Here is a 72,089-nt window from a genome sequence, read left to right as displayed (position 1 = left end):
CATTTCGGAAATTATGAAAGAAATTGGCAATGTGCATCGAATTTTGAAATGGAACCGCCGAAACGACGCAACAATGACCGACATGCGACTCGCCGACACGATGATTTTGACTGTAAGCTGTTCATTACTACACGCAAATTCAAAACATTTAAGAATTCTGGCAACGACATTCATCCACAAGCGTGGCTTCATCAATTCTCTCATTGTTTTCCTTCCAACTGGTCATTGGAGCACAGGTTAGAATTTATGTGTGGCTACTTGGAGAATGAACCAGCTGTAAGAATGCGATCGGTCATTCACGATTGCCACAGTGAAGGAGAATTTTATCATGCCTTCCTCTCAGCGTATTGGTCTCAAGCTACACAAGACCGAGTAAAACATAGCATCATAATGATGAAACATTTCGAACAATCTGAATTTTCCAGTCTTATCAAATATTTTGAAGACATGTTGCATAAGAATCAGTATCTTTCAAACCCATACAGCCCCTCAGAACTCATCCGCATTTGCTTAATCAAACTGCCTGAACATTTACGACATATTATTTTAGCAGGACGTTGCAAAGACGACATTGAAGCTTTTCAGGGACTGTTACAAGAACTGGAAATTGACACTGACAATCGCGGAACGCGAAAACAGGAGCACAACAATTACAGGTCACATCCGTCGCAATTCCGCGATGAAAGAAATAATAACTGGTCACGACAAGGCTATTCTCACAACATAAATCGTGACCAAAACAGACACCACCTGTATGACAACCGTTGGCAGAGTAGTAATAATTACAGAGAAAGATCGCATTTCCGTAGTAATGAATATGACATAGATAACCACAGAAACAGACAATATGGTAACCAAAACAATTATTATCATTTGAGACAGAATAACTTTGGACGCAACAGTTCAGAGCGCAGTTACGATTCAGGGAGACATTCTAGATCATGTGACCAACAAGAATGAAATTACGGAATCTACCGTTATGACGACAGACGATATAATGGTAACAACAGACCAGAATTTAATCAGAACTGGCGGGTTTCAAACAGGGCAGGGCCCTCTTGACAGGGTGAATTTGTAGAAGTTAGACCTCCAAATCCCAGTAACGACGCGCGGCAACAAAGAGACAGACTGACTTGCACCACAGGCAGCCACGTGCGCCGGCTGGCTCAGAGAAAAATAACATAAGACGCTAGCCTTGAGAAAAATTTTAGCATTCCTTACCGACGTATACCACATGATAATTGCGTTGAAGTTGAAACTCTGCGTACTAGGAAGAGTACAAGTTTACACCACATTTCACATGTAAAACCGTTTATTGAAAGATAATCTGCTTTTTAACTTAGTCTTTGCTATAAAATTTTTCACTTTACATTACTAGTATGCTTTGTCAGACTTAGAATCTGTTAACATGCAACAATGTTTGAAGTTAAATATCTAATCAAGAACCAAGAGAACTTATTTAAACAGAAATTACGAATACATTGTTATAGTGAACAGACGTCACAGTGTTATTGTGTGTGTACATTCTTGCTTGTTAGTTGCACGATTACGTAACGACTGTAAGGCTTACATACTTAGAACATATACTGGTACTGCTAATGAGATTTTAATGCAACATTTTGGTTTACTTGAGAAGATGTAGTTTTTGTGAGATTAAAGATGACTTAGTATTTGGTTTCTTTGACAGCTACACGATTATATCACAACGCTACTAATGTGTGACACAATTTCCATTGTTGCTTTTGCGGTGTTTCTGTTTTATATCTGCACAGTTTTTCTGAATTATTCTGGAAAGTAAAACATGTTTTAGTAGTAACCTTTGTGGTATAGCTACAATGAGACATCCTTTTTCGTAGCGCAACAATACGTTACATTATAGTATTTTCTTGATCGCGGTAAGGTACGTAATAACTACGATATCTATACGCAAAGCATTTCACTTTCGTTTATGATGACTTCAGCAGAACTTTGCTTACAGAGGACGATAACTACGACAGTTCCACAGAATTATCTTACAGCAAGACGCACATTTAGCGCTACAGGACACGCATTTGAGTGATTAATTTTGTACTTAAAACATTTATTTTTAAAGATTTTTGAATTACAAAGAAAGTTTTCCGTGATACATTTCATTCCATTGCTGTAATCTTTAACACCTGAGGGTATAATTACATTAATCCTCAGGGGGGTACACGCTTACTTTGTGTATCATGTGTTTGGCAAGCACAAGGAGCCCTGGCTGATATGGTATTTGCTTATACAACTTTACACATCGGTACCATGTTTCTCTAACACTGAATTACACAGCTATCTGATTATTTAACAGAGAAACAAAAAATTTTTACTATGTCAGTGACATATGTTTACGCAATTACACAGTTGGATAATTTCACACTTATGAAATTGTATTTTGCCTGTACTTTGTGAACTGTTCATATTTTTTCAGAACCATTGTGATACTATGAGAGCTTTGAATGATGTATTTGATAAGGGAGCATGATTTTAAAGTACGTTTGAGATAGATGACACTATTGAAATGAGCAGAGAATTTTCTTTAGGTTTTGAAATTATTGCAGAAAGCTACGACGTTTTCAATATTTGACTGAGGTGTTATGACGTTATTATTACGACGACGATGTGTATTATGCCACTGAGGTATGTTTATGATCAATAAGATGATGCTACCGTATATGAGGAATTTGATTATGCTACGTATTTCTTATGATGAAATATTGAAGTGTCGACGAATATGTATATGTGTAATAAAGTAAGGAGTAATGAACAGTGGTTAGGGTCTCTGATATGTAAAAAAGGATGTTGGAAACCATGAATCGTACTTTAAGAATTATGAAATGTGTGTACATGCGTGAATGTATTACAATGCTGTCGAAAATTTTTTGGACATTGTTATATTTATAGGATTTTGTTTCTACACTTTTCTACTGTAATTTCTCGACTTGTGAAATTTTATTTGTATATGAGACTGTCACTGTAGTGCAAACTGGTGTTGTAAATATTTCGGTAAGAAAGTTAAGTCACCACCTTCACGTAATACGTCGTGGGCACCCAGCTGCACAACAATCGCCTGGAAAAAAGCCATTTGTGTGTGCCTTTCAGAGGCACAGGTGAAAAAAAAAAGGGGGGGCATTATCCTCGCTATTCACATTCCTTTGTAGAAAGCATCGCAAATACGACTCGCTCAAACTTGAAAACATATGATAACACTGTGGAGCTCTTAATTTATGATATTTACTGAAATGTCTAATGAATTGACGAGAAATATTTTATGTATATAGACATGATTAGACTACTGTCTTTCTAGTTGAGAGATTTTTTTTACTACCCTATGAAATGCCATATGGCTAATGAATGGTGTTTCATGCCTTCCTTTGTACATATTTGCTCATTTTCTTTAATATCTAGTTTCTAGCTGCACTGCAGCATTGGTTATTATAAAATTTAATAGATATACTAATATCACTATTTTCTGTCTACAGACCCAGTAAAGAATACGTTTCTCATATACTTTCTTAGAAGAGAGAGCACAAATAGACATTTCCCTTCACAGGAATTGCATAAATAATTTTATTAATGACTTGGTAACTTTCTTGCAGAATAAGTTTTTGTGATGCATCACTCTAGTGTTAAGATGTGACATAGGTATTAGACATGGCCATTTTTAGTGTAATATTTTTTCTGCTTGAGCTTTGTCATGTTTAGATATAAGTTATTGAATTTGCTGCTGCTGTTTGCCAGGCATAGTGCTACTAAATTTCACTTTACATTACTCTGTTAAGCCAGTTTTACTACGAATTTATTTTTCTTGTTTGCTGTGCATTGCCTTATATTAGTTTTAATATTGCATTTCCTTTGCTAATTTATGCTGCTTGCTCCGCAATTTGCATTTTTTATCATTGCTGTTTGTGTTAATTGTTTTGCGCTGCTGCATTATGGTTCAAATGGCTCTGAGCACTATGGGACTCAACTGCTGAGGTCATTAGTCCCCTAGAACTTATAACTAGTTAAACCTAACTAACCTAAGGACATCACAAACATCCATGCCCAAGGCAGGATTCGAACCTGCGACCGTAGCGGTCTTGCGGTGCCAAACTGCAGCGCCTTTAACCGCACGGCCACTTCGGCCGGCTGCTGCTGCTGCATTAGCTCGTCCCTTAGTTTAGCATCTGAGCTCAATAGATTTAAATTAGCTTAAGATGGGGTAGGCTATATAAGAGAACGAGTTGTGATGAATGGAAAGAAATGCATTGAGAAGCTATAAGAAAATGGTTTGGCCAAAAAAAAAGTATTTTGAAAGAGGATATGAGCAAAAAAGTAGGGTTTAGGGACAACAGGTTTAGGTAGGATTTTCTTGGAAATAAATAATAGGTAAGATAATGGAAAATAAATAATGAGGTAAGAAATATGTGAACATATAGATACAGAAAGCATGCTTGGATAGGATTTTTTTGGTGGAAACAAATGTTGAAATAAGACGAAAGATCTATGGAATGAAGTTTTAGGTTGGACTGCAATACCAAATGTTACACTGAAAACAAACCCTGCCCTTTCCTCTTGTGATATTCTGCTATGTGTTTGTGTACTCTTGTATATTTGTGTTTTTCTTGTCTTTATGTTTTTAGCTGATATGAGTTATGTAGTGGAATTTTTCTAATAATATGTTATTTTCTTTGTAAAGATGTTTAGACATTATTTATTCTGTTTTGTGTTAATGCTCATGTGTGAAGTTGATGTTTCAAAAGTTATTCTGATCTTTTATGTATAGACTTATGTCATAATTCCTGTAACACTGATGTATATGTTATTTCGATTCTTTTGTAAAGCCTGTACTATAAATGTTATCTGTATTGTTATGTTCTTTAATGATGTATTTTGTACCTTTGTCACTCTATTCTTATGTTATAAAATTGTAATTGACACCAGTTCATCAAATTAAGTAACTTGTAAGTTCCATTTCACTGCACACGTTTCTGTTGGTCATAGTATATGGACAATATGTGAGAAGTAGAGACTGTTAGTGTTTGCACCTGTGTTAAAAATTCAGCAAGGGACTGGATAACACCATTGCTGGTTCTCAGGACAATTCAAAAACTTTGTGAGTGCACAAGTGGTGGTTATGGACTTGTTATATTGTCTGCAAGACTCTTCGATGGTGATTGTGCACCTGCACAGTCGCAGCAGATGGCTGCTGGCCATCTCTACAAGGACTACAGTGGGTCTACACTTTTGATGATCCATCAATAGCATTGTTTCTACAAGGGCTGCAGTGGGTCTGCACCTCTGGTGGCCCAGCAGGACTACAGTGGGTCTACTCTGAGATGACCTACCTACCAATATTCTTCAAAACTTCGACTTACTCTGCGATGGGTTTGCTCTGTTGTGGCCCATTACCTATCTGCATGTCAAGAGTCAGCACTGTCTTACCGTTGGAAGGACAACACTACTTCTTCAAGACTGCATGGAAATCCACTACTTCCGTGTGCATTTTCTTCTAATGCTCAGACTTTGAGAAAAACACTGCTATTTTACTGTGATGAACGATCAGTACTGTCTTTAAGGACTGTGAGAAAATTTTAGCTTTTGACCAACATTGTATCAATAAGTGTGTGCATTTGATTTCTTTGTTATTGTAATTATGAAAAATTTTATCAAATCATTATTGGCCACTGCCCAAAACAATTTGTAAAATTTTTTGTGGGGAGCATGGGGTCTATGTAAGTAAGCGGTTTAGGTTTTTTTATTGGTATGAAAATCACTGGCTGTGCTGTGTGCAGTCTGTGGCTAGTTCGCATTGTTGTCTGCCATTGTAGTGTTGGGCAGCGGCAGCTGGATGTGAACAGCACGTAGCGTTGCGCAGTTGGAGGTGAGCCGCCAGCAGTGGTGGATGTGGGGAGAGAAATGGCGGAGTTTTGAAATTTGTAAGACTGGATGTCATGAACTGCTATGTATATTATGATTTTTCAACGCTATTAAGGTAAATACATTGTTTGTTCTCTATTAAAATCTTTCATTTGCTAACTATGCCTGTTAGTAGTTAGTGCCTTCTGTAGTTTGAATCTTTTATTTAGCTGGCAGTAGTGGCGCTCGCTGTATTGCAGATGTTCGAGTAAAGAAGATTTTTGTGAGGTAAGTGATTTGTGAAACGTATAGGTTAATGTTAGTCAGGGCCATTCTTTTGTAGGGATTTTTGAAAGTCAGACTGCGTTGCGCTAAAAAAAATATTGTGTGTCAGTTTAAGCACAGTGATGTATAATTTTTCTAAGGGGACGTTTCAGTTTAACTCAATGCCCAGACATATCAAGGCCGCTATTACGGCCAGAGGTGGTTTTTCTGGGTTCTGATTTCTTAGGATCTATGCACCCAAATTGCGTGAAAATGTAGTCACATGTCAGTTCCAGTATAATATATTTGTCCAATGAATTCCTGTTTATCATCTGTATTTCTTTTTGGTGTAGCAATTTTAATGGCCAGTAGTGTATTTAGCAGCCCGACTATATTAATAGATTAGATGGCTACAAACTTCCGGTTTCCTGGCTGTCGACTATCCCATACGACGGGCTGTAGGCAGCCGCGGGGCAGAAACTGTAGTGTCCAAAAATGGTTCAAATGGCTCTGAGCACTATGGGACTCAACATCTGAGGTCATCAGTCTCCTAGAACTTAGAACTACTTAAACCTAACTAACCTAAGGACATCACACACATGCGTGCCCGAGGCAGGATTCGAACCTGCGACCGTAACGTTCGCGCGGTTCCAGACTGAAGCACCTAGAACCGCTCGGCCACACCGTCCGGTGAAACTGTAGTGTACCCCTTACTTGCAGATAAGAGCGCATTTTACTTTTATAGTTTTGCTTCTTCACATATGTAATGTGAACGTATCAGCGCTGCAGTACGTATGTAGTGAGGAGCGAGTTGTAGGTTCCTACGCTGGCTGAAAATGAAGTTCAAATGTGTGTGAGATCTTACGGGACTTAACTGCTAAGGTCATCAGTCCCTAAGCGTACACACTAATTAACCTAAACTATCCTAAGGACAAACACACACACCCATGCCCGAGGGAGCACTCGAACCTCCGCCGGCACCAGCCGCACAGTCCATGACTGGAGCGCCTGAGACCGCTCGGCTAATTCCACGCGGCTCCGACGCTGGCTAGCAGAGGCGGTTTGCCATATAGTTCTTGCAGAGCTAGTGGGATGACGTGCCGATACAGAAATCGCTCGTGACTTCAGCAAAGAGGTACGTAGTGAAAGTACATTAATTATGACGCGAATCAAATAATTGTCATTCATAAATACGAGAGTTGGAACTTTAATAGTGGCAACTGTTTATTTACAGCTCGTACAAAATATATACGTGTTTCCAAGTTTTACTGATCCCCAAAGTAGTCCCCAGCACGGTGTATAGCCTGTTGCCAGCGATGTGGAAGTCGTAGGATACTCTTAGCAGTACCAGTTGTGCTGACAGTTGGAGCGGCGTGGTCTACTGCCCGACGAATTCGTAGCAGTTCTGAAGTGTGAAGCCGTGAAGTGTTTCCTTCAGTTTAGAAATCAAGTTGAACTCACGAGGGCTTATGTCAGGGGAGTGCAGTAGGTGGTATAGCACTTTTTGAGCAGCCTCATCACTTCCGTCTCTATGCTGTTCATTTTTGAAAAACAACCTACGACCAGCTTAGAGACAGAAGTGATGACACATTCTGCAGGACCTGACCATCATTTTGGAGGACAATGCCCAAGAACGTACAGTGCAAGCTGTTACTGATTTGTTTGACTGGTAGGGTTGCGAAGTGTTACACCTCCTACTGTTGATATTAATAAATAAATGAATAACTTTCTCAAAACCGAAGACGTACAATCTCATACGAACTATCCTGCATGTACGCTGAAGTGACTAATGGTTTTGCATGGACAGCAGTCGTCGGCAGGATACCTTTCGATCTAGTCATGCGGTAGACCATGTTCTCGTACCGCTAATACTTGGCTTATAATATGTGTGAAGAAATAAACGCTTGATAATGGCATCCCGTGTAAAAATTATTTGCACAGAAATCTTCTTCCCACTTAATTATGTAAAACATAGACAGTAATATTGCACTTTCAGACTCCGACGGCGCTGCTACGGCTTGCAAGAGGACATTAATCTACGAGAGGATCTCCACATAACAGGCAGGAAGTACTCCTACGCGGCAACTAAGTCAGTTCAAGGACGGACTGGCGTAATTATCGCAAAACTCGGGTGGGAAAGAGGGGCCAGATATACTGTACGCCCCTTTTACCACCATCTACGGATTCACCAGCTAACCTGACACAAAAAATAGTTCAAGTGGTTCTAAGCACTATTGGACTTAACATCTGAGGTCATCAGTCCCCTAGACTTAGAACTACTTAAACCTAACTAACCTAAGGACATCACGCACATCCATGCCCAAGGTAGGATTCGAACCTGCGACCATAGCAGCAGCGAAACTGACACATTTCTAGAGGTTTAGCACAAGTGGGGGTTCTTGTAAGCCTCACCATGCATGGAGGTGACAGCATAAACAAAAGCTTGATATATGCGACGTATTGACACCTATTGTCTTCAATAAATAGGGGCACCTTTCATTCTGAAGCCAGTCTTGCGTTGAGGAAGGACATTGTAATTCAGTATAAATTTCGGTTTAGATTGTATTTCCAATTATTTTAGACATATGACAAGGTACAACATCCAGTGGAATGTGAATCATCGTGACACCTACCATAAAAGCCTAATAGTTATGTCAAATTACAGTTAATATTAATAAATTCATTTAGAAATACCTTTTTGTAGCCTCATAGTCTTGTTTAGCTGCCGTCACCCGAACCCAATTGGAAGATAATAGTTTGTATCCCTGGAGACGCTTCTGGGTGGTCACTTTGTGGAATCTACGGTGCCTGGGTCTGTGCGCGATATTGCAAGCCACTTCCAACACCTGCCATGTCAAGCACGGAAAAATGATTACTCATAAAGGACTGCCTAGTATCTTTAATTTATTTTAGTAGTTGCATGGAGGGATTGCATCACTGTCAGACGTAGACAGTCTTGAATGTGGCGACCCTGACAGGACCGCCGCATTCGCTTGTCGCTTTGCTCAGCAGCGCCTTGTGGGCCTGGAAGTGGGAAGTCTGCTGGTGACTGGAGCACGCATAGTTGGGCGGGCACTCAGAGATCAGCTGCCAGCGGCGATCGTTAGGCACCGCCACGGGCGGCAGCGGCAGCGCCGCGCTATGCCGGGATTGATGCGCAGACACCTCGACGCGGCGGCTGCCTGAAAGGATCCATTTCTGCGGGACGGCGGCGCGGCACGACAGGCCGTATTATTTTCGCCGGAACTGAGCGGCGCCGAGGGAGGCAGCAGGCGAGGGGCCACGGGCGGCCTGGAAACTACTGCCGCCCCGCGACTCAGACTTTGACAAATGACGAGCGGAGCGCAGCGCGCCGCCGCGCCGAGCCTGCAAGTTCCTCCAACTCCACCGTGACGAGGCGCGGGAGGGCCCACGTTGGAGCTCCGCTGCACCGCAGACAAGTGTGGGCCAGCTTTGTGCGTACAGATTCGCGAAAAACCCAGCGATAGCGTTGTGCACTATTTGACGGATCAACTTTACAGGTTGAGACAGCTGAGACTGGCTACCGCAAGTATATTCAGAATGAATAAACACAAGGCGACTCAGCTGCTCCTACCGATGTTATTATGTGCAACCCGCACAACGTCTGTATCAGCAACGGTGTCCAGACAGGTTACAGGCACGTAAACGGTATAACGTTGTATAAATTGAAGGTGGAGGAGGCAGAAACGATAGGAAAGGGAAGGAACAAATGATATCAGTTACACCGAGATTTTACGCTAAATCAGCGGTGATGGGTGGAAATGTGTGCCGGACTGGGGCTAAAAAACTCAGGATCTCCTGCTTACGAGGCTGTTGCGTTAACCACTGCACCATCCAGGCACAGGGTTCATCGCAACATCGTGGCGTGGGCGCCGCGACGAACAATTACGCCGCTGCCATTTAAATGCAAGATTCCCCTCTCTGAAGCCCTAGCGGCGGGTGTACCGAAGTTCGAACATTCATGGACGGAGCCCTGTCTGTGTGTTTTCCAGTTGAATAACATTTACAGACTTTCATAGTGGTCCGGGCTCGACATCTAAACGCACATTGTATTGAAGAGTGACAGATTTATTTATCACATGTATCTGTACATAGACTATTGGCCATTAAAATTGATACGTCACGAAGATGACGTGCTACAGACGCGAAATTTAACCGACAGGAAGAAGAGGCTGTGATATGCAAATGATTAGCTTTCCAGAGCATTCACACAAGGTTGGCGCCGGTTTCGACACCTACAACGTGCTGACATGAGGAAAGTTTCCAACCGATTTCTCTTACACAAACAGCAGCTGACCGGCGTTGCAGGTGAAACCTTGTTGTGATGCCTCGTGTAAGGAGTAGAAATGCGTACCATCACGTTTTCGACTTCGATTAAGGTCGGATTGTAGCCTATCGCAATTGCGGTTTATCGTATCGCGACACTGCTGCTCGCGATGGTCGAGATACAATGACTGTTAGCAGAATACGGAATCGGTGGGTTCGGGAGGGCAATACGGAACGCCGTGCTGGAACCCAACGGCCTCGTATCACTAGCAGTCGAGATGACAGGCATCTTATCCGCATGGCTGTAACGGATCATGTAGCCACGTCTCGATCTCTGAGTCAACAGATGGGGACGTTTGCAAGACAACAACCATCTGCATGATCAGTTCGACGACGTTTGCAGCAGCATGGGCTACCAGCTCGGAGACCATGGCTGCGGTTACCATTGACGCTGCATCACAGACAGGAGCCCCTGCGATGGTGTACTCAACGACGAACCTGGGTGCACGAATGGCAAAACCTAATTTTTTCGGATGAATTCAGGTTCTGTTGACAGCATCATGATGGTCGCATCCGTGTTTGGCGACATCGCGGTGAACGCACACTGGAAGCGTGTATTCGTCATCGCCATACTGGCGTATCACCCGGCGTGATTGTATGGGGTGCCATGTGTTACACTTCTCGGTCACCTCTTGTTCGCATTGACGGAACATTGAACAGTGGACGTTACATTTCAGATGTGTTATGAGCCGTGGCCCTACCCTTCACTCTATCCCTGCGTAACCCTACATTTCAGCAGGATAATGCACCACCGCATGTTGCAGGTCCTGTACGGGCCTTTCTGGATACAGAAACTGTTCGACTGCTGCACTGGCCAACACATTCTCGAGACCTCTCACCAATTGAAAACGTCTGGTCAATCGTGGCCGAGCAACTGGCTCGTCACAATAGGCCAGTCACTACTCTTGATGAAAACTGTGGTATCGTGTTGAAGCTGCATGGGCAGCTGTACCTGTACACGCCATCCAAGCTCTGTTTGACTCAATGCCCAGGCGTATCAAGGTTGGTTGGTTGGTTGTGGGAAGAGATCAAACAGCGAGGTCATCGGTCTCATCGGATTAGGGAAAGATGGGGAAGGAAGTCGGCCGTGCTCTTTCAAAGTAACCATCCCAGCATTTGCCTGGAGCGATATAGGGAAATCACGGAAAACCTAAATCAGGATGGCCGGACGCGGGATTGAACCGTCGTCCTCCCGAATGCGAGTCCAGTGTGCTACCACTGCGCCACCTCGCTCGGTAGGCGTATCAAGGCCGTTATTATGGTCAGAAATGGTTGTTCTGGGTACTGATTTCTCAGGATCTATACACCCGAATTGCGTGAAAATGTATTCACATATCAGTTCTAGTATAATATATTTGTCCAATGAATACCCGTTTATCATCTGCATTTTTTCTTAGTGTAGCAATTGTAATGGCCAGTAGTGTATTTCTATTTTCAAACCTACTGACAGGAACTAACACTGCGACGACAGTAACAAAGTTATGTAATATTTTTACTACTTGATATTAAATGTAGAATAAATTTATACGTGAATTTTCGGTTCATGAACAGCATCTGTTCCTCGCCCCTGTATCCACTAAAGAACCATAAACCACCAAAAGCCAGTCCTAACCCTAGTTAACGCACACTCCCACGAGCGCCACATATCTCTCGTGCCTGTCCATGTCCTCTATACCGAGCGAGGTGGCGCAGTGGTTAGCACACTGGACTCGCATTCGGGACGACGACGGTTCAATCCCGTCTCCGGCCATCCTGATTTAGGTTTTCCGTGATTTCCCTAAATCGCTTCAGGAAAATGCCGGGGTGGTTCCTTTGAAAGGGCACGGCCGATTTCCTTTTCCCATCCTTCCCTCACCCGAGCTTGCGCTCCGTCTCTAATGACCTCGTTGTCGACGGGACGTTAAACACTAATTTCCTCCTCCTCCTCCATGTCCTCTATGCTCACTAATTTTAGATTTCCGGTGGAGGTCAAACGTAAATGTGCATACTAGGTGAGATGTAATTTGGCTGGGGAGCGTGCCGAAGTTTTCGCCACTTATTTTGCGTAAAGTCCCTACGCGGCTGATATCATTAGTGGTTTCCCTTTCGTTTCCTTTCTCCCTCCTCCACCTTGAATTTACGTAATATGTATCACAGCTGCTTATCTAGCGCGGTGTCTGTTCATTCCTACATGCCCGAAAGAACAGACACCACACATTCATGTAACTGATTCGCCTCGAAATAGCCATGAATCCACCACTTTCAGTGTCAATGCGCAATTACGGTCGACCTCCTGCGGGAATGTCAAATTAGCGAGCATGGATGACATGGACAGGGAATGTCGATAGGTGACACTCGGTGGGAGTGTGTCCCGGCCTCGAGGCGTGCCGAGATAGTCCACGCATTTGCGATAAACACTGTGTCCGGGTGGTGCAGTGGCTGGCGCAACTGCCCAGTAAGCAGGAGACCCTGGGTTCGAGTCTCAGTCCAGCACACATTTACACTCGTCACCGCTGATTCCACATAAAGTCCCAATGCAGCTGACATCAACACTTCTTTGTCTTTCGCTTCTTCTGTCGCTTCGTTCCCCCACTTTCAATTACATAGTCTGTATAACAGCTGCCAATTCCGCTTGGTATCTGTTGCTTTGGATATGTCCGATAATTGACATACATTGCCTCCAAGATCTTTCCGACTGTTAGCAAACGGAATTATGCTAAAAAGAAAATACAAGTGAGGATTGGCTATGCGTTACATGGCAGTTCTGAACCAAATTATGCCTTGCTTCTGTCATAAATGTTTCAAGTCTCTCTTTGTGTAGTTAGCTATGTACCTGTCCAGGTTGTGGATGTTTCTGCAAGTTATTCCGTTTACAGTACTTAATCTGTCGTAAACACTTCAGAAATGCTATCTTATAAAACGTGTTTCACCATCAGAAATAACGAAATGAACAAGGGGCATGGAAATGGAAAACATGGAAGTAGCACCTTTCTGAGATATAATCAAGTTAAACGATTAATATATAGGGTGAGTCTGCGGCCCCTACCGATGTCGTTTGGTGCAACCCGCACTACATCTGTATCAGGAACGGTATACAGACAGACGAAAACCACATAATCAATGTAACTTCACTCTCAGAACTTTGGGCGACTATTAGCAAACGGAATTATACTGTAAAAAATACATGTGATGATTGCCTATGTGTTACATGGTATTTTTGGACCAACATATACTCTACTTCTGCCATAGTTATCCAAGTGTTTCCAATGTATCTTTGTGTCATTATCAATTTTGTCACAAAGGGATTGGACGTCTTTGTAAGCTTGTTTCGCTTATAGTATTTATTTTGTTCTAAGTGGTCCAGAAACGCTGCCTTACAAAGTGTCTTCCACCATTGGAATGAATGAAATTAGCAGGACGTATGAAAATCGGAAGCGTCCTACATTTTTATGTACATCAATTTCGAAATTTCACAGTGAAGTGGAGAATAAAGCAGCGTAGCCATAGGCTCCAGACGTCTATTCATATTCAGATTGCTTAGTGAAATGATGAAAACGCTGAGTGCACATGAATTTCTCAACTTTTCGTAAGAATGACTTCCAAATACTGCATTTTCGGAATTCCAGTTTCTTCTAGATTATGCTCAACTGACACATTATACTCTAAAAATAATTATTGTTATTATTATTATTGTTTCATGGGTTGGACAAAAGTAAGGTAACGCCGCCAGCAATGAATGCAGCGTTCTGTATAGTTGTGACTGCACTGTGTCGGGGATAAGTGTGCTGGTGTAAGCTGTTGCCAGCACAACGGTCGGCAAATATGTAGCAAGAAGATCGGTAATGGGTGCTGGACCAAGTGCGACTACCAGGAGAGAGGCCAAAGACAGACTCGCAAGCAATACGCAGCCAACACTCTCTCGACTGCAAGTTTCTAGATAGCCGCCGCGGACCAGAGGGATCAGTGATCAGTCTCAGTCACTAGCCCAGTCTCTCAGTCACTAGCTCAGCCACTCAGTCACTGGTGCACCAACTCTCACTCCAAGCTGGCGTCTGTCAGTACATTGCGACCAGATTAGTGTACATAGCGGTACTTGTACTCCACCAGCGGTGACGCTAACGAGGACTAATATTAAAGATGCAGTTAAAGTTACATAGCAGCTATCTCTTTAAGTAAATAAAGAACCCCATTAACAAAAGTGTGCAGTTGTAGATAGAGGTACAGGCCACCATACAACACCCTCCCACTTGATTTCTGTGATACAAGCCTCTATAGTGGTGACGAGGAATAACAATAACTTAATTCCAACATAGACAAATTGCTGGTGCTTATATGGCGAATGATTCCGTAACCAAGGTAGCCGAAGCGTTTGGGTTTTCAAGAAGCACAGTATCGAAAACTTACACCGCATATAGGGAATGTGTAAATACATCATTTCGCAAATCACAAAGTGGACGGCAGTATGTGTTGGTTGATCGTGCCGGTCGGTCATTGAAGAGGATTTTGACGAAAAATTAAATGACGACAGCAGCTGACCTGAATGTCGCACTCGCCTGTCGGCAAAAAAACAACGCGAAGGGATCTCCAGAATCTGGGAATTACAGAGTGATCTGGAATTCCAAAACTACTCACCAGTGATGCAAATTACCCTAACAGGAAAACGCGGTGCCGAAGCTACAGAACCTGATAAATGGAGTAATCGAAGAAAGTTATCTGGTCGGATGATTCTTGTTTTCTGGCCAAGTTTATGTCCCAACAATGGAACATTACGGGGTGATTTGTGCAGGCATATCGTGGTATTCCATGGGTCTATGGTTACTAAGCAAGATCGCATTACTGCTAACAATTACGTGGTTCTGGCTGATCAGGTCCAACTCATGGTACAATGCTTGTTCCCCGGTGGTCATGCTGTGTTGCACGGAGACACAGCCCCAGTTCACAGAGGTCCATCGTCCAGAACTGGTTTTATGAGCACGAGTGTGAGATGTCGCATCTCTCCTGGTCCCCATAGCCACAAGTTCCCAATATTATGGAGACTTTGCAGTCAAATTTGGAGACAAACATGTGTGGCCTCTATCCATATCATCGCTGATTGTACTGGCCACAATTTTGCAGGAAGAATGGTATAAGATTCCCTTGAATATCATACGGGACCTGTATTTATCCATTCTGAGACGAATGGCATAAGTTTTGAATGCCAACGCCGCGTTACGCATGGTAATGTGTTGCGTTTCAGTATTTTTGTTCATCTTCTGTGTGTTATTGTATTGAAACCCTTGATAACTTTTATTGCTTTAGTATTGAAATCGTAAGCATCTGTTTTATGTTAAGAGAGAGCATTATCCCAACTTATATTTGGGGGTCAGGGGAGAGATAACAGTAACGTATGTCCGAAGGAACAGACACCACAGATACACTCCTGGAAATTGAAATAAGAACACCGTGAATTCATTGTCCCAGGCAGGGGAAACTTTATTGACACATTCCTGGGGTCAGATACATCACATGATCACACTGACAGAACCACAGGCACATAGACACAGGCAACAGAGCATGCACAATGTCGGCACTAGTACAGTGTATATCCACCTTTCGCAGCACTGCAGGCTGCTATTCTCCCATGGAGACGATCGTAGAGATGCTGGATGTAGTCCTGTGGAACGGCTTGCCATGCCATTTCCACCTGGCGCCTCAGTTGGACCAGCGTTCGTGCTGGACGTGCAGACCGCGTGAGACGACGCTTCATCCAGTCCCAAACATGCTCAATGGGGGACAGATCCGGAGATCTTGCTGGCCAGGGTAGTTGACTTACACCTTCTAGAGCACGTTGGGTGGCACGGGATACATGCGGACGTGCATTGTCCTGTTGGAACAGCAAGTTCCCTTGCCGGTCTAGGAATGGTAGAACGATGGGTTCGATGACGGTTTGTATGTACCGTGCACTATTCAGTGTCCCCTCGACGATCACCAGTGGTGTACGGCCAGTGTAGGAGATCGCTCCCCACACCATGATGCCGGGTGTTGGCCCTGTGTGCCTCGGTCGTATGCAGTCCTGATTGTGGCGCTCACCTGCACGGCGCCAAACACGCATACGACCATCATTGGCACCAAGGCAGAAGCGACTCTCATCGCTGAAGACGACACGTCTCCATTCGTCCCTCCATTCACGCCTGTCGCGACACCACTGGAGGCGGGCTGCACGATGTTGGGGCGTGAGCGGAAGACGGCCTAACGGTGTGTGGGACCGTAGCCCAGCTTCATGGAGACGGTTGCGAATGGTCCTCGCCGATACCCCAGGAGCAACAGTGTCCCTAATTTGCTGGGAAGTGGCTGTGCGGTCCCCTACGGCACTGCGTAGGATCCTACGGTCTTGGCGTGCATCCGTGCGTCGCTGCGGTCCGGTCCCAGGTCGACGGGCACGTGCACCTTCCGCCGACCAGTGGCGACAACATCGATGTACTGTGGAGACCTCACGCCCCACGTGTTGAGCAATTCGGCGGTACGTCCACCCGGCCTCCCGCATGCCCACTATACGCCCTCGCTCAAAGTCCGTCAACTGCACATACGGTTCACGTCCACGCTGTCGCGGCATGCTACCAGTGTTAAAGACTGCGATGGAGCTCCGTATGCCACGGCAAACTGGCTGACACTGACGGCGGCGGTGCACAAATGCTGCGCAGCTAGCGCCATTCGACGGCCAACACCGTTGTTCCTGGTGTGTCCGCTGTGCCGTGCGTGTGATCATTGCTTGTACAGCCCTCTCGCAGTGTCCGGAGCAAGTATGGTGGGTCTGACACACCGGTGTCAATGTGTTCTTTTTTCCATTTCCAGGAGTGTATAATGAAGGGGGCGACGACCAATGATCCTTTCAGTGCTGATGAAAACCGAGCTAGAACTATAACGGAAAACCGTGGATGCTGCGAGTTATGGGGCTAATGAGCAGGGGAACTACATAACTACATCAGCAGCGTGTGGTACAAGTTAAGATCTGGGTCGGACGGGGGGCTTGCTAGAGTAGTCCGCGGTGTTGTTATCACCATGTTCGGTTGGCGTAGCGGTCAGCGCATATACATATACCTGGGTTCGAATCTCGGTCTGACACACATTTCCAACTTGATCCATTGATAAAAATCAATGGCCACTGGTAGCCAGTGTCTTTAATTGCCTTGTGTTTTGATTCATAGAGGCTGCAGGATCAGAATGGTGTGTCCGAAAGAACGGGCACCACACGCACATATACAAACTCTGAAAAGACGATCGGTTGACACACAGCACGTATTGAGAAATATCGTTCATCTAAAATACAATTAACTCTTTATTCTCACGAAGTAACAACTGCTATCGACAGGGGATCTCAAACTGGTTCCTTGTTTCCAGATTTCGAATAGGCTTTGGATACCGTTCCTCAGAAGTGGCTTCTAATCAAACTGCGTGTCGATGGAGTATCGTGTGACTTGGTTTGTCACTGTTCGCAGAAATTGACGTAAAGTCTTCGAGTAAAAAGAAGTGATATCGGTGTTTCCTAAGGAGGTGTTAGAGGCCCTCTACAGTATCTAAGTCTTTAGGAAACAATCTGACAGTCCTCTTAGGCTGTTTGCACATCCAGATGAGTACCAAAAAGAATCCATTAATTTTCAGTTACACAACAAATCACATAAATACAGAAGCTGATAATTCAGATAAATATATAAGAATTACCACTACGAGCCACTTAAATTGGAACGATCACACGGATTATGTTGTGGGGAAGGCAAAACAAAGACTGTGTTTTATTGGCAGAACACTTAGAATATGCAATAGGTCTACCGTACAGATGCTTACAGTACTCTCGTCGGTCCTCTAATGTGCAGTATTTCATTCTTACCACGTGCTATTGACGGAGGTCACTGAAAAAGTGCAAGGAAAGACCGCTCATTTTGTACTGTCACGAAGAAGAGGAGAGAGTGTCACGAATATTATATGCGAGTTGGTATGGTAATAATTTGAAACAAAGGTTGCAGTGAGTTCTTTCCACGAAGTTATCAGCAATGTTCGCAACTCAATGCGAAAGAGAAATCAGAGATCGCACGGAAAAATTTAAGTGTTCGTTTTTCCAGCGCGCTTTGGGAGAGGAGAAAGGTGTATAAACTGTGTGAATGTGGTTGGATGAATGCCAGACACTTAAGTGTGAATTGCAGAGAAATGTACATGTAGATTTAGAGCCGTTCTTGATGGTAAAAGTGCTAGCTCAGTGTACTATGAACTTCGTATACCCGAAGTCGCCTTCAAATTTAATCGTGTACCACTCTGTACACGCACAGTGACTAAAATTTCGTTATGCACTATCATTCTTCGGCTTCAAAATTTTAATAACCAGTAGTGTAGACTAGCTCGTAATGTCGTAATAGTCTTCCGTAAAATCTTTGTCTGATCATTAATCAGAGGAATTCGGTCTGTTTATCATTTTCTTGTTTCTACTGAGCTATATGTTATTAGGAGAAAGAAATTGGCGTTCTACGGACAAGACCGTGGAATGTCAGATCCCTCAATCGGGCAGGTAGGTTAGAAGACTTAAAAAGGATAATGGATAGGTTAAAGTTGGGTATAGAGGGAATTAGTGAATTTCGGGGGCCAGAGGAAGAAGACTACAGGCCGGGTGAATACCGGGCTATAAATACAAAATTGAATAGTGGTAATGCACTAGCTGGTTTAGTAATGAATAAAAAAATAGAAATGCGGGTAAGCTACTAAAAACAGCATAGTGAACGCTTTATTGTAGCCAAGATAGACACGAAGCCCACGCCTACTATAATAGTACAAGTTTATATGCCAGCTAGCCCCGCAGGCGACGAAGAGACTGAAGGAATGTATGATGGGCTAAAAAAAAAAAATATTCTGATAGTGCAGGGAGACGAAAATTTAATCAGATAATGCTGTGGGAATTATATTAGGAAATGAGACACTTAAAGTAGTAGATGAGTTTTGCTATTTTGGGAGCAAAATAACTGACGATGGTCGAAATAGAGAGGATATCAAATGTAGACTGGCAATGGCAAGGAAAACGTTTCTGGAGAAGAGAAATTCATTAACATCGATTGTAGATTTAAGTGTCAGGAAGACTTTTCTGAAAGTATTTGTATGGAGTGTTGCCCTGTATGGATGTGAAATATGGGCGATAAATAGTTTAGACAGAAAGAGAACAGAAGCTTTAGAAATGTGGCGCTACAAAAGAATGCTGAAGAGTAGATGGGTAGATCGCGTAACTATTGAGGAGGTATCGAATAGAAGCGGGGAGAAGAGGAAGTTGTGGCACAACTTGACTATAAGAAGGGATCGGTTGGTAGGATGTATTCTGGGGCAACAAGGGATCACCAATTTAGTATTGGAGGGTAGCGTGGAGGGTAAAAATCGTAGAGGGAGACCAAGAGATGAATAAGGAGAATCAGAAGGATGTAGGTTGCAATAGCTTCTTGGAGCTGAAGAAGCTTGCACAGGTTAGAGTAGCACGGAGGGCTGCAACAAACCAGTCCCTGGACCGAAGACAATAACCACAACAGAACAACAACATATGGTTACTTCCAAATTCTGAAAACTGTTGGACGCTATTTGACGGGCGTCACTTTAAAATTTCATTCCCTCTTCTCTGTTATGTCTTGCCGTCATCCCGACGGCAGCCTCCTACGTATTTCTTATTAAAATCTGATGGAAGGTGTTTATGAACGTATTTCCGAATCCCTTCTTTTTAGAATGGGACACCGTAAATTTTACGATGAAGCCGAGGCGTATCGTTTCTCTGGTATGATTTACATATGAAAAGCAGGATTTATGACAGTAGGTGATGACTCCAGGACTCCTTTAAAACGACATGTGCCGACAGTGTTTGGTACAGAGAATTTACGCACGAATCACACCTTAGAACGCCAGTTTTTACGTCACAGATGATATGTGAAGACTGTTCAAAATACGGACGTGTGTGATACGTAATATGGATTCGATTTCCACAGATAGAGAAGGAGATACCTGGTCCACTCCTGTTCTTGAACCATATGAATGAATTTACAAAGAAATTGCAGGACTCTTCAAACAGTTTGAAATTTGATGATGATACAAGTATTCTGATAAAGGGTCTAAACACAGCCAGAACTGACATAGTTTGAATATAGGGGAACCAGATGCAATCTGGTTCACGTGTATAAACTTATCTCTCAATCTTGCACAAATCATACTATTCCACTCCAAATTTTTGCAAATTATTTACTAGTACCAGAAAAACAGACCAGTGGGTGCACAATAATGTAGACTACGTGAGCGAAATTCCTAGGCATCCAAGTGGAAAACAAAATTAAGTGGCTCCAACAAAGAGATGAGTTAACGAAAATCCTCAGCTCGGTCTGTACTTACAGGTCTTTCTCGAATCGCATTACCAAAACACTTCGCTTACTTCCGCATACTATTGCCGTGTTGTATCATCACCTACAGCATGGTCATAAAGGTATTTATTTCACAGAAGCGTGCACTAAGTATGTCATGGAAACTCAGTTATGAACGTATTGTTGAAGACTCTTCAGGGATCCTGGAATTCACTACTTTATGCTGTTACTATGTTACAGAAACTTGGATGAACTTCGAAATTCACAAACACAATGCAAAGTACTTACCGTATAAACTCTTCGTTTCTGTCTAGGAATCGGAATGCAATTTTGTATTATGGAGTTAAAATTTTAAACAGGCTGCTAACTGACACCAATTAATAAATACGATATCGATAGTTATTCATGAATAAAACGTAAGAGTAACTTCTTAGCTGGTCCTTTAAAGTATGAAAATAATTGAACGTGAATTCCAGATAGCATTAATGTTCATATTATACAGCTTTCTGACTGTTCCGCACCTGTTCAAAAAATTGCGAGAATTTGTCAGGATAAACAAACACCTCGTTTCGTGTAACACTGACGATGACTAACCAGTGCACCGTTGTAACACACAGCAGCGTTGTATGTCCAGTCTATTCGCCATAAGCTGGCATTGTGATGGGGAGTTTTATTTGTCCATTTACAACCTGTCCAAGCTACAGCCAAGGTAAATATTCAGTACTTCGCACTCCAGAAGATTCTGTTTAATTAATTTCTTTTCACTCCAAGCAGAAGAAACGGATGAAAGAAAATTTGCTCAGTGGAGCAAACTTTATTGCCGTAAGGAGCGATCCTTTATTCTGAGGCGTCCACAGCGAACACAAAAATAATTGCAAACGGAATAATTAGAATGTTAAAGCAGTTAATAATGCTAAAAAAATGCCAGCGGTGATGTGTCAAAAGAAATGTTTGCAAATCAAGCTGGGAATTTTAACAAGCGTGATTGTATGGAAACGAGAAGTGGTAATACGGATGAAAATGCCATTTCAGAGGAGTAGATTAACATACATTGCGTTGCTAATGAAGTACGTTGCTTTTCTTGTTTGTTTTGCGGAGCGTGAAAGAAACTGAACCGCAAAGGACTAATCAGATTAAACAGAAGAAGACGCGGTCGTAGCCTCCAGCACTGGGAGATTCGTAAACCAACTTCTCTCTTATGACGCTCTGCCTTGCTGGGATCACGGATTTTTTAGTCTGACTGTTAACCTAGCATTCACCTTTCAGTAATTTGATCATTCACAAGAAACGACGCGTTGTCTGGAATCCACGTTAAACTGTGGGTCCGCTTTTCCCGGTTGAATAGGGGGGTGGGTTAGGGAGACACATCTCCGAAGTGGCGTCCAGTAGAAAGACTTCGAACAGACATTACTATTAGCGACAGTGTTGTTGTTACTCAGTTTACTGTCTTCTTTTCGCTTATATACTCATAGAATTGTTTTTGTGCCGATTATAATCATTTCACTTTTAACTGCTATACTGAACATTCCCAGTAATTCGGTAGAAATATTGTTAAAGTTCACACTTGCTAACATTTGTACAGGGGGAAGAAAAATACGCACACTCGAACTTCGGAAGGTGATTCCTCACATACTAACAATACAAAAATATCTTTCGCAAAATTTCGTCCTGCGCTTATTTCCGGCAGTAAAAGGACATCAAAGATTGACATTCTGGCAACACTGTAATCACTTGTACGCTAACTACCTCCGTCAGCATGTAACAGTAGTGCTGTGTAGTTGGTGCAGTGGATACTGGTTTAGATTAGTATGCAGGGTTCGAAGGTTTGATTCTGAACTGAGGCGAATTTGTTTTTATTTGCTAAATGTAGTCTGCATGGTTCGGTATCTGACGTCTTAATCATCACACAACAATTGCAGTGGGTCTTCCACACAACATTTGTACTTAGGTACTATGAACAAAGAAATGGAAATACAATCGTTTCTATTCTTCAGTTTTTAAAAATGCGTTTTGCACGTCGTGGACGTGAATTGTTTCCCAACGCTGCATCATAGTCCATATCTGTTTTCTGTGTACCCTCCCCCACTTGTTCCATAGCTTGGTACCCACTATTGCCATGTTCAGGTCCATTACATTTCGTTAGTAATGCACAATGTAAATGTCGGATACGTATGGCTTAAGAAAAAGTGTATACTTCAATATTATAAGGTAGAATTAAATTGTAAAATACAAATAAATGCATAGGACTAGTTCCGCTTGCTGACAGAGGTATTCACCGTACATGTGATTACAATGTCGCCAGATTGCCAATCTTTAACGTTCATTTATTGCCGGAAATATGAGCAGGACGAAATTTTGTGACAGACATTTTTGTATTGCTAGTATGTGCGGAATCGCAGAGCGAAGCTCGAGAGCATTAATTTTTCTTCATCCCGTATGTGTAATCGGAAAGTGTGGTGTCACCGCCAGACACCACACTTGCTAGGTGGTAGCTTTAAATCGGCCGCGGTCCATTAGTACATGTCGGACCCGCGTGTTGCCACTGTCAGTAATTGCAGACCGAGCGCCGCCACACGGCAGGTCTAGAGAGACTTACTAGCACTCGCCCCAATTGTACAGCCGACGTTGCTAAGAAAGGTTCACTGAGAATTACGCTCTCATTTGCCGAGACGATAGTTAGCATAGCCTTCAGCTAAGTCAATTGCTACGACCTACCAAGGCGCCATTTATCCTTTGCTATGTATCTAATGAAGCATGTACAGTAACAAGACCAATGTTCACCAATTGTGGATTAAGGTTAAGTATTCCAGAAGCTACGTACTTTTCTTTATAGCATTCATTAAGTATCCTGTTTCAGACCTCACGCCATCCTGCGTGAGCTTATAGCGTGCATTTCGGCTTCCTCAAACAACACGGTGTTGGCACTTCTGCCGACACATCAAAAAGTTAACTTGTTCGCCTAGCGCGACATCAGTAATCTGTCAATTGACTGTGAGCTATATGTAAACAGAAAAGCAAAAACCTACTTTATGTCAATTCATACACACCTCTTTTATTTTATTAAGCGAATAAATTTCGTATACATTGACACCACATCCTGTGGAGCTAAACTCTAATGATTCGTTGCTGTCTGAATAAGAAACACCGCTCTGCAGTATCATGATGTATCAAACGAAACGGAAAACTGACTGCTGCCCTGACATCGATAAAGGTATCAGAGTTAGTTGTAACTCGAACTAACCCGGACAGTCCGATTACCCTTTCAGGGAGGTATGAACTTTTTTTTCTTTTTTTTTTGGCCAGTCGAATTTTTGCTTATCGCTTTTATATAGGTACAACTAAATATGTTTGTAATGAACAAATGTTTTAGGTTTTACGTTCTGACGAAGCAATAAACTGTTATAAAGACGTTATGTAGAACTTAATTTGTTGCCGAAAGAAAAAGTTCCTTGAATAAAGGAAGGAGGATGATGGTCTTACATCCTGTCAACGACAACGTCTTTAGCGGCAGAGCACATTTACAGATATCAGGAACGATGGTGAAGGAAGTTGGCCGTGTTCTTTTCAACACAATCATTTCCTTATTTGTCTTAGACGATTTATGGAAATTGCAGAAAGCTTAATCTGGATGACCGATCGGTAATTCGACTCGACATCCTCCAAATGCGAGGTCGGTAACAGTAGGTTATCGACTATGCCGCCTAACTCAGTTATAAATCTACATCTACATCTGCATTTATACTCCGTTAGCCACCCAACGGTGTGTGGCGGAGGGCACTTTACGTGCCACTGTCATTACCTCCCTTATCTTTTCCAGTCGCGTATGGTTCGCGGGAAGAACGACTGCCGGAAAGCCTCCGTGCGCGCTCGAATCTCTCTAATTTTACATTCGTGATCTCCTCGGGAGGTGCAAGTAGGGGGAAGCAATATATTCGATACCTCATCCAGAAACGCACCCTCTCGAAACCTGGACAGCAAGCTACACCGCGATGCAGTGCGCCTGTCTTGCAGAGTCTGCCACTTGAGTTTGCTAAACATCTCCGTAACGCTATCACGCTTACCAAATAACCCTGTGACGAAACGCGCCGCTGTTCTTTGGATCTTCTGTATCTCCCCTGTCAACCCGATCTGGTACGGATCCCACACTGCTGAGCAATACTCAAGTATAGGTCGAACGAGTGTTTTGTAAGCCACCTCCTTTGTTGATGGACTACATTTTCTAAGGACTCTCCCAATGAATCTCAACCTGGTACCCGCCTTACCAACAATTAATTTTATATGATCATTCCACTTCAAATCGTTCCGTACGCATACTCCCAGATATTTTACAGAAGTAACTGCTACCAGTGTTTGTTCCGCTATCATATAATCATACAATAAAGGATCCTTCTTTCTATGTATTCGCAATACATTACATTTGTCTGTGTTAAGGGATCACTGTCGAAGTATGTGAATAATAGTTCGTGGATAGATTAATTGTTTTTATCGTGCTCCTTACTCCGTAAAGTACCGTAATCCTAAGAATTAACTAAGCGTTCTACACAATATTAATTGTTCAAGTAAAAGCAAAATATCTGAATGGGGTAGTGAAGTTAACAACTGAAAGAAGCACGCTATTCACGCACCTGAACACATGTGCTGAAAACGGAAACACTGAACGCATAATGACAGGCCCTGATTTGCTGAAACGTACGACGGTGCAACAACAGCTTACGCACAAACTATATTTCAATTTGGACTTTTTGAGTGATATTTTCCCGATTGTCTTCCAAGTAATCAGCCGAAGACGATGTGCGAACTTCTTCAAGTGTTCACTTTGAAATCCAGTGCTTCATTGTTCGAATATGGCTGAAAGTAGACAGGTGGCTACAGGGATTTTAACTATGGACGGTGGCGTAGTGGAAAGTTTAAGCCTGCCTCGCTGTTGACAGTCACGCTAGTGCCACTTTCATTGACATTTGCACTGAAGCACCACAGACGCTGGTATGCTCATGCGTATTCAAATGAAGAGATATGTAAACAGACAACGCCTGTATGAGACAACAAGTGTGTGTTAGATCGGTTACTGCTGCTGCAATAGTAGGTTATCAAGAGTTAAGCGAGTCTGGACGTGGTGTTATAGTCGGCGCACGAACGATGGGACACAACATCTCCGAGGTAACGATGAAGTGGGGATTTTCCCTTACGACCATTTCAGGAGAGTATCGTCAATATCAATAATCCGGTAAAACATCAAATCTCCGATATCGAAGTGGCCGGTAAACGACCACGATGACAAGAGAATCGTTGAATTCCGCAAATCTCTGCAGATTTCAACGCTGGGCCATCAACAAGTGTCAGCATGCGAACCATTCTACGAATCATTATGGATATGGGCTTTCGGAGCCTAAGGCCCACTCATGTACCCTTGATGACTTTACTTCTCGCCTGTGCCCGTCAACACCGACATTGGATTGTTCATGACTGGAAACATGTTGCCTGGTCGAACGAGTCTCGTTTCAAATTGTATCGAGTAGGTGGACGTGTACGGATATGGGTACAACCTTATGAATCCATGGACGCTGCATGTCAACAGAGAACTGTTGTAGCTCGTGGACGATCTGTATTGGTGTGGGGCGTGTGCAGTTGGATTGATATGGGTCCCTGATACTTCTAGATACGACTCTGACAAGTGACACGTACGTAAGCATCCTGTCTGATCACCTGCGACCATTCGTGTCCATTGCGCATTCCAACGGACTTGGGCAATTCCAGGATGACAATGTGACACCCACACGTCCAAAACTGTTACACACAGGCTCCAGCAACGCTCTTCTGAGTTTAAACACATCTGCTGTCCACCAGACTCCGCAGAAATGAACATTATTGAACATATTGGGGATGCCTTGCAACGTGCTGTTCAAAAGCGATCTCCACTCTATCGTACTCGTACTGCAGAATTCAGGGTGTCAGTTCCCTCCATTAATCGAGTCCATGCCACGACGTGTTGCGTCACTTCTGCCTGCTCAAGGGAGCCCTACAGGATATTAGGCAGGTGTATCAGTTTCTTTCGCTCTTCAGTGCAAATAGTAGCAGCGAAGACTATTGACCTGAGTCCACCAAAAAAACGTTTCCGACTAAATCCACGGAGCAATACGTCCTGTAACTTGCCTACCGCGCCGAATCTCAGTTATAGATTGGGCACACTGCAATCGGATTTTTGTAATTTTTATGTTTGTGATTCGAGGAGAAACATCAGTTGTATTAAGGCGTTTGATGCAACTAAAAAAAAAATATCGAGAAAATCGACTTTCAAGTTTTCCTAATGTCTTTAGTATCCAAAGTAAGGTCGAACCTCTAGCAAGATGCCAGTCCGCTACGTGCGCGGGCTGGTTTACATTCTTGCCTGTGGTGAATTTTTAAACAGAGGCGGATATTCTAGAAACATTTACGTGAATTATGTTGTGCGTTGAGAGAGAAAAAGCCGTCAATGCTAGAAATTATTAATACTGGATCGCAGGTCCGAGTCTCATTTTCGTTATTACATTTTTCCGTTCAGTTCGAACACATATGTCATTGAAATACAAAATTTAGCAAATATGCGCTAATTAACAAACACGTAATTGCCATATTTATAAAAATGCACGTCTTATTAATTATAATTACATACCGCACACAATTTGTGGCAAAACGTGACTAGAAGAAGGGATCGGTTGGTAGGAAATGTTCTGAGCCATCAAGGGATCACCAATTTAGTATTGGAGGGCAGCGCGAAGGGTAAAACTCGGAGAGGGAGACCAAGAGATAATACACTAAGCAGATTCAGAAGAATGTATGCCGCAGCAGGTACTTGGAGATGAAGAAGCTTGCACAGGACAGAGTAGCACTGAAAGCTCCATCAAACCATTCTCTGGACTGAAGACAACAACAACAATAACCACACAGAAAATCCTGTTTTCATTACAAATATATTGTAATTAACGATTTCTATAAAAGCCAGTTAACAAAGATCGTTTAAATTGGAAAAATTAAAAATATTTCTTTCACTTTAAAGTTTTTTACTATTCTGGAAATGCTTGTAGAACATGCATTTTTATTTAGAAATCTACCTCATCCGGGGATCGAAATCATGCCGCCCACGTTGTGGAAAAGCACCCTACATTTTTTAACATGAATTCATTCAGCAACAGGAGCTACGAAAGTTTTACATTGAATTAAAAAAAATTTAAACAAGAACTTTTCTCTTTTCCATTTATTGTTGACGATTTCTTATTCTTCGCTCATCATGTTTAAAATCATATATAAACGTTCTTCCCTCGTTGAACATGATTATAAAGCAATACAGGATGAGCGAGGAGGAAAATGCATGCTGGGGTCACAGTATTAACGATTCTGAACAAAACGTTTCACATGGATGTATGCGATGTTCCAAACGGTTTCCGAAACAGAAGATATTTAATGACACTTTTTTACGTTTTTCTTGAATAATTCTAAAACCGCACCCTTTCTGAGAAAACCTGTCGCAGCTCAAAATTAAACTGAAATATCCTACAAAAAAGGCCCATTCATTTTTCTCTTTAGGCCTACTATTTCGCGCGAGCTTATTGAACATTTTGCTCGAGACGCATTCGCTGTAACTTAGGTGGTTTTTATAGGCCAGTTTGAGATAGTTTTTCGACTTGATAGACCACTCGTGTCCCGTATCAAATTGTTCGGCTCAGCTTCCTCTAATTACTGCAATACTTTGTAAACAATGACAATGTTTGAATAATACAGGAAAGAAATAACAATTTATATTAAATGTGTTATATTTCTGAATCCATTCGGAATGGGGCACATGTCCCTATGACGAACTTTCTATTTTGTTTAGGATCACTAATAGTATTCCCCTTAAAGCATATTCCTTTCCTCCTAAGTCAGCCTGTATACGGGCCGTATGTGTGTTTTTTGTCTTGGATGCTGGAAACGCTTTGACAATGACGTATATTATTTTCTCGCTGTTTATTTCGTTCACAACACACATATTGGATGAAGTTTTATGTACGGACCACACGATCACGCTACCTGCGGAAAACTTCATTTAATTTTACGGTATGAGAGACGCTCGGAAGATTTGGAACTCTAGTTTCTCAAGAATTGTCGAGGACTGTATTTAACGGCTTTGTGCATATGATATCAAAGTTCTGGAGTTCACGTACAGTAAATATAAAACGCAAATTCAAAAATCTGATTGTCGTATTGTGTCCTTGTTACAGAATTCGATTCCGGCCGCGTCTAGGATAGGAAGTACCAAGGATCATGTGAAGACACACTCTACATTGGTGGCAAACTATTATCGCGATGCCAAACTTAGGTTAATTACAGCCTAACGAGAATCGTAGGCTACCGATGACAGCCCTGCATAAAGTAATTAATTTTGACTCTTTTAGCCTGCACTGCGAGAGTGAACAACAGATACCAAATAAAGGGGAATGTCACCCAGATATGAAAGTATTATCTATAATTTTTAGTGCCCGTAATTACCGTTCACTCAGAAGTTACCAACTGTCACCAAGATGGCGTTTTCCTTTATAAGGGAGCCCTTTGTGTTAAGTTCTGAACGGCCCTTCACGCACGAGTCAGTGACTGGCAACGTAACCTAACTAAACAGCCTGCTCAGAATTGTGCAGGTGAGCACAATAAGGTGGGCTATGGAGAGAAGGGAGTACCCGCCGACGTCTGTTTTCTTCGAAACCTGAGGTTTTAAGTAAGCCCCACAGCAAGAGGAGTTGTCACTGGGGCGCGAGTTCTTCTGTCGTCAAGATGCGTTTCCGTACAGAAAGACTACAGACCACATGGTCCTAACATTTAAGCGCCACGCTCATACAGAATAACTGAATGCTGCAGGCACCAGAAAATCGATACAAGATAACCGGTTACTCGGAGAAACAATTAGTGATCTCGTTGTTCGCTAGTTGCGACAGTAATACCACCCGAAATTACTGTGACAACGATCACATCCGGATCACCGACACCTTCAAGTTACATTACCATAATCTGTTTCAATATCATGTGTAGGCCACTTGACTTCTACATTGTTAAGCTTAAGGCTGTTGGAAGGTAGAAAGGGAATTCCAAGATACGAAACCAGAGACAAAATACAGCTAGTGGGCAAAGGTGGTGGCGTGCTGATTAGCAGAGGTAAACAGTAACGGGAGGTGCATGCAAATTTGCAGGCGCTCCGGGCGAATGTCCCAGGAGGTAGGGGGTTTCACTTCAGAGGATTAACTTGTAACTTCATACACCGCCTAGACCCTGTAGTGAATGTCAGTGTGGTCGTAAACAGGCACATTTTAGCATATACAGCAAGCATGATACAAGGTTCCGAGAACGGCAACGTCATGCAGTGTGATATGGGAAATGAGTAAAACTGTTGCAACAGCGGTCTCCACTCACGTGGGCAAAGCAAAGTGACAAACACTGTTGTTGCTAGCCGTAATAGGAGTGGCCGTGACGTACAGCTTTCATCTGAATGCTGTTGCTAGCAAACTTGGAGCTTGTTAGTGTAAAAGCCAGGGACATCCCTAGATACAACGTAGGAGAACGGGAGGGATCTGAGTGTGGGTGGCTGGAGGCATCCTACAGGTGCAGAGCCCCACCTGAGATTGGTCGTTATCTCTTAATTACCAATGGACTGCCGCAATAGATAGGGAGAAATAGTGCGCATCACGATGCTTTAGAAACCCTGGATTTTCTTACCCAAGGGAGTTCTCAGTTGAAACGTTTGAGAGCCAGTTCTGTGTTGCTCTGCGACAGCCTTTAGCTCCGACAACTTTTTTCTCCTTTCGAGTGCTGCTTTCAATGTTTGTATTTTACAGTGCTGCTAGCGATGGCTACGTCTGTTACACCTCGCCCCAGGGACTCACACCCGAACCTCCATATGTCAGACACTCAGATAGATACCAAACGTTGTGTGTCGAAAGAGTATCAACCAAAACACCGAGTTAGTTCGTGCCATGTGCTGTCGTCCAGTAGAACGTGTGTAAAAGGTTATTAAAAGTGACATCAGAACTACGGACCACGGGAAAGGCAGATCTGTGAGTAGTGACTTCGAAGATCTCTCGTGGGTGAGTTGGTAGGGCGTGTGGTCGTCGTAAGAAGAGTTCCACATTCGAATCCCACTGATCGCAATTTCTTTCAACTGTTTACGAGTGTATCTGTTTTATTGGAGAACATTTTCCTGACATGTAAAAGGATTCTTTGGAGTTTGTAGTTATGTTCTTTCGGCAGTCTGCTTTCGCTTAGTTACATGATATTTGGTTTATGGGGCGCTCAACTGCGCGGTTTTCAGCACCCATACAAAGTCCCAATCGTAACACAGTCCAATCTCGCCACGTCCACGAACGATGATGAAATGATGAAGACAACACAAACACCCAGTCTCCTGGCAGATAAAATCCCCAACCCAGCCGGGAATCGAACCAGGGACCCCCGTGGTTGAGAGACAGCAATGTTAGTCTTTTTTTGTTTTGTTTTTTGTTCGATATTGTTCATTGCATTTGTTCGGGGCGGGCATCCCTTGACACCCTTCAAGGTCATCGTTGACATATTCACTCTTTTTTTTATTACAGAGGGCAGCTAACCCACAGACCGAACACGCTGAGCTACCGTGCCGGTCGCAAACCTATAGAGTACATCTGTATAGATAGGTGTGGTGGTCTATCGGAGGCAGCCAGTGCATTTGCAGTTGCACAGAATGAACTTAAACAGTCGAAATAGTAAAATAAACAACTGTATAAGACATGCTGAAGTATTAATAGTCCCATACAACACTTTAATGCATAATACAGTAAACAAATTGTCGTGATTGGGATATGAACCCAAGATCCTAGGTACGACGGTCTAACGCTCTACTAAGTTTCCCAAAGCAATACATATTAGTAACTCACAGGTACACGTTTCTTGCGCTGCGTAGTTCTGGAGCTACTTTTGATAAACGTTTATGCTATTTTGCTGGACGACAGCACATAGTACGAACTAAATCGGAGTTTTGGTTGATACTCTGTCGACATAAAACGCTTGGTACCGATCTGAGTGTGTAACATCTGGAGTTCAGGGTGCCAGGCACACTTCTATTATGCAACCAGTCGCATCCTTTGCTTTTCCACAAATGTTCAAGTGTGTGTGAATTCGCAAGGGACCAAACTGCTGAGGCCATCGGTCCCTAGACTTACACACTGCTTAAACTAACTTATGCTAAGAACAATACACACCCATGCACGAGAGAGGACTCGAAGTTCCGGTGGAAGGGACTGCGCAATCCGTGACGTGGCGTCTCTAACCACGCGGCCACTCCATGTGGTATGCTTTTCTAGTTCTTAGAAATAGCCTGCAGTGTAGTACTTTGTCTGAAGGAAATAAATTACTTTATTGAGACCTTTGAGTCCCCTGCTACAGATATCCTTATCGAGTCCCAAACTTAGCACCTCGCGCAGGTGTGCCGCGACAGTGTATGTCGTTGATACAAACTACCAATCTGCAATCACTGGAAGTGTTCGTTTTGCGTTTGATTATAACCGCTCAGGAACTGTAGATTGACCTATAACCCCCTTTTTCCTCTTTCCTATGCTACGACATGACAACACTAGAGTGTCATGTGACATTATTAGACATCTTGCTCACCCTCAATTGTGTGTTTAATTTTGTCGTTTTCCACGTGTCTTCTATCACCTGCTTGTGTGTCCTTTCTTAACAAAGCTAACTCCCAGTCCAGTAATTACTTCAACGTATCCTGGCACTTTTGCCACCCATGTCTGTCCTTTTTTACGTTGTTCAATATTGTGAGCTTCATAGTTAATGTATTTGTGGATCTTTCATCAATACAAGGGCTGGGACTTAAATAGTGGCAACTATTTATTTACAGCTCGTACAAAATAGATACGTGTTTCAAAGTTACACTGACCTTCAAAGTAGTCACCAGAATTGTGTATAACCCGTTGCCAGCGATATTGAAGTCGTAAGATACTCTTCGCAGTGCCAGTTGTGTTGACAGTTCAAGCGGCGCGGTCTATTGCCCGACTGAAGCGAATGCCGTGAAGTATTTCCCTCAGTTTAGAAATCGAGCTGAACTCACGAGGGCTTAAGTCAGGGGAGTGCAGTAGGTGGTATAGCACTTAGCAACCCCAGCAGTCAAACAATCAGTAACAGCTTGCACTGTACGTGCTTGACCATTGTCCTGCAAAATGATGGTCAGGTCCTGCAGTAAGTGTCATCACTTCTGTCTCTATGCTGTTCATTTTTGGAACACAACCTACGACCAGCTTAGAGACAGAAGTGATGACACTTTATGCAGCACCTGACCATCATTTTGAAGAATAATGCTAAATAACGTACACTGTAAGAAATGGTTCAAATGGCTCTGAGCACTATGGGACTTAACATCTGAGGTCATCAGCCCCTAGAACTTAGAACTACTTAGACCTAACTAAGGACATCACATGCATCCATGCTCGAGGCAGAATTCGAACCTTCGACCATAGCAGCAGCGCGGTTCCGGACTATAGAGCCTAGAACCGCTCGGCCACAGCGGCCGGCTACAGTGTAAGCTGATACTGATTTGTTTGATTGATGGGGCTGCTAAGTGCTATACCACCTACTGCACCCCCCTGACTTAAGCCCTCGTAAGTTCAACTTGATTTCTAAACTGAAGGAAGCACTTCACGGCATTCGCTTCAGAGGTGCTACAAATGCGTCGGGCAATATACCGCGCCGCTCGAGCTGTCAACACAACTGGCACTGCTAAGAGTATCCTACGACCTCCACATCGCTGGCAACGGGTTATACACAATCCTGGAGCCTACTTCGAAGGTCGGTAAATTTTTAAAACACATATCTGTTTTGTACGAACTGTAAATGAATAGTTGCCACTGTTAAAGTTTCGACCCTGGTATATATTGGGGCATATATTTAAGTAGAGTCTTCACGCCTGGTGTATTCCACAGTGATTGTGAAGACGAGATGCAATCAACCTATCACAGGAGGAGTACCATGCTTTAGAGTCGGCCAAAGCAGAGGCTAGCAGTGTTGGCGATACTTTCCAAGGCACACATCCGGGAAAGCGGTTTCATCTTTCCACCACGAGACGATAGGGACGCTTCACTAGGACATCGAAATCTGCATCACTGCACAATTAAGACTGCAAAAACGGTAGCCAGTAAGCTGAATCTTCGAAAGCAAGCATTAACGTCAGGCGCCCGATCTAGCAGACAGTGGCAGTAATGCAAGCGAGTGCGCCCGAGCACTACTTTTTACCGGACAGCCGAAGTTATCGCCACGGCCCGGGCCGAATTCCCAAACCGAGTCGCGTAGCTGACGGTGCGCGTGGGCGGAACTTCGATAAATAACCGGCTCCGCCGTGTTCGGGGCGGGCACCGCGGCAGCGGCGATTTATAACCGGGCCGGTGCGCTGATTGACAGGAAAAGATAAACCAAGTTATTGTATTAACAGTTTCGATGTTTGCCGAATGTCGTTAAGCCGTATCGGGACCCATACGTGCGCACGCGCGTGTGCGTTCTGCCGAGTTTGCCGGAATCGGACGTATCCAATTCTGTAGCGCGCCTTTCGCGTTATCCTCGTCCATCTCTCTGGCGTGTATGTATATATTCAGCACCGCCCGGTGGAGGGCGGCACTTTGAAATGAGCGCGCTCGCGTCTCGGACGCGCATGTATGTATGCGTGTATCAACTCTCCTCTCTCCCGCCCCCCTCCCCCGCCGCTGCTCAGCCATCCCCCAACCGACTCTCCACCCACGCGGCGCGCTTTGCAGAAGAGGTAACCCCCTGCCGGTGGAGTTGAATAGCCCGCTGGACGTGAAATAAAAGCGAGAGCAGAGCAGCGCAGAGGACAGGGGCGGCCGGCTCACAAAGAAATCGCACGCGCCCATTTATCACAAGATGAATGTTAACTGCTGCGAGCATCTGCTTGTCCGAGCTGGGTGTGGTCCCGCCCCAGCCGCATGGCGCGCGCGGCAGCTACAACGTGTCGGGAGCCGGGGTTGTGACCAACAAGCCCACACCGCTCTCCACGTGTGTGCACATCATCCGCCATTGCTCAAATGTGTTCGGATGTATCTGAATTTCTAAGGGACCTAACTGCTGAGGTCATCGGTCCCTAGACGTAGAAACTATTTAAATTCACTTAAACTAACATATGCTAAGAACAACACACACACACACACACACACACACACACACACACACACACACACACACCCATGCAGGAGGGAGGACTCGAACCTCTGGCGGGAGGGGCCACGGAGTCCGTGACATGGAGCCTCAAACCGCTCGGACACTCCTCGCGGCTCACTCATTGCTGGCGCTGTCCCATTTCCCACCAGTTAGGAGAGCTGGTCATAAAGTTTCAATTACCACATCGAAAAATTAAATTACTCTTTCATATATGTGGTGTACGCTCACACACACACATTATATATATATATATATATATATATATATATATATATATATATATTACTACTGGCCATTAAAATTGCTACACCAAGAAGAAATGCAGATGATAAAAGGGTATTCATTGGATAAATATGTTACACTAGAACTGACATGTGATTACATTTTCAAGCAATTTGGGTGCATAGATCCTGAGAAATCAGTACCCAGAACAACCACCTCTGGCCGTAATAACGGCCTTGATACGCCTGGGCATTGAGTCAGAGCTTGGATGGCGTGTACAGTTACAGCTGCCCATGCAGCTTCAACACGATACCGCAGTTAATCCAGAGTAGTGATTTGCGTTTTGTGACGACCCAGTTGCTCGGCCACCACTGACCACACGTTTTCAATTGGTGAGAGATCTGGAGAATGTGCTGGCCAGGTCAGCAGTAGAACATTTTATGTATCCAGGAAGGCCCGTACAGGACCTGCAACATGCGGTCGTAAATTATCCTGCTGAAATGTAGGGTTTCGCAGGGATCGAATGAAGGGTAGAGCCACAGGTGGTAACACATCTGAAATGTAACGTCCACTGTTCAAAGTGCCGTCCATGCGAACAAGAGGTGACCGAGACGTGTAACCAATGGCACCCGATACCATCACGCCGGGTTATACGCCAGTATGGCGATGACAAATACACGCTTCCAATTTGCGTCCACCGCGATGTCGCCAAACACGGATGCGACCATCATGATGCTGTAAACAGAACCTGGATTCATCCGAAAAAATGACTTTTTGCCATTTGTGCACCCAGGTTCGTCGTTGAGTACACCATCACAGGCGATCCTGTCTGTGACACAGCGTCAAGGGTAACCGCAGCCATGGTCTCCGAGCTGATGGTCGATGCTGCTGCAAAAGTCGTCGAACTGTTCGTGCAGATGGTTGTTGTCCTGCAAACGTCCCCATCTGTTGACTCAGGGATCGAGACGTGGTTGCACGATACGTTACAGCCATGCGGATAAGATGCCTGTCATCTCGACTGCTAGTGATACGAGGCCGTTGGGATCCAGCAAGGCGTTCCGTATTACCCTCCTGAACCCACCGATTCCATATTCTGCTAACAGTCATTGGATCTCGACCAACGCGAGCAGCAATGTTGCGATACGATAAACCGCAATCGCGGCTGGCTGCAATCCGACTTTTATCAAAGTCGGAAATGTGATGGTACGCATTTCTCCTCCTTACACGAGGCATCACAACAACTCTTCACCAGGCAACGCCGGTCAACTGTTGTTTGTGTTGGAGAAATCGGTTGAAACTTTTCTCATGTCAGCACGTTGTAGGTGTCGCCACCGGCGCCAGCCTTGTGCGAATGCTCTGAAAAGCTAATCATTTGCATATCACAGCATCTTCTTCCTGTCGGTTAAATTTCGCGTCTGTAGCACGTCATCTTCGTGGTGTAGCAATTTTAATGGCCATTAGTGTATAATTAAGGCGATGACAGCCAATGTCCCTTCTGTGGAAATGCACAACAAGCTCGAACTCTTACGGGAATCGGCGAGATGCCATGAGCAATGAGGCGAATGAGCAGGGGCACTAGAGCAGTAGAGTGTGGTATAAGCTCATGAATTGGGCGTAATGAGAGTCGTGCTAAGGTAGTCTTTACGGTTGTGCTGACCACTGTGTCCAGATGGTGAGGTGGTTAGCCCATCTGCCTGGTAAGAAGGAAACCCGGGTTCGATTTCCGATCCGGGAGAAATTTTCGACTTGCCCCTTGATATAAACCAATGGCCACTGCCAGCTAATGTCTTTAATTCCTTTGTGTCTTAATTACTCTTTTGTTGTTGACAATTGCAGCTATTCATTGTTTACCACAGTCCACTATTTTTCTCCTGAGCATCTGCCGGTAATCCTGAGATGTGCCATCGTAGACTTAAATACTACTTGTGCATGCTGCTTTGCAGCCCCAGCACTGTGTTTTACGAGGGAGTCGTGAAAAGCGAAGCCTATGAATTCTTTTCCCGAAAACTCTTAAGGTTTTTTAAAACAAAACAAACGCTATTAAAGTTCTACATTTAATTCTTCATGTTTACGTATCTGCAGCCCTCTGCCGCAAGAGGGCTCCAAACTGTAGCGTGTAAAATGACAAAGTCGGTGGGTGAGAAACACTGTATCGTTATCGAGTCTCAAATTCGAAGATTTCCTCCACACATGAGTACCCTCTCCCTCAGCCTGACGGTCCCAGACCACACACGAGCCCTGCGACATCCGAAACAATCCGACACCTTGGTTTTGACGTCACCTGGCAGCCTCCACACAGTCCCCACTTGGCCCTATCCGATTTTCAGCTGTTTCTCAAATTCCAAGAACATCTTCGAGGACTGCTGTTTGCTAGTGATGAGACGGTGCAAGCAGAGGTGGGATCGTTCCTCCGGTACGAAAGTCAAGCATTCTACAATGACGGTATCAATACACTGGTCTCTCGCTGGGAGAAAATAATGTGTTCGTCGCCAGGTTGACTATGTTGAGAAAGAAATATGTACATACGAAGAATAGAGATGTAGAATGCTAATGAGGGTCGGCCGCGGTGGCCGAGCGGTTCTAGGCGCTCCAGTCCGGAACCAAGAGACTGCTACGGTCGCAGGTTCGAATCCTGCCTCGGGCATGGATGTGTGTGATGTCCTTAGGTTAGTTAGGTTTAAGTAGTTCTAACTTGTAGGGGACTGACTTCAGATGTTAAGTACCATAGTGGTCGGAGCCATTTGAACCATTTTTGAATGTTAATAAGGTTGGCTGTCTGTTGACAGCCGCATGTCTGAAAACCAGAACCTTCAGGAGTTCTACGACTATTTCTGGACGTGTGGCTTCATAACGAGCATGTGGCAAGAAATATTTGGAATACGGCAGTGGAAGGACTCATAGCAGTAACGTCTCTGAAGGAGGACATAAATCAATATCAAAAGTTCATCCAAATTTTTGTTCATTACTAAAAAGTTTTCGAGATGACTTAGAGTAACACTGCCACCAGTTTGACAGATTAATTTTAAATTTCGATGTGAAAATATGAAGGAAGTCAGTTATTAAGACTGAAGGGACTTGTGCAAAGGCTTTTAAAAGACTCTAAATTGTCGGCAACTTAAAGACATTTCTAACTTGTCTGGCCTATGCACAGAAATTACATAGAAGAAAACGTCACAACCACTGGAAAGTACGTAAATGATGAAAAGCAGTCTGGTACACATCTTACTCACTGGCAGTGTTTTAATACTGCAAATAAGTTTAATCCGGGACGAAATGAGACTGTCTCCTCGTAGTTTTCCTTACGAACGACACAAAGTGTCTAAATATATCTTGCCATTTGTAAAATATTCGCTAAAGAAAGCTGGCAAGACTATCTCAATGGATTTACTTCGTCTCGGGAATAATCGGGGATTTTCCTTGGGAGGTTCTTAGAAGCAGAATCTGTGTGGTTGGACGCAGAATACAAAATCTCTGTAGTGGAATCGTAGGCAAATTATATGTAGCTACATCGATTCAGCCCCCTTCCGTCCGAAGGGGTTTAGTTGACAACAGCATGGTGTGCTTTATTGTTAGCTACAACTCGTAATAAATATGTAAATTAAAATAATCAAATGATATTGATAAAATAAGACTCGCCGACTTTTTTGTCTGCCTGCACCAGTGAAAAACAGTTTATTTCGGCGAGAGCCCCAGGCTCCATAGAAGTGTCTCTTCGTAGAAGTGTCTCTTCGTAGAAGTGTCTCTTCGTAGAAGTGTCTCTTCGTAGAAGTGTCTCTTCGTAGAAGCGTCATTCCATACAAATGTCACTCCATACACCTGTTCCTGTACCACCGGTGTGACTCCTCTGTGTGTGTGGGAGTTGGCGAATAAGGGGCGGGGGAGGAGGGGGGGGGGCAGGACTCGCAGGCAGTGGTATACCAGCTCATCGTTCTAACGCTTGGAAGATTTTCTACGAACTTCTCACACGTACCAGCAGACAATTAATTACTGTGACAGTAAAACCTCCTTAGCACAGCGGTGGATGCGGGTGAAAAGAGGTGGCGTAACAGCTTAACTCAAGAACTTATGAAGCAACTTCAACAAATTCTGCTTTATTAATAACTTATTTCTTTCCATAAAATAAGTGCATTAGGAAGATATCACTATTACCCCTATGGATGGGGATCTAAAAGAATGATCTAAACCCATCTTATGATATTTCTTTCCTTGCTTGTTCGATTTGGAATACTTTGAAAATGTGGAGTGCAGTTTGTCTCTCACTTGTGCCATTCAGTGTCGCAGCCAGATCGTGAGAACGAGCACTGCAACTAGCCAATACTTTTGTCAACTTGTCTCGCGAACAAAGATCACGCCACACGGATGATTACCGTGGTAGTTTTACTTCCTCTACGGAGTCGTATGCTGTAAAACTGCAGAAACACACATGTAGGCGTATGTGTGTAATACACATGTGACATACAACTGCACGTGCGAAGCTCTGGGCCGAGAACTAGTATATACGTCACCTATGTAAGGCCAATATTTAACTTATTTGATTGCAGTGTAAGGTGTCAGGCAAATCCAACACCTGACATGATAGCAAATCCGGCAGTATGTCACATAGCTACAAATAAATCCTGACATTAAATTAACCAAAGTAATACGATCAACGAGTGAGCAAATGGAATACCACAGACTAACACAAGAACGCCTAAATGCATGTCATACCTTCCCACCGTGAAACAGACGCAGTCCCGAGGGGAGAAACGAGAACAGAAGCCGAGAGCAGAGTCATGTAAGCTACAAGGCCCTACGATAAAGGACACCCACATCGCCGGCCAACCCCCAAGAGCAGCCCCCAGCCCATGTTAAAAGATAGGAGCCCTCCAGAAGAACAGTATAGATCTTACGATAACCCTAAAAGGGCCACACCAGCAGGTTAACATTGAGACCCTGATTAGTCAGTTGAAAACACAGCCAGATACATTTTTCTTAAACCAACTTCGGTAAATTGTAGTAAAGAGAAATTCGTGAGAGTTGCTTCAGAGACGGCGAGGTGTGTGGAGCTGCGCCGCCAGCCGCCCCCTGACGCTGACTAACCACCGACAAGGTAATGAACGCATGGGATGCCGCAAAAGAGCGCATCAGGCTTCACTCAGAACTGCAGAAGCCTCATCTGTCACATCCCCTTTTTACGTAATACTAGTGTCGATCGTCAATTAAAGCTCATGGTATTCACATTTGCTAATAGAAGTTAAAATCTGAAACGCGATGATGTTTCTGTTATATAATTATTGAGAAGCCACATCAAAAATTCAAATTGCTCTGAGCACTATGGGACTTACGATCTGAGGTCATCAGTCCCCTAGAACTTAGAACTACATAAACCTAACTAACCTAAGGACATCACACACATCCATGCCCGAGGCAGGATTCGAACCTGCGACCGTAGCAGTCGCGCGGATCTGGACTGAGCCACATCAGCCACTGTAATTTACGATAAGTTAAATAAGTAATTAAAGATAATTGAGGGTCAAACGTAGATTATGGATGTGATATGGCATAGGTCATCCTTCGATCCATTGTAGAACTTGGAAACCCATTCAGGGAATATTCGTTCACATTTTTGTTGAACGTAGTTGGTTTCTATCATCCTGTATTAAAATATATCCTTTTATCAATAGTGCAATTTATAAACAATGTTTTGTGAGAAGAATAAAAATTCCAATGGTAAACTTAACTGCTTTTTCGACGTTATTTTACCAGCTAACTAAAAATAGGAAACCCTTGAACCCCTTCCAATAAAATTAGTTAGTATTAAGATTCTTTCACAGGGAGTGCAGTGGAGCTGACGCTGAAATCATTAAGTATTTGATTATATCATCGCTAGTCTCACTGAACTCTACATGTCATGTGTGGTCTGGCGTCTCCTTACCAGCAACAGGTCCCAGGTTCAACTTAGTCAATTCCCTAAAAAACACGCTCAGAGCGTCGTTGCGCGAAAGTGGTAGGGAGACACGACTTAGAACAAACAGACACCACGCAGAATGTTAGAGCAGTACAACTTGAATAACTGAATCACTGCCACTGATACTTTCCTACCAACTTTTCTCACCTGTGATTATAAGAAAACAACTTGCAACAATAATATTTTCGAATCGGTTTCGATCCTTTAACTATACACTGATGGGCCAAAACATTATGATCACTGCCCACTGCGACGTTGGACGGGCCTGTTGCCGATGCAGTCACGTGACACGGAAGTATGTAAGCGGAGCAGACTAGAACGAGAGATCACCCTAGCGGAGATATGGGCTGCAAATGGGGAAATCCATTGAGATACGCAACTCTGACAAAGGGCAGATTATTATTTTACGCAGAGCCTGTGAACGAGTAACTCGAAAAAGGCGAAGATGGACGAATGTGCACGTGCTACTGTCGTGAGCATCTACGGAAAGACGTAGAAGAACAGTGAAACTTCCACTAGGAGCTAAATGGTTGGACGTCCACGGCTCTCCACAGAATGCGGCGTTTGGTGACTTGTCTGCTCTGTACAGTAGGACAGGATCTGTGTCATCTTTGCCGAAAGATGCTGGTGCACACACAAGGCTACCGGTCGTACATTGTTGAACATGGAGTTCCCCAGCAGACCACTTCTACGTGTTCACATGTTGGCACAACAACATTGTCGATTACGGTTGCAGTGAACACGGGACGATCGGGATTCGATAGTTGATCAATGAAACCGGATGAATCACATTTTTTGATGCACTAGGTCGATGGTCGTCTCCACAAACGCCGTCATCGACGTGAACGGTGGCTCGAAACGTGCGGCGCTCACGGATTCAGGCTGGTGGGAACAGTGTTATACTAAGGGAGACACTTGCCTGCGCTTTCAAGGCACCTGTGGCAGCAATCGAAGACACACTGACAGCTGCGAACGCCATGCGCCCTTTCACGCTTCATGTCTTCCCCGACAGCGATATCATCCTTCAGTAGTAAAATTGTCCATATATCGGAGCCAGGTCCGTGTCACAGTGCTTTGAGGAGCATTATAGTGAACTCAAATTGACGTCTCGGCTACCAAATTCGCTTCCTGTAAGTTCTTTGGAACCTATCTAGATCGCTGCCGGACACTATTACGGCAGGCCCTTTATTTACGTATATTACGTGACCTGTGCGTAGACATGTAATGCCACGTACCTCCACAAACCTACCAAAGAACTGTCATATCCCTGATAAGCAAAATCAGTGATGTATTTCGTTTCATAGACAGACAAACAAGCTATTAAACAGGTGGTAGTACCGTTTTGGTTCAAATGACTTTAAGCACTATGGGACTTTACATCAGAGGTCATCCGTCCCCTGGACTTAGAACTACTTAAACCTAACTAACGTAAGGACATCACAAACATCCATGCCCGAGGCAGGATTCGAACCTGCGACCGTAGCAGCAGGGCGGTTCCAGACTGAAGCGCCTGGAACGCTCTGCCACAGCTGGTGGCTTTAATGTTTTGGCTCGTGAGGGTATATAAGCGAACCGTAGGTGAATGGGGAATCATTCTCGCGACGATTTGAGTCGCAAAATGGGAAATCAACTGACACAAGTGACTTTGACATGGGCAGATTATTATGGGCTAGCGTCTGGTAATGAGCATTCCGGAAACAGCAAATTTCAACGGTTGTTCACTTGCTACTGACGTCAGCATCTATGGAAAGCAGCTGAAGGACGATGAAGCCACGGTTAAGTGGAAGTGTGTTGGAAGTCCACGCCGCGGCACATAACTTGGAGATGGGTGGATTTCCTTCTCTATAGAGCAGGGTAGGTGACGATCTGTGGTGCATTTGCCGACAGAGTACCATTCTGATGCAGGTATATTCCTTTGAATACCTTATCCTGGATGATGCTTTTCTCTAGTCTGTTGTGCCGTACATCTTGCATGATGGTTAATAATCGGAACCGGTAGATGAATAATGTGAAAAATAAACAACTGATGCTTAAAATGTATTTTATAAAATAATTTAAGGCTGTTGAACATCACCTTATGGAAACTACAATTACGGTTGCAGTGGGCAATGGGATCTTCGAATTTGAACTGTGGAGCAATGAAATTGTGTAGCCTGCTCGGATTTATCACGTTTCTTGTTATAATAGCTCGATGGTCGTATCCGGATGGTCCTCATCCAGGTTAATGGCTGCTGGAAACGTGCACTACAACAGGGACACAGGTCGGTGGGGCGTTATTACGCTATGAGGGACATTCACATGGGCTTCTATTGGGCCTGGGCAGTAACTGAAGCCTCTGTGACCGCTGTGGAGTATGTGTGCATTATTGCTGAAACATCACTTCATCTCCCAAGTGGGTGACATTTACCAGGAGGAAAACTGTCGACGTAACAAGGCTAGAGTCATATTGAACTGGTTTAAGGAACTTTTCGGTGAAGTCAAGTTGATGTCTTGTCTGATAAATCCTCTTGATCTGGACCCGACGCAAACATCTGCGGCCACAAACCACCGGCCTGTAATTTACGGGAATCGTGTGACCTGTATCTACATGGATACTCTGAAAATCACACTTAAGTGCCTGGCAGAGGGTTCATCGAATCAACTTTGCAATAATTCAACATTATCCCAATCTCGAACACCCGCTGAGAAAAAGAACGAACACCTATAAATTTCCATGCGAGCTATGATTTTCCTTATTTTATTATGATGAACGTTTCTCTTTATATGTGTCGGCGTCAACAAAATATTTTCGCATTTGGAGGAGGAAGTTAATAACTGAAATTTCGCGAGAACATTCCACCGTAACGAAAAACGACTTTGTTTTAATGATGTCTACCGCAAATCCTGTATCATGTCAGTGACAGTCTCTCCCCTATTTTTCGTAAATACAAAACGTGTGGTTGCTCTTCTTTGCACTTCCTAGATGTACTCCGTTAATCCTATCTTGTAAGGGTCCCACACCGCGTTGCAGTACTCCAAAAGAGGAAGGACAAGAGAGGTGTAGGTAGTCTCTTTAACAGATCTGTTCCATCTTCTAAGCGTTCTGCCACTAAAACACAGTCTTTGGTTAGCCTTCCCCACGACATATTCTATGTTCAAAAAATGTTCAAATGTATGTCAAATCTTATGGGACTTAACTGCTAAGGTCATCTGTCCCTAAGCTTACACACGACTTAACCTAAATCATCCTAAGGACAAATACACACACCCATGCCCGAGGGAGGACTCAAACTTCCGACGGGGGCAGCCACGCGGACCGTGACAAGACGCCTCAGACCGCTCGGCTACCAGGCGCGGCAAATTGGGTTTGATTTTATGATGACTTTACTTGACGATAAACGACAGCATCATCTGCAAACAACCCAAGACGGCTGCTCAGATTGCCTCCTCAATAGTTTATAAAGGGATACAGGGATTAGTGAACACAGGTTTGTCGTAGCGAGATTGAATATTGTAACCACCAAATCCTCCAAAAATAAACGAAATATAAACCTATTCAAAAAAGCAGATAAAAATTCACTTGACTCCTGACTGAGAGACAATCTCCACTTCTTTCAAATTAACAATGTAAGTGTAGACCAAATATGACTTGAATTCAAAGAAATAGTATCGGCAGCAATTGAGAGATTAATACCAAGTAAATTAACTAACGACGGAGTTGATCCACCTTGGTACGCAAAACGGGTCAGAACACTGTTTAGAAACAGCGAAAAAAATGCCAAATTTAAACAGATGCAGAATCCAAAACATTGGCGATCTTTTACAGAAGCTTAGCGCGGACTTCACTGCGAAATACTTATAAATATTTCCACAACGAAACATTGTCTCGAAGTCTGGCAGAAAATCCACAGAGATTCTAGTCGTATGTCGAGTATGCTATCGGCAAACACAATCAATGCCTTCTCTGAACGATGTCAATGGAGATATTATCGAAGACAGAGCTGCCAACGCAGAGTTAATAAACGCAGCATCCCGAAACGCCTTCACAAAAGAAGACAAAGTAAATATTCCAGAATTCGAACCAAGAACAGCTACCAACGTGAGTAACGCAGAAGCAGATAATCTCGGAGTACTGAAGCAATTTAAATCACTTAATAAAAGCAAGTCTCCTGGTCTAGACTGTATACCAATTAGGTTTCTTTCGGAGAATGCTGATGCAATAGCTCCATACTTAACAATCATATACAACCATCCGCTCGACGAAAGATCCATACCCAAAGGTTTTAAAGTTCCACAGGTCACATGAATATTCAAGAAAGGCAGTAAGAGTAATCCACTAGATTACAGGCCGTATCATTAACGTCGACATGCAGCAGGATATTGGAACATATATTGTTTTCTAACATTATGAATTACCTCGAATAAAACGGTCTATTGACACAGTCAACACGGATTTAGAAAACATCGTTCTTGTGAAAAACAACTAGCTCTTTACTCATACAATGTGTTGAGTGCTATTGACAAGGGATGTCAAATTGATTCTATAGTTCTAGATTTACAGAAGCCTTTTGTCAACGTACCAGAAAAGCGGCTTATAGCGAAACTGTGTGCCTATGGAATATCGTCTCAGTTATGTGACTGTATTCGTGATTTCCTGTCAGACAGGTCACAGTTCATAGTAACTGACGTAAAGTCATCGAGTAAAACAGAAATGATTTCTGGTGTACACCGAGGTAGTGTCACAGGCCCTTCGGTGTTCCCTATCTATGTAAAGGATTTCTCAATCTAAGCAGCCGTCTTGTTGTTTGCACATGACGCTGTCGTTTATCGATGGGTAAAGTCATCAGAAGATCAAAACAAATTGTAAAACGATTTAGAAAAGATGTATGTGTGGTGCTAAAACTGGTACTTGACACTAAATAACGAATAATGTGAGGTCATCCACGTGAGTGCTAAAAGAAATCCGTTAAGCTTCGGGTACACGATAAACTAGTGAAATATAAAGGCCGTAAATTCAACTAAATACCTAGGAACTACAACTATAAACAACTTAAACTGGAAGTAACACGTAGAAAATGTTGTGGGGAAGGATAACCAAAGACTGCGTTCTATTGGCAGGACACATGGGAAATGTAACAGACCTACTAAGGAGACTGGCTACACTATGCTTGTCCGTCCTCTTTTAGAATAATTTTGCGCAGTGTGGGATCCTTACCAGATAGGACTGACGGAGTACATCGAAAAAGTTCAAATAAGGGCAGCACGTTTTGTATTATCGCGAAATATGGGAGAGAATGCCACTGAAATGAGAGAGGTTTTGTGATGAACGTCATTAAGACAAAGGCGTTTTTCGGTGCGGCAGAATCTTCTCATCAAATTCCAATCACCAGGTTTGTCCTCCGAATGCGAAAACATTTTGTTAAACGCCGACCAACATAGCGAGAAACGATCACCTGGATAAAATAAGGGTGATCAAAGATCTTATGGAAAGATATATGTGTTCGTTCCTTCCGCGAGCTGTACGAGATTAGATAACTGTGAAGGTGGTTCGATGAACCCTCTTCCAGGCACTTTAAATGTGATTTGCAGAGTATACATGTAGATGTAAATGAATTAATATCACAGGGCCTATAACACTGCCTTGGAGAACGCTAGATTTCGCTTCTGTTTTACTCGATGAGTTTAGTTTAGTTTTAGTTATCTCATGTTCCGTAGAACATTTTCCCGATTATTTTATCGATATGATGTGGAACAAGTCAAATTACAAGATATATATACACGCATGAATAGTGCTAATATTAATATTCCTGAAATTTTTAGTTCTACACATGCAACTACATTTATAGGTAAATTTTTTTTACCATTTCTGAAACAGAAACGCGTCCATGCAGTAGAAGGAGTTGTCCAAAAGAAATGATTTGAAGCTAGACTTAAAACTTGATGTGCTACCTGCCAGACACTTTATGTTGTTGAGCAAATGATCAAAGCTTTTCGTTGCTGAATAATGTACTCCTTTTTGAGCAACTGACCGCTTCAATAATGGATAGGAAAGGTTATTTTTCCCTCTAGTGTTGTACGTATGAACATCACTGTTGTCCGCGAATTGAGATGGATTATTTGTTACGAATTTCATTAGAGAATGTATGTACTCAGATGGTGTAGTTAAAATACCTAAATCCTTGAAAAGGACGTCCTTGGGTGAACACCACTAATTATTCTGACTGCTCTCTTTTGCGCAATCAATACTTTATGTCTAAGTGGTGGGTTACCCCAGAAAAGTATTCCATAAGACAGTATTGAGAGGAAATGTGCAAAGTACGCCAGGCGGCTGACCTGTTTATTACCAAGACTAGCGATTATACGAAGAGCGAAAGAAGCTGAACTTAGTTGTATAAGAAGCTCAGTAATATGCTTCTTCCAGTTCAAGTTGTCATCAATGTGAACAGCCAAGAATTTGGAGAAATCTATCCTGTTAACTGAGCCCTGTTCATATGCTACATCAATTGTCGGTACGACTATTCGGTGTACAGAATTGGATACAGCGAGATTTTTCAAAATTAAGTGAGAGTCCATTTTCTAAGAAACATTAATAATGCTTTAAAAGACATCCTTAACAGCATCTTCAGCTGCTTTTTCTGGAATGGGATTTATTATAACACTCGTGTCAACTGCAAAAAGTACTAGTTCCGCTTGCTGAACGTTAAGTGGGAGGTCATTCAAATGAATAAGAAACAGCAGAAGACCTAAAATTTAACCCTGTGGGACTCTCTTTGTGATAACACCCCATTCACTTGCATTTACCACCCTCTCAACATCATTTGCGCTATTCAGCACAACTTTGTGCTTTCTGTTCATTAAGTACAATTCAAATCAGCTGTGTGTATAGCCTTCAATTCCATAAAACATGAGTTTTTCGAAGAGTGTGACATGATCCACACAGTGAAATGCCTTGGAAAGATCACAAAAAATACCAGCTGGCGATAATTTGTTATTTAGGGCTTGTACTATTTGATGGGTAAATGTGTAGATAACATTCTGAGTCGAGTAACCCTTCCGAAATCCGAACTGTGACATGCTGAGTAAATTAGTTTCACTTTAATGTGAGACTACTCTTGAATACATAACTTTTTCGAATATTTTAGAAAATGAAGTCAGCAATGAGATTGGTCTATAATTATTTTAGTTGCTCTTGTCAACTTTCTTATGAAGAGGTTTGACAATTGCGTATTTCAATGTGTCTGGAAAAATCCTCTGTGCCAGTGAAGCATTTCATATATCGCTAAGGACTCCACTTATTACATTATAACAACACTTCAAAATTCTGTTAGAGACTCCATCAACTCCACATGAGCTCTTGTTTTTCAGTATATTTCTAATTCCCTTAATTTCAGTGGGGGATGTTGGTGCTATTTCTAAAGGCCTAAAGTCCTGGGGAATGACATTTTTAACATATTTTTTTGCTCAATCCACTGAACCCTTTAACCGTATTTTTGCGGCTACATTCAGAAAGTGATCGTTAAAAATACTTGCAACTTGTGAATTATCACTCACAACATCATCATTTCACTTTATTGCTATGGTACGCTGTGCACTGTCAGGCTACCCCTTCTCCCGTTTGACAGTATTCCATTCATATAGTTTTAATGTTACTATCCGCATTATTAATTTCTGTCAGAACACGTAAGCTTCTCGTTTTCTTAGTGACTTTCCTTAAAATATCACAGTATCTTTTGCAGTAAGCAAGCAACGTCAGATCCTGACCTATTCTTTCCTGTCCATGTATTTCCCTCTTCCTCTTACACGATATCTTAATTCCCTTAGTAATCCATGGCTTACTTGACTTTGTAATGGCTTTCTGGGATAACGTTTGAGGTAAGCAACTCTCAAACACTGAGACAAATTTACAGTGGAATAAATTCAATTTGGCATCAGCATCATTTTCTGTGTATACTTCATCCCATTCTACCTCTTCTAGGCTGCACTTAAAGCTCTGAATCCTGTTCGCATTAATAAGCCTCGCTGCCTTGTATGAACCTGCCTGAATCCTGTAAGCTGTTAATGTATTATTTCCATTAACTGTGCATCATGATCAGATAGCCCATTAACAACTGGGTACACATTAATTGTTTCTGCCTGAGCACTGTCTATGAAAATGTTATCGATAAATGACCTACTATCTTGCTGCACACGAGTTGGAAAATTTACAACAGATACTAGACTGAAACAACCAAACAAGGATTCAATCTCATTTTTCCTATCCGCATTTTTTAAGAAATCTGCATTACAATCACCACAAACAACTAACTGCTTCTTTTTGTCTGACAGGTAGTTCAATAATGCCTCAAGATTTTTCATGAATAGCTGAAAGTTACCTTGAGGGGATCTGTAGATTGTTACAATTACTATAGAAGTATATTGCAATTGCAACTCACAAGCGCATGCTTCAAGGATCTGATTTACACAAAGACTATTTGTTTCAATATTTTTGACTTTGTTTCCAGTTTTTATATAAGTAGCAAGTCCTCCTTTTTCAATGTTCACTCTACATGAATAAGACGCTTATCTGTAATCCCTTAAATTTCCATCCCTGCGGTTACATGATGTTCAGAGACACACAAAACATCTATACCTTAGAATTTAATCCATTTTCTAGGCATACAAGAAGCTCATCTATCTTATTTTTCAGTCCTATAATGTTCTGATGAAACACACAAATTTTATTTCTTTGGATACTGCTACAGATATTATTGCACTGTTCTGTTTTAATCTCTTTCATTACTCACTGCCTGTAACCTGATTCTAACCTAAAAAAAAGGTGTCCTTCTGACTTCAGTAATCACAGGTATACAGGGTGGTCCATTGAACGTGACCGGGCCAAATATCTTACGAAATAAGCGTCAAACGGAAAAACTACAAAGAACAAAACTTGTCTTGCTTGAAGGGGGAAACCAGATGGCGCTATGGATCGCCCGCTAGATGGCGCAGCCATAGGTCAAAGGGATATCAGCTGCGTTTTTTAAATAGGAACCCCCATTTATTATTACATATTCGTGTAGTACGTAAAGAAACATGAATGTTTTAGTTGGACCACTTTTTTCGCTTTGTGATAGATGGCAATGTAATAGTCACAAACACATGGCTCACAATTTTAGACGAACAGTTGGTAACAGGTAGGTTTACTAAATTTAAATACAGAACGTAGGTACGTTTAAACATTTTATTTCGGTTGTTCCAATGTGATACATGTACCTTTGTGAACTTATCATTTCTGAGAACGCATGCTGTTACAGCATGATTACCTGTAAATACAACATCAATGCAAGAAATGCTCAAAATGATGTCCGTCAACCTCAATGTATTTTGCAATACGTGTAACGACATTCCTCTCAAAAGCGAGTAGTTCGCCTTTCGTAATGTTCGCATATGCATTGACAACGCGCTGACGTATGTTGTCAGTCGTTGTCGGTGGATCACGATAGCAAATATCCTTCAACTTTCCCCACAGAAAGAAATCCGGGGCCGTCAGATCCGGTGAACGTGCGGGCCATGGTATGGTGCTTCGACAACCAATCCACATGTCATGAAATATGCTATTCAATACCGCTTCAACCGCATGCGAGCTATGTGGCGGACATCCATTGGCTTGGCTCTGAGCACTGTGCGACTTAACTTCTGTGGTCATCAGTCGCCTAGAACTCAGAACTAATTAAACCTAACTAACCTAAGGACATCACACACATCCATGCCCGAGGCAGGATTCGAACCTGCGACCGTAGCGGTCGCTCGGGTCCAGACTGCAGCGCCTAGAACCGCACGGCCACACAGGCCGGCCCGGACATCCATCATGTTGGAAGTACATCGCCATTCTGTCATGCAGTGAAACATCTTGTAATAACCGGAAGAACATTACGTAGTAAATCAGTATACATTGCACCATTTAGATTGCCATCGATAAAATGGGGGCCAATTATCCTTCTTCCCATAATGCCGCACCATACATTAACACGCCAAGGTCGCTGATATTCCACTTGTCGCAGCCATCGTGGGTTTTCCGTTGCCCAATAGTGCATATTATGCCGGTTTACGTTACCGCTGTTGGTGAATGACGCTTCGTCGCTAAATAGAACGCGGGTAAAAAATTTGTCATCGTCCCGTAATTTCTCTTGTGCCTAGTGGCGGAACTGTACACGACGTTCAAAGTCGTCGCCATGCAATTCCTGCTGCATAGAAATATGGTACGGGTGCAATCGATGTTGATGTAGCATTCTCAACAGCAACGTTTTGAGATTCCCGATTCTCGCGCAATTTGTTTGCTACTGATGTGCGGATTAGCGGCGACAGCAGCTAAAACACCTACATGGGCACCATTATTTGTTGCAGGTCGTGGTTGAAGTTTCACATGAGGCTGAACACATCCTATTTCCTTAAATAACGTAACTATCCGGCGAACGGTCCGGACCCTTGATTTCGTCGAGGATACCGAGCAGCATACATAGCATACACCCGTTGGCCATTTTGATCACAATAGTCACACATCAACACGATATCGATCTTTTCCGCAATTGGTAAACGGTCCATTTTAACACAGGTGATGTATCACGAAGCAAATACCGTCCGCACTGGCGGAATGTTACGTGATACCACGTAGTTATACGTTTGTGACTATAACAGCGCCATCTATCACAAAGCGAAAAAAGTGATCCAACTAAGACATCCATATTTATTTATGTACAACACGAATATGTAACAAAAAATGTGGGTTTCTATCTTAAAAAACGCAGTTGATATCCGTTTGACTTATGGCAGCGCCATCTAGCGGACCAACGATATCGGCATCTTTTTTCCCCCTTCAAGCTAGACAAGATTCGTTCTTTGTTGTTTTTTCGTTTGATGGCCCGGTCTCGTCAATGGACCACCCTGTATTGTCTTGTGTGCGTGTGGCCCCCTTTACATTTTCCGCTATAAGATCAACTAATCTAGCCTTCCCCCTCCTATTCAGGTGCAGGCCATGATCAGTGTAGTCCCACCTCCCAATTGCATCAACAGGCACAGCACAGATATAAGATTTAGTTTCTGCCAACAGTAGATCCTCCAGCTCTCTGTTAACACGGTTCACAGCCATATTAACCCAGGGCTGGTCATTGCGCTGCAAAACATCCACAAAACTCACACGAGTGTGAGCTGATTCTGCATCTATTACATCCAGTTCACACCTAATACTATAGTCCGTATTGCTAGCCAGGCTGTCTCCTGGTCCTCCTACTATAAGAACATGGTCTTCGCCATCAAAATCTTTGCACAACTCCCATAGGCTTTCCGGAACCTGGCTAAGCTTAGCACTCGGTTTCACAATGCTTGTGACCTGGTACTCGACTCCTAGCCTATCCTGTAGCAACTGGCCTACACCTCTTCCGTGACTGCTACCTAACAGCACGACTCTTCTCTTTCTGCTTGACTTTACTCCCTACCTAGCACTACAATTGTTACTACGAGTCTCCTGCACCCTGTTTTGCTCAAAAACTGTTTGAGGCTCTTCTAATTCAGGTAACAAATCAAACTGATTGCTCCTTGGAATCTGAAAAGTGATTGTTGAGTTTTTCTCCTTCTGACTACGTCTTGTTACCTATTCCCAGATCACATCGTCTCTTTCCCGCTTGAACTGTCTAATTCAAAGTACGCCGTATCTAGTTCAGCCTGAAGGGCACAAACCTTTTTTCCGTGTTCCACGATTTTCTTGTCACGGCTACATAATCTACAACTCCATTGGCGAGCCTCATCTGGCACTATAACAGCTTCCCGCTACAATCTCCCCCGTGAAACACCAACCCACAATACTGACTTTTCACTCCCGTGCTCACTAATCTACGACAACATCCACATTTGTCACACATGACGGCAGATTAAACTATACAAATTACACTACAAACAAACGACACAAATGCAAACAACACAAATTATACCACATACAATTCCCAGATACCTATTAATGATTAGGAGAAACTAACCTACCTTGCGGAGAGCTGAGCAGAGAACTTCGGGACGTCACGCGAATGTAGCAGCAGGTGAATGTAAACAGCGCGGAGTTAATTGCCCGTGTAGGTTATAGTGGCGAAAATCACTAAACGAATAAGAAATTTAAGAGGCTCGATATTTTCTAACCACAAATTTGAACAGGGGCTATCGCTGAATTATGCATAAATACTCTAATGTAAACAGAAACGCACTTAACGACTTTACTGCACAAGATGGAAAATTAACTGTACGGAAGTATAGAAACACGGAAAAGACGAACCGAATGCAGACTATACACGTACGATACTCTTCCCAATGGAGCTACACAGACACTACCCGGAAATTATTTAATAATCACATAACTTACTGCGGTCAGCAACGAAAACAAACCAACGCCAAAGGCTTGCACTTTAGAACAGTTATCTTTTCACGAAAATTACACAAGTAAAAGAAAAACCTTCAATATATAGATCACAATAGATACTAATTCACTTACTTAAGCTACAATATTGCCTTAATAAATTGTTTTTCCACGAGAAAACACCTATAGTTTCAAGCGCACTGAGTAAACATACACGCATGCTCCAAAGAGCTTGTGAGGGTGATGATTACTAGTAACTGTAACCTCTCTGAAAGGAAATCTCGTAATGGCACATACCTCCGGAAACATACGACGGACTTGTCGATTCCATTCCACTCAGAACGGCTGCTGTAATACTTTGCACATGTGCACCAACACTATTAAGCATGTCATAATGATGTTCTGGCTCCTCAGTATGCAAACCGTTCGTGTACCAATAAACAATCAAGAAACAGTGACCTGGTCATCTCTAATGGATGTTCCTGTACACGGAACGAAATTTAAACGTGGTAACGAAAAAGGCGATTCTTGCAACTAGAGCATGAGGTTTTTGTTACTCCAGCCTTTTGAATTCTTGTGATTTTCCTCAAAAAACTTTCATCCCCTAACACACATTTCTTTATTTATGATCGAGAAATCAAGCGGCAATTTTCATAGATTTAGCTTTAAAATCTTTCAATACAACGAAATATTTTCATAACAATTTCATCCCCAATTTCACTCTCTTAGCGGTTGAATTTTCAAAAACACTTACACACATATTTTATTTTTATTTCCAACCGAGAAGCTAAATACAAATATTCATAGACGTAGCTACAAAAATGCGTTCATTATGAAATATTTCCACAAAAACTGTAATCCCGTATTGCACCCTCTTAAGGGTTGAATTTTCAAAATCACGGAAACAAGTATTTTCTATTTCCAACCGAGAACCTGAATACAATTTTCATAGGATTTGGCTTAAAAATTCTATCATTACGAAATATTTCCATAAGAAATTTTATCCTATTTATCACCCGCGTAGCTAGGTTGAATTTCCAAAATCAGTGAAACATGCATTTTTGTTTATTTTTGAGCGAGAAGCAAAATAAAAATTTTCGTATGTTTACATTAATAAATGATTTCATAATGAAATATTTTCGTGAAACTTTTCATCCCATTACTGGGTTAACTTCCATAACGCTGCAAACCTATTTTTTGTCCCTGACCGAGAAAAACCAAATATCAATTTTCGTAATTCTAGCTTTAAAATTACCTGAATAGCAACGTATTTTTAGAAAACATTTCAATACGCCACTCAAACTGGGTTTGCACTGTTTAGAACATGTCCAGCGTGTGAAAAGTTGTGCTTTGTATACTGTGTTTGTATGAGGCAAAGAGCAACTGTGGACAATGTGTATATGGACACAGCTTGTTGCACAAGGTGCTTTATGTTTTTAAACAATTTAGCGATAACAGACACCCCCCACCCCGTAGCCCCGTAGCCGTCAGTGGTTCACAACTCCAGAACAAGTTACAGCAGACCACTCACCCCACCGCCTTCACATCTGACAAGTGTAACCCCAATTGTTTGCGTGGTAGAGTAATTATGCTGTACGCGTACGTGGATACAGTGTTTGCGCACAATCGCTAACATAGTGTAACTGAGACGGATTAAGGGGAACCAGCTCGCATTCACCGAGGCAGAAGGACAACCTCCTTAAAAACCATCCACAGGCTGGCCGGCACACCGGACCTTGACATTAATCCTTTGGGCGGATTCGTTCCGGGGGCCGCTACGCATTCCCTCCCTGAAAGCAGTGCGTTAGACCCAACGGCTATCCGGGCGGTCTAAAATGACAGCATAGTCTACTGAAACCGGTTGTATTATATATATATATAATGCGATCTCGACTGTGGAATGGGTTTTAACGGTTAAACAGATCGCCCTTTACTTCTCTCGAAATGAGAAAATTATTTCATCCCTCTTTTGCCACCTTACGAGCGAAATTTCGAATTTCATCCCTCTTTTACCACTTTAGGAGCGAAATTTCGAACAATTGCTTCTTAAAAGTTGTCTACAATACAAGATCAATACCCCCTATGCTTTAATACAACGAAATATTTTTATAAAAATTTTCATCCCCTATTTCACCGCCTTAGCGGTTGAATACCGAACATCACTGAAATAAGTATTTTTTATTTCTAAACGAGAACCCAGATACAAGTTTTTTATAAATTTAGCTTCAAAAATGCTTTCAATTCAGAATATTTCTGTACATTTTCACACGTGTTTCACCCTCCAAACTTTCTGAAACACGTATTATTTATTTCCAGTCTAGAAACCAAATAAAATTTTCAAAGATATAACTTTAAAAATGCTTTCCTAATAAAATATTTTAACAGAAAAATTCATCCCCTATTTCGGCCCTTTAAAAATGTAATTTCCAAAAATAATGGAACACATATGTTTTTATTTCCAACCAAGAAGACAAGTACAAATTTTCATGGGACTAACTATAAGAATACATTCATAATGATATATTTTCATAAAACATTTCATCCCCTCTTGCACCTCCTTAGATGTTGGATTTTCAAAAATGATGAAACTCGTATTTTTTTATATCTGACTGAGAAACCGTATGTTCTAGGCGCTCAGTCCGGAACCGCGCGACTGCTACGGTGGCAGGTTCGAATCCTGCCTCTGGCATGGATGTGTGTGATGTCCTTAGGTTAGTCAGGTTTAAGTAGTTCTAAGTTCTAGGGAACTGATGACCACAGATGTTAAGTCCCATAGTGCTCAGAACCATTTGAACCATTTTTTTGAGAAACCGTGTACCAATTTTCGTAGATCTAGCGTCCAAATTGCCCTTATAGCGACGTATTTTTAAAAAGCCATTCACCCCATATTTCAACCCCATGCCCCAGGGGTGGAACTATAACAAATCTCTACTTAAACTATGCCTACAATATAAGACCAACACAGTCTGCAAATTTCAATTTCTATGCTTAGCAGCTTGGCTTGGGCGATGATAAATCATTGCATCAGTCACGTCATATCCTGTCATACCATAGATTGCACATACACTCCTGGAAATTGAAATAAGAACACGGTGAATTCATTGTCCCAGGAAGGGGAAACTTTATTGACACATTCCTGGGGTCAGATACATCACATGATCACACTGACAGAACCACAGGCACATAGACACAGGCAACAGAGCATGCACAATGTCGGCACTAGTACAGTGTATATCCACCTTCCGCAGCAATGCAGGCTGCTATTCTCCCATGGAGACGATCGTAGAGATGCTGGATGTAGTCCTGTGGAACGGCTTGCCATGCCATTTCCACCTGGCGCCTCAGTTGGACCAGCGTTCGTGCTGGACGTGCAGACCGTGTGAGACGACGCTTCATCCAGTCCCAAACATGCTCAATGGGGGACAGATCCGGAGATCTTGCTGGCCAGGGTAGTTGACTTACACCTTCTAGAGCACGTTGGGTGGCACGGGATACATGCGGACGTGCATTGTCCTGTTGGAACAGCAAGTTCCCTTGCCGGTCTAGGAATGGTAGAACGATGGGTTCGATGACGGTTTGGATGTACCGGCACTATTCAGTGTCCCCTCGACGATCACCAGTGGTGTACGGCCAGTGTAGGAGATCGCTCCCCACACCATGATGCCCTGTGTGCCTCGGTCGTATGCAGTCCTGATTGTGGCGCTCACCTGCACGGCGCCAAACACGCATACGACCATCATTGGCACCAAGGCAGAAGCGACTCTCGTCGCTGAAGACGACACGTCTCCATTCGTCCCTCCATTCACGCCTGTCGCGACACCACTGGAGGCGGGCTGCACGATGTTGGGGCGTGAGCGGAAGACGGCCTAACGGTGTGCGGGACCGTAGCCCAGCTTCATGGAGACGGTTGCGAATGGTCCTCGCCGATACCCCAGGAGCAACAGTGTCCCTAATTTGCTGGGAAGTGGCGGTGCGGTCCCCTACGGCACTGCGTAGGATCCTACGGTCTTGGCGTGCATCCGTGCGTCGCTGCGGTCCGGTCCCAGGTCGACGGGCACGTGCACCTTCCGCCGACCACTGGCGACAACATCGATGTACTGTGGAGACCTCACGCCCCACGTGTTGAGCAATTCGGCGGTACGTCCACCCGGCCTCCCGCATGCCCACTATACGCCCTCGCTCAAAGTCCGTCAACTGCACATACGGTTCACGTCCACGCTGTCGCGGCATGCTACCAGTGTTAAAGACTGCGATGGAGCTCCGTATGCCACGGCAAACTGGCTGACACTGACGGCGGCGGTGCACAAATGCTGCGCAGCTAGCGCCATTCGACGGCCAACACCGCGGTTCCTGGTGTGTCCGCTGTGCCGTACGTGTGATCATTGCTTGTACAGCCCTCTCGCAGTGTCCGGAGCAAGTATGGTGGGTCTGACACAACGGTGTCAATGTGTTCTTTATTCCATTTCCAGGAGTGTATCAGTGAATAGCACATCTCTCCATGTTTCGATCTCAAATACATGCTGTGGCATAGTTTCGCTAGAGGTGGGCGTGAGGGACCGTGTAAGTAAATCACCCCAACCGTATTATGACATCAAAGTTAGCGCCAGCAGAAAGGCAGCCCAACTAACAGATCTCCAATGCGGAGTGTTGTCGGCTATCATACACAGTTCGTGGCAATGAATTGTACCCCTGTATTGTTTGTTGCATCACATGCGAAGCTCATATTCAGCACCTGTAATGTGAATTGCCGGCCGGGGTGGCCGAGCGTTTCCAGGCGCTACAGTCTGGAACCGCGTGACCGCTACGGTCGCAGGTTGTTATGCTGCCTCGGGCATGGATGTGTGTGATGTCCTTAAGTTAGTTAAGTTTAAGTAGATCTAAGTTCTAGGGGACTGATGACCTCAGAAGTTAAGTGCCATAGTGCTCAGAGCCATTTGAACCATTTTGTAATGTGAGTAAGGAGCTGGAGAGATCTGTTGATATATGTGTGTTTCTTGTATGTCTTGTAGTTTTTACGCAGTCGTGTTCAGAAACTCCGGTTGTCCTTACGAATAGCCCTCTACCGTAGGAGGAGACTTCGAAAGAGTACCACTATCCTCACCCACCGAAAGCGAAGCGAATGTAACGTTCTGCCGAGCTCTCGCCGGTCTGACAAGCGAGACTGCGAAGAAAATCCATTTCCACTGCTCGGTTTCCTCACAGAGCGCGCTCTAGTTGCCGCACGAGAATTAATTCGACGTCGAGTACACCTCTCGCCGCTGCAGGCGCCGCGGGCAGAGGATCGCAAAGGCGTGACGAGGCAAACAACTGCACAGGAACGAAGCCCCGGTGACGTTGATTACTGTTTATTGCGTACTCGGGCTTTTCGTTGGCGCCGCGCCGGCACAAGCAGGTAATCAGATATTTGCATAAACAGAATAGACAATCCGCCGGCGGCGTCCTGCAGGCGTGGGTGGGCCACAGTGACGGCGGCGGCGGCGTCGCGACGCTGCGAGACGCCAGCGCGTCGCCAATTACGGCATGTTGCGCAACCCGCCGGCTTGTTCGCCGGCGCCGCGCCATCTGGGACCCCCGGCAGCCGTAGCCTGCAGATATCGACAAGCCGTGTTTGAATAACTGAAAGCCGGAATTAAAAAGTCAATGCCAGAGACCGCCACGGCGCGCAGGCCGGAATGGAGGGAAAAAAAAGGGCCAGGGGAAAAAAAAGGAAAGAGCGAGTCCTTCCTGCGAAAACGGAACGCCGATGGAAAAGCGTTATTAATTTTTCTTAATATATCTCAGCCGCAGCAGCGGCTCCTGGGAGCCAGAGAGGGCCGCCGCCGAGCGTATTTTTACAGGCGAGATTGCTTCCTCGCGAACTTATTCAAATTTTAGTTGAAGTGTTAATCAGGCAGTCGCCAAATCGGAAAATATTGTAGTAGCAAATCGGATTGGAGAATGCGGCCGGGAATAATTTCTGGCGGTGAACTGGATAGGCAACTCATTTCTGCTCTCGTTCGGGGAATTAACGGCTGGAGAGGGGACGGGGGTGCCGAGTTACGAAGAAATACATCAATGAATTAGTATTGCAGCCATTTTGCTAAACAGTGATGCAGCGCTAAATAAATAAATGTCGACCACATCAGAGGGCAGGTCATTAGTCACTCACAGTTGACTTTGGAAGCTACGTTACATTATATATATATTCTTGAGTACTGCTCGAGCGTTTGGGATCCCTATCAGGTCGGATGGAGGGAGGGCATAGAAGCAATTCAGAAGCGGGCTCCTAGATTTGTTACTGGTAGGTTTGATCATCACGCGATGTAGATATATGCGTCGCTTACGAGTTTGATGTGCGTTGCAGTTGTTTTGGCGTTTTATTTTTCGAAAGGAACTGTTTTGCAAGGCTGTAGTTACTATGCAAGAGAATGAATGTGAAGGCAATATTATAGAAAGGGAAGAGGACGTGCACGAAGATGAGATGGGAGATACGATACTGCGAGGAGATTTTAGAGTTCTGAAAGGTCGACGTCGAAACAAGGCCCCTGGAGTAGGCGATATTCCTTCAGAACTACTGGTAGCTTTGCGAGAACCAGACGACAAAAATAATCGATCTGGTGTGCAAAATGCCTTAATACACTACTGGCCATTAAAATTGCTACACCACGAAGATGACGTGCTACAGACGCGAAATTTAACCGACAGGAAGAAGATGCTGTGATATGCAAATGATTAGCTTTTCAGAGCATTCACACGAGGCTAGCGCCGGTGGCGACACCTACAACGTGCTGACATGAGAAAAGTTTCAACCGATTTCTCCTACACAAACAACAGTTGACCGGCGTTGCCTGGTGATAAGTTGTTGTGATGCCTCGTGTAAGGAGGAGAAATGCGTACCATCACGTTTCCGACTTTGATAAAAGTCGGATTGCAGCCAGCCGCGATTGCGGTTTATCCTATCGCAACATTGCTGCTCGCGTTGGTCGAGATCCAATTGTTAGCAGAGTATGGAATCGGTGGGTTCAGGAGGGTAATACGGAACGCCTTGCTGGATCCCAACGGCCTCGTATCACTAGCAGTCGAGATGACAGGCATCTTATCCGCATGGCTGTAACGCATCGTGCAACCACGTCTCGATCCCTGAGTCAACAGATGGGGACGTTTGCAGGACAACAACCATCTGCACGAACAGTTCGACGACGTTTGCAGCACCATGGACTATCAGCTCGGAGACCATGGCTGCGGTTACCCTTGACGCTGCATCGCAGACAGGAGCGCCTGCGATGGTGTACTCAACGACGAACCTGGGTGCACGAATGGCAAAACGTCATTTTTTAAGGTGAATCGAGGCTCTGTTTACAGCATCATGATGGTCGCATCCGTGTTTGGTGACATCGCGGTGAATGCACATTGGAAGCGTGTATTCGTCATCGCCATACTGGCGTATCACCCGGCGTGATGGTGTGAGGTGCCATTGGTTACACGTCTCTGTCACCTCTTGTTCGCATTGACGGCACTTTGAACAGTGGACGTTACATTTGAGATGTGTTACGATCCGTGGCTGTACCCTTCATTCGATCCCTCCGAAACCCTACATTTCAGCAGGATAATGCACGACCGCATGTAGCAGGTCTTAAACGGGCCTTTCTGGATACAGAAAATGTTAGACTGCTGCCCTGGCCAGCACGTTCTCCAGATCTCTCACCAATTGAAAACGTCAGGTTAATGGTGGACGAGTAACTGGCTCGTCACAATACGCCAGTCACTACTCTTCATGAACTGTGGTATCGTGTTGAAACTGCATGGGCAGCTGTACCTGTACACGCCATCCAAGCTCTGTTTGACTCAATGCCCAGGCGCATCAAGGCCGTTATTACGGCCAGAGGTGGTTGTTCTGGGTACTGATTTCTCAGGATCTATGCACCCAAAGTGCGTGAAAATATAATCACATGTCAGTTCTAGTATAATATATTGGCCCAATGAATACCCGTTTATCATCTGCATTTCTTCTTGGTGTAGCAATTTTAATGGCCAGTAGTGTATTTTAAGAAGAAAGTGAAATTCCATTTCCAAAGAAAGCAGGTGCTAGCAGGTGTGAATATTACCGAGCTATCATTTTAATAAGTCACGGTTTCAAAATAGTGACTCGTGTTATTTACAGAAGAATGGAGAAACTAGTAGAGGCCGACCTCGGGGAATATCAGTTTGGTTTCTGAAGAAATGCACGATTGCGAGGGGCAATACTGACCGCACAACATCTCTTAAAAGATAGGTTAAGGAAAGACAAATCTATGTTTACATGATTTGTATGAATTCTATTCGCAGTTGCGCACAACCATCAGCGGTATAATAGAATGACGAAAGTGAAAATTTTTGACGGACCGGGCGTCGAACCCGGATTTCCCGCTTATCTTGAGCGGGAAATCCTGGCTAATGACCCGTCATGTCATTATGCAACTGATGGCTATCCGTATTCGCAGCTGAGAATACATTTCATGTCGTACATGGTGGCTGTAATTTCCGGACTGTCTGTTCCTTCGGACATGCATGCTTGACCGAAGGAATATTGTATCGTACCTACCAACAAGACTGGCACTGCAATATCGTATTTAAAGCATCTGTGGACTAAGAGATAGCTTTTTTCAAAGTTGACTGGTATAATCCCTTTTTTAATTCTGAAGGTAGCATGGGCGAGATACAGACATCGACAGGCTGTTAAGAACTTGTACAGAAAGCAGGTGGCATTACAAGAGTCTGAGGCCATGAAAGGGACGCAGTGATTGAGATCGGAGTGAGAAAGAGTTGTAGCCTATTCCTGATGTTATGCGTCGGTACACTGAGCACGCATTAAAGGAAACCAAGCAAATGCCTGCCCTCGCTAAGAAATTTGAGGTTTGGCGACGACACTGTGATTCTGCCACAGACAGGAAAGGACATGGAAGAGTAGTTGAATAGAATGAACATCATGTTGAAAGGAGAACGTAAGGTGAACCTCTGCGAAACAAGCGCAATGTACAATATTTCCAGATCCTTACTTAAAAACGAACACTGTAAGTAGAAGTTTGCCAGAAGGCGGAATGTCTATTGAGACATTAAGAGAAGGCGACAGAAGCAGGCGATGTGAGGGAGGTATCAACCTAGATGGAGACACAGTATCGATGTTGATGCTGAAGCAATGCCACTAGCCACAAGTGGGTGGACATGAACCATCATTGATCGGAAAACATGGAGAAGTGTAGAGCAAGTACATGATCAATTAGCTTCAATTCTGCCAGTACCTCGTCTCCTACCTTCCAAACTTCACAGAAGCTGTTCTGCGAACCTTACAGAGCTAGCACTCCTGGAAGAAAGGATATTGCGGAGACATGACTTCGCCACAGCTTGGGGGATATTTCCAGAGTGAGATTTTCACTCTGCAGCGGAGTGTGCGCTGATATTAAGCTTCCTGGCAGATTAAAACTGTGTGCCGGACTGCGACTCGAACTCGGGACCTTTGCCTTTCGCGGGCAAGTGCTCTACCCACTGAGCTACCCAAGCACTACTCACGATCCGTCCTCACAGTTTCAATTCAGCCAGTACCTCGTCTTCTACCTTCCAAACTTCACAGAAGCTCTTCTCCAGAATCGAAGCTGTGAGGACGGATCGTGAGTCGTGCTCGTGTAGCTCAATCGTTAACTCACTTGCCCACGAAAGGCAAAGGTCCCCGAGTTCGAGACCCGGTCCGGCACACAGTTTTAATCTGCCAGGAAGCTTAATATCAGCGCAAACTCCGCTGCAGAGTAAAAATCTCATTATGATCAATTAGGTCAAAGCGAACAATAAGTAAGTAAATAACTAAAAATATTTGGACAGATGCTCGTAATTGTGTTCGCCACGTAACAGGCTCTAGTGATGTACACTGCTATGTCACACGGTTGTACAAAATACTGTGGTTATCAACATGTCTCGAGATACTCTAATGCTGTTATATACCGTGGTATAGTAAGAGATACTAAGTAGTAAATTATGGCTTACATGATTATGACAGTCGTTTGTGAAATCGACGAAAAATTTAGAGAATTATGCGAAGAGAATTATGAATTTTACACACATATGTCTTACAGGTATCTCTCCATGCAGTCATAAATATTAACAGCAGCGTTGGAGTCAATCTATTCGCTGGTGAAAGTTGTTGTCAACAGTCAATATGAATCTGAAAGTAACAAACATTCAAAAACGCAATAAAACGAATAATGTACATTATCGCTACTGATTAATTTTACCGCAGAAAGAGTAAAAAAATGGACTTTTAAATGTCCTTGACAAACTACCTACGGCAGTAAAATGTTGAACAGACAGCAAAAATGCTTTTAAATGACGATTAAAGTTACTTCTCTTTAACTACTCGTATATCGTGTAATAGTTCTAGAATAGAAGTAAATAGTCCGTTTGCAAGCACCACAATACGAAGTTTCCTCTGAGCATGGTCTCTGGTAGAAAATTGTTAACCGAGAAAATATCGAATATCTATAACGGGAACAATTAGTTGCAACACACTTCTTAACCGTTTAAAAGAAGAGGAAACAAACTTATTTTCCTTCTAGATCCTTTTCATAACTTTCTCATAATGTTGGGCCACAATCATAATATATTTCTTTAAAGTCAGTACCACCATTAGACTGTTGTTTATTTACAGTGTTACATTTACACTTAACGCAATCATGATTTCGGCTTCAAAGTACCATTATCAAGCGTTTTAAGTGTTATAAATTGCCTAACATGGCATACTGTCGTATTAAAATATACTATTAGACAAATTGTCTAAGAGTGGATGTATCTGGCAGAGTCTACTACAAGCAGTAGGCTCTGCCAGATTTATCTACTCTTAGGCAATGTGTCTAATAATATATTTCAATGCGACAGTATGCAATGTTACGCAATTTATAACACTTAAAACGCTTGATAATGGCACTTTGAAGCCGAAATCATGATTGTGTAAGTGTAAATGTAACACTGTAAATAAACAACAGTCTAGTGCGGTACTGACTTTAAAGAGTTCCTTTTCAATTTTTTTCAGTGAGTGAATTTTGAAAACACATAGTTTACAAAAATTAATTTGATTATTATTCAGAAATATTTTTCGTCACTTCCTTTAATTTAAAAACCTAAATGTGGATATGATGCTTCAGTGAATACGAATAGTACAAAAATTTTGTGGTCAGTCAGATAAAAAACAAAACAGGGATGAAATTAAGAATTACATATATAAATATAAATGAAATAAATAGGAACTATGAATTGTTTGATAGTGCAATTCACGTTCGGTGTAGTCAAGTTTTCTTGTGATGTGTTGTTCAAACCAGAGGCTTAAACAGGCTTTTAAAGTACGTGCCAGATTTCATTCATGTATGCTGTGCGCTGTTATCCTAAATCACACCGTAATTGGAGCAGTGACCACATATAACTTTCAATGGAGAAATAACACAGCCAACCGATTGCAAACAACTCTAATACATTTACCTAGGTTTCGAACAGCTCTGAGGATGTCTTCATCAGAGTGAAATTTAATAGCACTATAAATAAGACATAGAAAAGTAAGTTTGACAGAAACATTAATCCAGATGAAATATGTCGTAACACAGAAAGGTTACTTACCTGAAGGCAATAGTCAAACTTTAGAGCAGACATTCTCAAGTCAAAATTAAAAATTTAGAATGTTCCAGCCATTGTTACGTACATCTTGCAAGGAACATCAGACTGAAAGGCCCAGTGGCTTACGTTGCTGTATCGAAAACAAGACGCAAGTTGCGACACCTTTCGGGCGCGGACAGTGGCATGTACCCATTTGAGACATAATAACAGAAATAATCGAATGAAACGTCACCTAATTGTCAGAAACAAAATTCAAAACATGAGAGCTTAATGTATTTTTGAAAATACAAAGTAGTCAAGTAAATGAAGTAAAATAAGAGTCATCTGTTAGGCTTTACTGAAATGCCCATTTCGTAAAATAAAGAGTATTGTAGAACATTCACAACAAACAACTGCACATTGCAAAAACATCTACACGGAGGAAAATTAGTAGTACACATCTATATGAGATTTGAAGAAACAGATGTTTCAGAACTAGAGGCAGGAAAACATGGTAAAAAATGAAGGAATCAAAAATTCGCAAGTAGTGGGTTCTTTTCCCTACGTAAAATGGAAATTCGTTCAGCACTTTCGGGTCTGTGAACGGAAATTAACAGGTGACCAGCAAAAGTGGTATCATGTACTATCGAGCCTCTTTTCCCCAACAAACGTTCCTTATACCTGTCAGTGAAAGACCTTCCAGTTTGTTCTATATAAATACACAGGACACGTTTCACAAGTGATTTTATAAACTCCTGAACTGTGTACAGGAGCAATCGTGGAACTGAGATAGTGAATAAGATTTTTTTGCAAGGTACTATTAGTATAAAAGATAACTTTGCAACCATATTTTTTTAATTGGGAGACGACAAATTTTATAAGAAATAGATACTAAAAATGGAACCGAAAAACTTTTCTACACTCGTTAGTGTCAGTAGCAGGACTGATGCTTTAAGTATTGACTCTAGCGTCAGTTTTAACTTTGGAGATATGTTCAACTGACGAGGGATCATGAACGTTATTAACTGTAATAGCTTTTATTAAATTCATCTCATCATTAAGCTTGTGTGGTGGTAAAGGTACAGAAACTGCACGATGAATGGCCGAATGGAAAAAAATGGTTTTTTAGAGGGTTGAGGATGCACTGAACTAGCGGGCACAATACGATTTTTCGAAAAGCCACTAATACAGGTTAGATGTGTGTCTTTTTTTCGTAGCACTGGACATTTCATTCTCATGTTGTCCCTTGTAAGATGCATGTACCAAAGGCTGATAAGTTTCTAATTTTAAATTTTGACTTGAGCATGTCTGATATAAACTTTGACTACTGCCTTCTCGCAGTGTAACTTTTACTTAAGTAACCTTTCTTTGTTATGACATTTTTCATCTCGATAATGTTTCTGTCAAATTTATTTTTCTATGTATTACTTTAAAAAGCTTTTAAATTTTTATTCTGGTGAAGACATTCTTAGAGGTGTCGAAAACTACGCAAATATATGAAACAATTATTTGCAACCGGTTGGTTGTGTTTTTTCTCCATTGAAACTTACACACGCTTGCTGAAAGACCGCCATGTTCAGAACTATCTCAGATAATATTAATTATGTGGCATTTGCTACAAATAAAGACGTGAACATGTTAAACATGTAATCATATGGCAAGGATCTATGATTGTTTGGGATAATTTCGTTTAGAAAACTTGGAACGAATGTGTGTATAGGTTATAATTTTCTACTTGGTTGCATTGATAGAGTATGTCGTTAGTGCTGGGAGATCGATATCTCTTGACAGAATCAATTTATCTTTAGCCTTGGATGGTGGTAGATGGGCAACCTGTAACTGGTCTTGGGTGAATATTTTGGTCTTTTAAATATAAATGGATAATATAAATGGATAAAAAATTAGGCCTGAAGAGAAACTATTGGTGTTTGCGTTAAATTGCGCTGAATGCTATTTATCTCACAGTTACCACAATATTAGAAACGTAAATGAAAGGAATCCACTGGTTAAGTTGAAATCTGCTATGTATGTACGCGAGAGAGTACAGAAGAAAACTAACTTTGCCCAAGGTAAAATTCTTTTACAAGATGTATTTATTTGAAACCAGAAACGTGAGCTGTAAACTCAGTATTAAAATTCTTACGAACTATATCAACATTGGACGAAATTTAGTTGGACGTAACCCAGCCAAAACGAGTACTGTACTGCCACGGTATTTCATTTTATACATCTGAACCAGATTACTTAAAAAATCTTAAAAAAAGCTTCCCCATTGATTATATAGACACTGGACAACATGTACTATGATTCCAGAGCAATTTTTTTTTCAACAATGTCTCCCTGACATACAGAAAAATATTCTCTTTGTCCGTGCATTCAATTTATACATTTGTTCCAATGTCAGTTACACATGACGTTATGATTAATTCTCCCTCTCAACTCAGAGAGAATTTTAATTTTTCCTTATCACGTGATTACTGCAGCAAAATTTCTCGGATAAGAAGCTACTTTTGCTTTGAGTATTTTAGTTCACGTCGTAGTCAACCCACTTTTTAGTAGTACTTGGGTACAAATTAGGGAATGCTTTGTTGATGGAATGGACTAGGTCCTTCCGCAAGTGCTTTGCCACTGGCTTCATTCGACGCGTTGTGGACTATCACGTTAGAATTTGTATCTGCTGGATGTCTCTGATGTGAGCTTGCACTGTGAGGTTCAAAAAAAATGGTTCAAATGGCTCTGAGCACTATGGGACTCAACTGCTGTGGTCACCAGTCCCCTAGAATTTAGAACTACTTAAACCTAACTAACCTAAGGACATCACACACATCCATGCCCGAGGCAGGATTCGAACCTGCGACCGTCGCAGTCGCACGGTTCCGGACTGCTCGCCTCGAACCGCGAGACCACCGCGGCCGGCGCACTGTGAGGTGTTGTATGCATGTTTATGTAAGTTAGTATGTAATAAATGGCGAAGGCAGATTGAAACACGTAAAATATAGTCTACACTCTTCGTATGGAAAGAAGGGGAATGCCGATTCTATCGTCGCTGTTCAACAAACGCATCACCATTAATAGTGTCAAACGCCATCACTGAACAAAACTAAGTGGATAAATGTTAAATCTGAAGACAATCACTCCCTATCTGTCGATTAAAAGCCTGTTCTAATTTCTCCTCTATTTTCCCTTCAAACGCTTGTACCATTTGTACCATCAGGATACGAACGAGTTAATACGGGAAGAGAGGGTGTGACATATATTTGAATACGGAAGAGATTTTATAGGGTATTTCAACCGTAATAGTTCTAGCGAACTGCATCAGTCAAAGTTTATTTTTTTAAATGTATTTCACACATAGAGCGCTGCCGGGAACGTGAAAAGCAAAGCCTCGTAGTTGCAACATGTATAGACACAAAACGAACAAAAATACTCGAATAGGTGGTACGGGAAAAACAAACATTTATTTGACATACGATTTGTTGCCCGAATTACGAGGAATGGCTGACTGCATTTCCTCTTTCCCTCTCCGGAGTTAACTGAACTCCTGCCTAAAAAGCAGATTTATTGCTGCCTGTATGATGCACAGAGCTATGATTGATTAGCGACAAACGTTATTAGAGAAGCATGAGGAACTGTTATAGAATGACGTATATCACTACCGTATTTCCCGAATCTTAGGAGCGTTCCTTCCGATGTTTCAGCGGCGTTGCGTGAAGAAAAATAAAGAGACTAAGAGAATGAAGCGATCAGAAAAAAATTGAGCATATGCTACATGCTCATAGCAAATGAAACAGACAGAGAGTATATAAACGTTGCACTAGACATTACACAATTGCGCAGTGATTTAATTCAACAATCTCATTTAAGTACGTCAGAACAGGGTAATCGCAAAAATCAACGAGGATCTAGCCATGAACGGTAATTGAACCAAACTGAAGGAACTCTGTTACCTCTTTAAGAACATTTACAGATCTAAAACCCTTTCTCTCAATCTTGAACTCCGACACTATAGTACCGTAGTGAAATCTTCAGTACTGCATGCCTCAGAACGTGGTCATCAGTCCCCTACAACTTAGAACTACTTAAACCTAACTAACCTAAGAACATCACACACATCCATGCCAGAGGCAGGATTCGAACTTGCGACCGTAGTGGTCGCGCGGTTCCAGACTGAAGCGCCTAGAACCGCTCTGCCACACCGGCCGGTCTGTCGGCCTCTGCTACGAGGAAGCACTTGCATAACAAGAGAGACTGAAGAAGAGGAAAAACACACACAGAAATTCAAAGGAAGAGAGAGTAAAAGTGGATGAAGCAGTGTACTGAAAAGGAAAATGAGAGGAAGATAGAAGCAGACGACATTGTGTCTTCGTATCTAGTAACTCTACTTTCTTTGCAGATCTCTAAGAAGTGAGTAGAAGTTGAAAGAAAGTAATTTTTCCACGTAGAATGTTCTGTGCATGAACGTTCGCTACAGTTCAGTGGTGTAACCACGCTGATGTGACCCCCGGCGCCGGTGACAGTGACCTGTCGATGCCGGAACCCTTAGCTTTTGGGAACATTCGTATCGAATCACTGCCGACTGAAAACACGGCACTGATCCCGTTCGAGACGTGGCTTCTTCCCCAACTGTCAGCGCCTGGCAAAGACATTTAATCCCCCCCCCCCCCATCTGTCCCATCCGAGGGCCAGCCCGCCGTCAACAAATATTTGGGCAGTAGTATGACGTGGAGCCTGTGCCGGACAGAGTCGTACTTCTGATGCAGCCGCTACTCCCATCTTTGGGCCCTGAACCATTGATCACCGACTGACTCCCTGGGCTCCTGGGAGCCGCCAAGTGTTCCGAGTCAGTGAAATCCAGCCAGTTCGGTGCTACTGCTCCGCAGCCTGTAGGGTCAGTGTTCACCACTTGGGGCTACCCTCATGAGGTTAAGCCTGTTTCCCCCAGGAAACTCCTCATCGTTACGCCGTCACATCGTCCTGACATAGCGAGGATCCAGTGTTGTAATCGAGATGTAGGGGAAAGCTGTCCCCTGCCGTCGTCGAAGAACGCCTATGTTGGCGCTCGCTCGGGCTACTACACTGTTATACATTAACAACGAAGTGACAAAAGTCATGGGACAGCGATGTGAACATATACAGACGGCGGTACACAAGGTACAAAACGGTAGTTGTAATTTGTATTCAGCTGGTTCATGTGAAAGGTTTCAGACTACATTAGGGTAGCACGATGAGAAGTAACAGACTTTGAACGCAGAATGGTAGTTGGGGCTAAACCCATGGCAGAATCTACACTGCTGGCCACCGTAAATGCAACACCAAGAAAGACAAGAGGTAGCACAACAAAATTTATTTTGTAGATAACATGTTGACCAAGTATCAAATGATTACGTTTACAGACGTCTGTGACATGTGGTTCCTGCCAGAATCCGTAGCCAGAGTAGCCGCCATTGTTGGAGATCACCGCTGCCACACGTCTCGGCATTGAGTCAAAGAGACGTTGGATGTGTTCCTGGGGTACAGCAGCCCAAGCAGCTTCCACACGTTGCCAAAGATCATCTGGTGTGGCAGCTGGGGATGTAATCTGGGTCACTCGTTGGGCAACCATGGACCACATGTTTTCTGTCGGCGAAAGATCCGGAGAGCGAGCCGGCCAGGGAAGCAATTCAATCTGGTTATTGACGAAGAACCTTTGGACAATGCGTGTCACGTGTGGTCGCGCATAATCCTGTTGAAATGTGGCTGTGGACGAGCCCTGAAGGTAAGGAAGGACAAGTGGCTGCAGCACCTCGGATATGTAGCGCCGGCTATTTAAAGTACCGGTAATGCGTACTAGAGGCGTGCGAGAGTAATATCCAATACCGCCCCATACCATAATACCCGGTGCAAGACCAGTGTGGCGGTGCATAATGCAGCTGCCCAGCATCCTCTCTCCACGGTGTCTCCACACTCGAATCCGACCATCGTGGTGCTGCAGACAGAAGCGTGCCTCGTCAGTAAAGACAACGTCATTCCATTCTGCCGTCCACATCCGTCTGCCATCACACCATTGGCGACGGAGACGTCTGTGGTTCTGCGTCAATGGTAGACGAAGCAATGGACGTCTTGCGGACAGACCACTCTGCTGTAAACGGCGTCGAATGGTACGCGCAGACACTGGATGATGCGTTACAGACGCAATGTGCTGTGCTATGGTTCGGGATGTCACTGAGCGATCCGTCACTGCCATGCGCACAATTTGCCTATCAGCACGTGCAGTGGTGCACCGAGGTGAATGCGATCGACCACGTCGGTCCGTCGTAGCCTCCTGCATCCAACGGTGACATATCCGCATTACAGTTGTTTGGTTTCGTCCAACACGACTAGCGATTTCTCTGTATGATAATCCACAATCTCGGTAAGCCACTATCCTTCCTCTGTCGAACTCGGATACTTGATCAAACGATGTTCGCTGTTGTCTACGAGGCATAACTGATCGTCTTGTAAAACAACCACAAGGTAAACACACATGCCGAACGTACACTCGTCGAAATCGCCAAGCCTTAAATGGCGCTATGAGGTGGCGCCACAGACGCGCGTGATGTGCGTCTGCGCTGAAATTCTAATCAGTTGCATATCTCATCGCTGCAAACCCATGGTGTAAATTTCACTTGATTCGGATGCTTCCTTCAGGGTATTGCATTTACGGTGACCAGCAGTGTATTTCGAAAATCGTTAGGAAATTCGATATTCTGAGATCCACAATGTGTAGAGTGTGCCAAGAATACCAAATTTCAGGCATTGCCTCTCACCACGGACAACGCAGTGGCCAGCGGCTTTCGTTTAACAGCCGAGAGCAGCTGCGTTTGCGTGATGTTATCAGTGCTTACAAACAAGCAACGACGAGTGGAATAACCGCAGAAATCAATGTGGGACATACGAGAAAAGTATCTGTTAGGACAGCGTTTTGAAACTTGGTTTCAACGGGCTATGGCAGCAGACGACC

This window comes from Schistocerca nitens, chromosome 1, assembly GCF_023898315.1.
Source record: "Schistocerca nitens isolate TAMUIC-IGC-003100 chromosome 1, iqSchNite1.1, whole genome shotgun sequence".
In the NCBI taxonomy this organism is placed as follows: Eukaryota; Metazoa; Arthropoda; class Insecta; order Orthoptera; family Acrididae; genus Schistocerca; species Schistocerca nitens.
Note: the sequence above shows the minus strand (reverse complement) of the source record.